A 72,089-nucleotide genomic window follows, 5' to 3' on the forward strand; every position below is an offset into this window, starting at 1 on the left:
CGTTCATTTCTTCAAAATCTACAAAAAACGAGCGAAACTCGGGTTTTCATAAAATCATAAACACTTCTACTGTGTGAACAATCACCGTAGAATTATGAAAACTAAACAATATTTCATCATAAATAATTTTTTACTTTAAATATTACTCAAAATCAGCTTTGATTTTCAAAATATATATTTAATATGTATATATAAAACGTGAATTATTCACGTAAATAAATTAATTTTATTATTTGATGTGAGAAACAACTCACGTTAAAAAAAAAATCGTGAACATGTCACGGTTCACATAAATTCGTGGATATTCCACGGTTTTATCAAAAAAACAAATCTTTTCCTTCATACGATCGTCCGTCTTTAAAACAAAGGTTTATTTCGATTTTGTGAAAACTCACACCTTTTAAGATAAAGTTTTGGTTCTCATGAAAGCTCATAAAAAAAAATTTATCACTGTCCACAGGTCTATGTATAAAAAAAAATCTCTCCAAAGTCAAGTATTATTACTAGTTTTTTAAACTAACGATCGAACGAACATACGTTTTCTAAAAACAAGGGTTTTTCTACAAAACTCGCACTCATATATGCACATGTATATAACTTCAACATAATCAACTCATGAACAAACTATAAACTTCTGGAAAAAAAATCGCTTACCTGGTCGGTGCCGGTCGGAATATGGTCGGACGGTGATCGGACGGTCGGACAACGACAACAGTTCCGACGAAATTTTTCTCCTGCTTTCCTCTGTGCTCGAGCGTGAAGATGATGAAGGGAGGAAGGTCATGGTCGGTCGTATTGGTGAAATTAAAAAAAAAAAAAGATTAATCCCTTTTATATCAAATTTTATTTCCAAAACCTAATTTCACAAGGATTTCCTTTTTGGGCCCGAACCCTTGAGTCCTAAAGCGGCCAAGGTTCCATCACCAAATCAGCGGTGCTACACCATTTTATGCTCGTTAGATGAGGCTTTATCATGCCAATGGGATCTTCGTTCAAGCCGTGGTTTGCTCGCGCAATCGAAAATCCGGTAATATCTTATCTTACGACTAAGTTCAATTACTTATTTTGTTTGTAACTGGAAAATCACCATCCAGTGCTGACTGGGGAATATGATTGTCCCTCACTAAGCAGGGGACTTAATGTAGATGGTGGATTTTCGACAAGGGATAAAATTATAAAACCATAATTATACGTGCTCCTGATCCAGCAATCAGATGAGTATTGAGGCTCATGTATCTTATCGAAGCATGAAATCTCATGCCACAAGAATCTCTGACTGAGAATATTGTCTCTCAGAGTATAAGTATATGTGTAGTCTCTCAGCTTAGGCAACGGCATATCTCATGAATATTGAGCAATTTCAGTAATTACTTCTATATAGAATCGAAAGATTGGACGGCTCCTAGACAGCTTGCCTGCTAGTATAGAGCAATAACGTCTTCATGATGTAACAATGTTTTCCCTGACTATATAAAAGAAATATGACGCTTCAACAAGCTCATATCACTCAGTTCCTGAATAATTAATGCTCCTAGACGATCGTACTAGTATAGAGCCCTCAATTAATTATTCCTAAATCATTAGATTCATTAACTGAATCCCTGGAAAATATTCTAGGTTTTTCATAATATTTCGTTACTTCAATTCATGGTTCTTCCCAGCAGAATTCCACGGGTTAGTAATAAATATTCAACACACGGGAATCTGAGCCACTATCGAGTAAGCCCCGACCAAAATGGTGAAAACGTACTCAGCAATAATGCACTAACGAGCACCTGAATGCGCGAACGAGCATCCCAAAAACTCGAAGGAACGATGAACCTATGCAAAAATAGGAAGAAAATAATAAATAATAAACTATTAATCAAGGCGCTGGGGGACTGGGCCCACCGGCCGACCGGTCGTGCTTTGGCCAGTCCCACGCCCAATTGTATATTTTATCAAATTTTTATTATTTTCCTTGATCTCATGAAAATTTTCTCATTTGAACAAAATTTCTTCGTTTCAAAGAAACTCTTCAGTTTTATGGTGTTTCCTTCACATCAAGGAAATAATAATTAATTAGGAAAGGTGTGCGGGACCAAGCCTACTAGCCGGTCATGTCCTAGTTATGGCCGGTCCCACACCTTGCATTCATTATTATTTTATTATTATTTCCTTGATCCCATGAAATTCCTTGATTTCATGATATTTCCTTCACATTAAGGAAAAAGGATAAAATTAGGGAAACTCGTGGGATCGGGCCCTAGCCGGCTGACCATGCCCAAGCCGGTCCCACACGCCCTTATTTTATTAATATTATTTGTTTCCCTCATCTCATGGAAACTCCTTCACTTCAAGGAAACTCCTTGATTTCAACAAAACTCATTGGTTTCAACAAACTCCTTGATTTCATGATATTTCCCTAAAATCATGAAAATTATATAAAATTAGTAAAAGTGCCATGAGACCGGGCTCATTGGATGGCCGGCCATGCCTTGGCCATAGCCGGTCCCACACTTCATGATTCCTTCATTTTATTATTATTATTTCCCTCATCTTATGAAGTTTCCTCAGTCTCAGCAAAATCCTTGATTTCTTCATATTTTCTCAAAATGTTGCTCAAACGCACATCAGAAAATATCAAAATTCTCAGGACTGGGACACGGATACTCTGGCGACGTGAGCATGTTACCTTGACCGACCAAGGTTGGCTCTTTGGCTTGCAAGGAGCCGGTCCCACGCATTTTCACAATTTGACCTAATTTGCACAATCGCACGTATTAAGTCCAGAATCCTTCCAAACAATTTTAGAATTTCATAAAACGATCGTCAGTCGATCCCGTGACCAACCAAGGGCCGGTTTCATGTCCCCTTGGTCGGTCCTTCATCTGTTCATAATTTATTAGGTTTTATCGTTCAGACGAACATTGTTTGAATAAATGATTAAACCATCATTTAATCATCTTTTCGCCAACTGGTTCAAGAGACTTTGGTATTTTGTTCACTCGAGCATCTGGGCGCTACATGGTCGATCCATCATCCCATGTAGCCGGTCCCTCCTTCATTTCGTGGTTAATTTTCAATAAACCATCAATTGATCGAATTAGGGTTTCGAGTCCAAGGTTCATAATTCCATATTCGAACGCTAATAATTTTACGACGATCCCATGATCAACATTTTATTAATTATACTCGGTTCAGTTGCCAGTATCTTAAAATAATATTTTATTTGGTCATGCAACCAATAATTCATCAAACGAGCAACATTTGCTCAAATGAGCAATATTTGCTCAGACTAAGGAATATTGGTTCAACTATCAATATTCAACAATTCATCAAGTGAACAATATTTGTTCACCTTAACTATTAACATTTATTCGGCAATTATACTTTTGTCTCAACAGACACGTTCGATTCATGAGTCTCAGAACATTTGCAAATCACGTTCGACTCAGCGATACAAGGACTCATCGTCCCATGAAGTCAGCAACTGACTAACTAAATACACGTCTTCCTTGCAGACTCCACAATCACGAGACATCAACCGTGTTACATGGGGGGATATTAACTAGGGTTTTGGTCTGGCGGTCTAGGACACGTGTGTTCATACACATGATGAGAATGTGAGTAAGTCGCAATCTATTAAAGGAGTTAGCAAAGTAGTGGGTGGAAAATCAACCAAGTCTCCGCACGATATGCAATTGGTTTTAACACGATTTCCACTTCCCCACTCTTTGACTCCAGCAACTGTCACACTTCATGGGATCAAGGTGTTTACAATTCTAGTAATATAAATAAGTATCTGAATCATGATTGAAAAGAAGACAATCTTTCGTCAAACAGACAACACGAGATTAACAACTCAACGTCTGAACAATTACTCTCAACAGAGCAAATTCAATCAATCAGAGCTTATTTTATTTCTTCACAGAATACACAACACACCCACAATCTTCGATCACCATTGATCTCACACATTTCTCAGCTTCCCTCCTACAGATCGACCCATCCTCTCTTGTGACCGAATTGACTCTGGAACGACCATTGTCTTGGTTTAGGCCGAAGTCCTACATATTGATCTCTCGAATTCAAAGCACTCCCTTTTGTAGTGCATCTTTGTGAGGTTTAACAGTTCGCTCGGTTCAAGGAGTTTCCTCCGCACGGTCGTCTCCTCAATTCCGTAAGAACCAGCAACTCGTTTTGCCCCATCTACACTAGTTAATTCCGTTAAAAATTAATTAACATGCATCATACATCTAAAAAACCTAAACCCCAATTTTAAATCTTGATTCTTGCCTTTCGATGTGAACCCTAGCATAAAGCATAACTAGTTATCAGAAGAAGAGATGAAAGTTTTTGATTTACTTTACTCCATATGTTTCGGTGTTAATGGAACAACTGTAACTATTAACGGCATGAAATACAAATATAAAAGAAGACACATGGCACTTTCTAATAGGATGGAATAAGGGCACAGGTGAGTCTTGGGTACAGAAGATCTGTAGCGCTTGTTCTCACAGAAAAATTAAGGCGACACGAGTTTTAGAAATTAAAACAACAAGAATTTTGGGAACCTCATTTCTAAATAGTACCCTATTATTTGCTTTGACCAAGAAATGACCGCTGACTGTCTTACTGTTGTAAACCCAGCTGCTTTCATTTCTATGCGGCGCAGGGGCTCCTTTAATTAGTACTCGTATTAATTATTTTTTTTTGTAGCTTCTATCAATTGGACAGGTGAGGCTAGACCGCTAGAGTTAAACGTGTCAAGTAGCAAAAGCCGAAGCACTCTATTGATCCTACTATTACATACACAGTCTAAACATTCATCCCCAGAATTACACAAATATCTCTTCTTCCTCTATAAAATCTCTCATTTCCAGATCACTCACACCACCAAAATAGAAAAAGCAAGTTCTAGGGTTTCTGAATCTCTCATCTACCCTGAATCTCTCACCCACCACCCTAATGGCATCTAGAAGAAAACACCTCTTCACACAATCAGGTATACACATCTTCTAGACTAGACTTTGCAATGAAATTTTTGATGCTGTGATTATTATTGTTTTTGATTAGTTTTGTATGCTCATGTGTTTAATTGATTCTGCAGCTGTGAAAGCTGGAACCCCTAAGGATTATTACATGAATCCGTCTGAGAGACTGATGGCCAAAAAATCTGGATGGAGTGTTCTAGAACATGAAGATTATATTGAGACGATATTCGACATGTCTGCTTTCAATTACATGGAAGGTGAAATTGTTTATGCCAAAGGATACAACTGTCAAGCTATTGGAGATTCTGTAAACAAGGATGATGAGTGCGGTTACATTATGAACTCTGATTTCATTGATTTTAAGGGTATTGATGGTGAGATGAAAGGTGGCCTTACTAAGATGTATTTTCCCAAAATCAAACGTGATGATACTAAGAAGAAGAATGTTGTTGGATCGGGTTCAGCTTGAGTAGTACTAGTAACAGAAATGGAAGGTGGGTTCTCTTTCTAGTTATTTTGTTTCAGCTTTTTTTTCTAGGATTTCTGGTTTTAGTATCTAGGGGTTTTTGAGAGTTATGTTAGATATTGGTATTTTGATGATCATCAGGGGATTAATGATGTAGTCCTTCCATTTCTGTAATGATAGAAAATTTGAGTAGTACTAGTAGTAAGAAAATGGAGTAGTACTAGTATGAAAAATGGAAGGTGCATTTCTATGAAACTTTCTTTCTAGCTGTTGTTTTCTTTGTTTTCTAGCACGAGGGTTTCTGGTTTTAGTTTGAACCCCCGATTGGGGGATAAAAAAACTAATTGGGGATATAAATTATTTCCCCAAACCAAAGGTGTCTGCTAAGGGGTGTTTTTAGGACGAAAATACTAAAACACCCTTCCCTCAAAATAAAAATCAAAAAACTTAAAAACAAAAAACAAAATCATATCCCCATTTATCCCACTCCCTTTCAAATTAGAATTTTCCCCATTCCTTTTCAAACTCTAAATTTTTCCTACTCCCTTTCAAATTCTTTTCCCTTTTAAATTTTCCCCATTTCCCCACTCTTGAAAACGATTTTTTTTTATCATTCAGAAGCGATGAGGATTATGCCGGTAGTGATAAATACCATGCTGGTATTGATGAGGACCATGCCGGAAGTGATGAAGATATGCTGGAAGTGATGAAGATCAATGCCAGCATAGATGAAAACCATGCCGGTAGTGATGAAGACCATGCCGGCACAGATGAAGAGTATGCCGGTAGTGATGAAGACCATGTCGGAAATAAAAAAAATTTACATCGCCGGAAGTGATGAATATCATGCCGGAATTGATGAAGACCATGCCGGAAAATGGTGCCGGCATACTTGGTAACTAACGTTCAATGTCGGAACTGAGTGCCGGCATGCTCGATAGAAATATATCAATGCCGGTAGTCAAGTGAAAAAAATTTGAAGTTTCCTGGATACTTTTCATCATGTGCCGTCATAGAAATTTAAACAACATACTATGCCGGTATAGGTACCGGCATGCTCGAGAATTAACTGACTGTGCCGGAAGTGGACTGATTAAAACCAAAAAATTTAGGTTTTGAAGATCAAAACCAGAAAATTTTGTAACGAGAACCCCTCGGATAGTGGCAAACATTTATGAAAATTTCCAACAAATGTCAGCATGGTTTTTTCGGTTGAATACAATGCCGACACCGAGCTATTTCAGCTGCAATAATGGTGGATTCAAAGAAAAAATAAATAAATTTTCAACCTCTTAACAGCAATTCTCTCTTCACAATCGTCCTCCACTTTCACCAAAAAAAGTTCCCTCTCAAAATTTTTTTCATCTTTCTACTCTCATCTCATTCACCCAAATACAAATACAAATACAAATACACACTAATCATTTAACAAATACTTAAGATTTTTACTAATTATTATTAACCACTAAATCTGATTAGTGAGGGATAGATTAGGATTTTAAAAAATACTTAGATAAGGGGTGATCCGGATTTGATATTTGGATCCAGTTTTTGTCATTTTCCTCTATCCCCCAATTAGTTTTTTTATCCCCAATTTCGCATTCTTTAGTTTCTAGGGTTTTTTTAAGAGTTATCTTGAGATCTGGTTGGTTATTTTGATCATCAGTAGTCTAAAATGATGAATCAACATCTAATGTAATCCTTCCATTTCTATAGTGACTCATGAATTAATTAGTATTGTTATGTTTTTCTTTTTCTTCTCTTTTGCATTTGTTGATTCAACTTCATATGTAGCTGAAACAAATCATTATAATGGTGTTGCCCATGATTCCATGAAAATTTCTGGAGTGAGAAATATATTTTTTGTTTGTTAAAATAATTTTGATGGTTTTGTACGTCCATGAAAACACAGAGATGAACAGGCAACAGTTATGAGGTGTAGACACTAGACAGTAGAGTCAAGGTTTAAAGTAAATTTCAAATGTCAGAGAGATAAAGCTCACGGTTTAAAGAAAAGGTTAAAGTTTAAAGGAATCCCCACAAATAATTACTATTTAACTTGTAAATCCAGATATTTGTGAATTGTCTATGATGATTAATTAATCTATTGGCTGGTTCTCGACGTAGCTTTGTGCTATACAAAAATCAAATTCTCTTTGTTGTTAGCTATGTAAAGTTACCTGGGGAGGAAAAGAAATGGTAGTGTGAGCTAAGCATGAAAGAAAGACCCATAGAATGGTATACTACAAGGGTTTCAACAAACCTTAACAACAAGGTACATAGTAACCTTTGAATGTTAACATACATAGTTAATCCGTTGGGAATCATTATCAATATGATTAAAACCTTGCTTTGTTTTACTCGGTCATACCTAAACTGACTGTAATAACCACTACTAATAAATATCCGTAATCTCAATTAACAGTGAACGGTAATCTCAATTAATTAAGTGAGTAAGTAACAGTAATTACAGGGTAATTAACTGTAATAACCACTACTAATCAAATATCCGCTGCCACCTTCACCCATTATACTAAGCTTGGTTCAGAGGTACAATGAATAAGAATAGGGGTGCACATACCCTACCCATACCCGTCAATCCTACCATACCCGCCAGTTTTTTAACCGTATCCTACCCTATCCACTATTTGGTGGGTAGGGTGGCGGGTAAAGATTTTCTTAACCGCCAGTAAACGGGTAGGGTGGCGGGTATAGCCCATATCCTACCCACTTTACCTAGGAGTGCACATACCCTACTCATACCCGTCAACCCTATCCTACCCGCCATTTTTTTAACCGTATCCTACCCTATCCATTATTTAACGGGTAGGGTGGCGGGTAAAGATTTTCTTAACCGCCAATAAACGGGTAGGGTGGCGGGTATAGGTCATATCCTACCCACCCTACCCGTTGTGCAGCCCTAAATAAGAATGTTAAGTCTGCATATAAACCGCCTCACCAATCGATCAGCCAATTTCCAGGTAAATATGGCGGACATTTTGTTATAATGGTCACTTTCTGTTTTGTCTAAATTCAGTTTCTGTTCTCACAGAAAAGAGTAAGGCAGCACGAAATTGATATATACAAAGAATGACTTTTTAGGGACCATGGTTTTTTTGAGGGGATCATGGTTTTATTAGGCTACCTTCCCTATAGTGATAAGGGGTGTCCTAAAACGTTGAAATGACTAACCTACCCTTAACCTAATTTAATTAAAAACCAACCTAATAACCACCTATATATATAATCACCACCTCCTCCCATCACCACCGCCGATTACCACCACCACCACCTCCGATTATCACCACCACCAACCACCGATTACCACCACCACCGCCCACCGCCGCCGATTACCACACCACCACCTCCGACTATCACCACCACCAACCACCGATTACCACCACCACCACCTCCTCCCACCACCACCACCACCGCCTATTTAAGAAATGTAATAACATCAATGCAATCACAATTAAGTTCTATTACATGATAATTTTATTGAGTATAAAAGACGCCAGCCGCAGCCTGATTCTGCCATGGGACCACTCCGGAGGGTTTTGGTAGGAGTTACAGAGCCATGTTCGGTTAGGCCGATTTTCCAAAAAACCTTAGTTTACTAACCGAACTTCTTGAAAATGAAGAACACGAAGAACAGTTCGGTTCTATTGGATTTAAAACCAAGTCACCGAACTCTCTGTTCGGTTGTTTCGCAAAATATTTTAAAACTACCAAGTAACCGAACTCCACCCTTAGAACCGGAAAAAAAACAAATCCAGTCTAACTGAACTGTGTTGTTGTGGCCACTATCTTGAGTTCCAAAATAACCGAACTTAGCCAATAGAGTTCGGTTTTTTCGCAAAAAATTTTAAAACTACAAAGTAACCGAACTTAGCCAATAGACGCTGGAAATTCACATTTTTTTTGTTTGTTAAGTTCAGTAACTTCACAATTTTATCGCAGAAACCGAACTCAAAGTTCGGTTGGTTAGCTGTTAGGTTCAAGTTTGCGAAAGAACCGAACTTTGTAAACTTATATACTCTTATATTACGTAAAGTTCGGTTAGATCAAAAGTGCATGCAGTTTGCGAACCAACCGTACTTTGTACACCAGAGTTCGGTTAGTTGAGAACCAACCGAACATAACGCTGTAACTCCTAGAAATTCTATTATTAGAGAGTTCGGTAACCTGCGTGTTTGGAACAAGTAACCGAACTACACTTTCAGATGAGTTCGGTTACTTTTTCATCTCACGGGGCAACCGAACTACAACTTCAGATGAGTTCGGTTACTTGTTCTTCATATAAAGTAACCGAACTACAGCTTCAGATGAGTTCGGTTACTTGTTCTTCATATAAAGTAACCGAACTACAGCTTCAGATGAGTTCGGTTACTTGTTCTTCATATAAAGTAACCGAACTGTTCAAAATCCAGTTCAAATCCGGATCATTTTGAAGATTAACAAATATTCTAGGAGAGGATGGAGATGAAGAATGAGATGAGTTTTCATCATTTGAATACTCAAACTTAGTGAATTGGAAAAAAAAATCTATTTTCCATGTTTTCTCCTTCATCTTCTCTAACTCTACTCTCTCAATAATTCTACTCAACTAATAATAAACCCATCTTTTAATTTAATCTCACTATTTTTTTTTAACTAAATCATTCACTAATCATCACCCAAAATCAATTAGGAGTGTAATTTAAGTATTAATATAAATATCTAGATAAGGGGTGATCTAGATTTACTTATAATGTCTTTACCCAAAATAAAACCATGGTCCCCAAAAAAACCATGGTCCCCAAAAAATCGTTCTATACAAACCAAACCAAAAACCCTGGGTTTACCGAGCGAGAAATCTTTTAGATTTCCACATACAAACACAAACAACAAGGCCCATTTCTATTCTCATCCTATCCCAATGCTAGAAGTCTTGACTCAGAAATGATTCAAATGACAGCTGACCGTCTTACTTGGCTCAAAATTACTTTCTCTGGCTTCTATCTCGGTGGGGTGGGACAAGTAACGCTAGAGATAAACGTGTCAAGTGACAAAAGCCGGAGCAGTCTATCGATCCTACTATTACATACACAGACTACACATTCCTCCCCAGAATTACGCAAAATATCTCTGGCGGTTCTTCTATAAATCTCTCATTTCCAACATTCACACAACCAGAAAAGAAAAAGGAAGTTCTAGGGTTTTTAAATCTCTCACCCACCACTCTAATGGCTTCCAGAAAAATCCACCTCTTCAGGAAATCAGGTATACGTATCTTCTAGATTTTGCAATCAAAATTTTATGTTGTGATTATTTGTTTTTGATTAATTTTGTATGCTCGTGTGTTTGATTGATTCTGCAGCTGTGAAAGCTGGAACCCCTGGTGATTATTACATCAATCCGTCTGAGAAACTGATGACCAAAACACCTGATTGGAGTGCTGTAGAACATGAAGATTACATTGAGACGACATTCAACATGGCTGCTTTTAAGGGTCCAGGTGAATTTGTTTGTTTTAGAAAATACAACAATCAGGCTGTTGGTGATTCTGTAAACAAGGCTGAAGACTGCAGTTACATATTGAACTCTGATTTCATTGATTTTTGTTAAAGGAAGAGCAAAATGTGATCCGAGGAACGCAAAAATCATAGCTGACTCGCTAACTAGACTTAACCCCATATTTATTTTTGACTCGGTCTAAAATACCCTTACTAGCCACACTCGTTTCTCATACATGTTCAAAAAATCTCAAAAACTTTCTATGTTCCGTAAGTTATCTATGTTCCGTAAGTTATGAACCCTATTCTTCCGTAATAGAACATGAACCCTAGAAAATCAATCTACCTTAAATTTTTTGAATCTCCACTTTCATAGTAGCGAAACAAAAAGGGCTTAATATTAACCCACAAGTTCTGAATAAGGACTAACCTTGCACCATATCTTAGCGTTGAAGGAGCTTCATGATCATATGGTAATGGAATCGTGGTTTCAAATACGGACATCGTTCCACTTAATGGGCAGAAACAAGTTTTATGGAGCTTGAACAAACTTACTTAACAATATCTAAAAGAAGTAAATATAATGAGACGAACTCAAGCGTCCTTTTTCCAGTGTAAGCCCACTTCCCACCATGTCGTAGTAAATTCCTAAAATGTTCTTCAGACACGGCATATTCAAAAGTTTTTCCTTTTTTTCTTCACGAAAGAAGAAGACGATAAGAAAAATGTTCAATGTATATTTTCGGCATGTGTGTAGGGTATGTGCGATTAGTAAGGATACTTTAGGCGTAGGCAAAAAAATATGTTGAGTTAACTCTAATTATTGAGTCAACTACGATTTTTACACTCCTCGGATCGCATTTTGCTCTCCCTTTAACAAAAATCATCTCTCATTTCCAACATTTACACAACCAGAAAAGAAAAAGGAAGTTCTAGGGTTTTTAAATCTCTCACCCACCACTCTAATGGCTTCCAGAAAAATCCACCTCTTCAGGCAATCAGGTATACGTATCTTCTAGATTTTGCAATCAAAATTTTATGTTGTGATTATTTGTTTTTGATTAATTTTGTATGCTCGTGTGTTTGATTGATTCTGCAGCTGTGAAAGCTGGAACCCCTGGTGATTATTACATCAATCCGTCTGAGAAACTGATGACCAAAACATTGAGACGACATTCAACATGGCTGCTTTTAAGGGTCCAGGTGAATTTGTTTGTTTTAGAAAATACAACAATCAGGCTGTTGGTGATTCTGTAAACAAGGCTGAAGACTGCAGTTACATATTGAACTCTGATTTCATTGATTTTAATGGTATGGACGGTGAAGTTAAAGATGGCCTTCATAAGATGTACTTCCCTAAAATCAAAGTTGAAGACAATAAGAAGAAGAAGGAGAATGTTGTTGGATCGAGTTCAGGATGAGTAGTAGTACTAGTACTGGTCACAGAAATGGAAGGTGGGTTCTAGATCTTGGTTTTTATCTAAATTTCTCTCTAGTTTCTTTTTCCTGTTTTTTCTAGGATTTCTGGTTTTAGTTTCGAGCTAGGGGTTTTTAGTGATCGGTTATTTTGATCATCAGTGGGCTAAATGATGAATATGAACATCTGATGTAATCCTTGTTCCATTTCTATAGTATTTCAAAGAGTCTCATCTCATGGATTATTAATCAGTAGTGTTTCATTTTCTGTTATGTTTTGCTTTTTCTTTCTTTTTTTGCCTTTGTTGATTCAAGCTATATAACTTGAAAGCTGAAACAAATTATTATAATGGTGTTGCCTCATGAAAATACAGGGTTTTGTACGTCCATCAAAACACAGAGATGATCAGCTGTAACGTGTAGACAGTAGATCAGTCAAGGTTCTGTTTCATTGTATCTGTATCTTCTGTAAAAATCAGCTTTTCGTTTTAGCTAGCTAGATGAATGCTTAAAATGGCAAATTTCAAAGAGAAAAAGCTCCCAGTAAAAAAGTAAAAAGGTTGCACAAATTAAATGTTAAATCCCCACAAATTTTTACTATTGACTTGTCCAACTTCCAACCCACTCTTGTGAATCCTTTACATTTCAAGGTGTGAAAACAAGGGTCAAATAAACCAACGGACCAAAGCTAAATCATGAAAGATATATTCCCTACAAAATTACTTGGTCCAACTCCGTAATTTTTTTTTTAGGGAATACCCCGTTAAACAAGCCATTTCCTAAAAGTAACCTCTTTGTGGTTCTAAACTTTACTGCAGCACAAGAAATTTCAGTTGGCCACATTCAATTAGCTGTAAGAAATTTCAGTTGGCTTATTGGGATTAAAGTATATTTGTAACATATTCCTGTTTACTTTGCAATATTTTCTTATTTCTTTTACGCTCAATGTCAGACATCTTTCTTTACTATGTATGTCGACATCTTTTTTTATTATGTATGTCGACATCCTTTGTAATATTTTGCAACTCTCTGTATATAAGGCCATGCCTAATACTCTAACAATCAATGAGAATATTTTGTAATTCCATTCACGTTTACATTATGGTATTTTAGAGCTAGAATATCTTTTTTCCAATTTTTTTTTGAGAGTAACAATGGGAACACTTCTAAGGATACAGAGATCCCACCATCATCTTCTTCACGTCCTTCCAATCATTTATATGCTCTAGCTCCGAATGATGGTCCAGGACAGTCATCACGCACGTTGTTCTTAAGGGATCCAACTACGAAGAATGGGCTAAAGCGATTCGTGTTTCGTTGGGAGCAAAACGCAAACTCGGTTTCATCAATGGTAAAATACTTAAACCTAAAACTGATTCTGATGATCTTGAGGATTGGTGGACGGTTAACTATATGATTGTAGCTTGGATTTTTAATACTATTGATCCGAATATTTGTTCTACTATTTCTTATCGTGATACGTCGTATGAGTTGTGGGAAGATATTCGTTTACATTTTTCTGTTGGAAACAGTATTAAAAAATTTCAATTAAAGTCTGATGTTGCTGCTTGTAAACAAAAATCCGGTGAATCGATTATGGCCTATTATGGACGGTTAAAGAAATTATGGGATGATATCAATGACTTTGATGCTTTGCCTTCTTGTTCTTGTTCTGGTTGCACATGTGGTTTGAATCAAATCCTTCGTAAAAGACGTGAAACGGATCAGGTGCGTGAATTTCTAATGGGTCTTGAATCTTATTATGCTAATGCACGTTCTAATATTTTATCCATCGAGCCATTTCCATCTCTTCACTCTGTTTACTCAAGAATTACACAAGAGGAAGAGGTTTATATTTATATCCAACGAAGGACTGAGGAAGCATCTCTAATGTCTTTTTCTGTTTGTGGTAGTATGCCACAAGGTCTGAAATCTGTCCGATCATCATTGAAGTGCAGTTTTTGTGGCTATCATGGACATCTTGAGGAACGCTACTGGGAGAAACATGGTTATCCACCTGGCCGTGAACCTAGGCGTCCGCAAACCACAGGTCGTGAAAAACAGAGCATGAATACCCCTGATAAAGTTGTTACACCCAAAGTGAATGTTGTCTTGGGTGAAACGTTTGCACCTACTAATCCCATTCGATTAACTGGTAAGGAAGTTTATACTTGGATTATTGACACCGGTGCTTCGAATCACGTTTGTTGTGATGAAAATCTGTTTGATTTCTCTCGTGCCATAACTCCTATTCACGTTGGGTTGCCTAATAGTGCTACTATAAAGGCCACCAAAATAGGGGAAGTTACTTTAACAGATTCTTTGGTCTTGAAAAATGTGTTATTTGTCCCTTCATTCACTTGTAACTTACTCTCTGTCTCGCAACTTCTGTCTTCTCGAAAGTTAAGCATACAATTTACATTCTCTTACTGTGTTGTACAGGACCTTGTCTTGAGGATGAAGATTGGTATGGGTAAGCTTATTGGGGGGCTTTATCATTTTCCGATGAGGGAACCAACTCGTGTTAATGTTGTTCATGGGAAAGACGTGGCAGATTTATGGCATAAACGGCTCGGACATCCTTCTCGACAAGTAATGGAGCTACTACCTCAAGTTTATCGTAGTAATAATAATAAGTTGGAGTTTAAAGCTTGTGATATTTGTTATCGGGCTAAACAAACTCGTAGTATCTTTCCGTCAAGTGAAAATAAAGCAGTCGATTTGTTTGATTTAATTCATTGTGACGTTTGGGGTCCTTATCGTGCAAATCGTGCTTGCAATTCTCGGTATTTTTTGACTATTGTGGATGATTTTTCTAGATGTGTGTGGGTATATTTGATGAAAACAAAGGATGAGGTTCCACGTTTATTAATAAAAAATTTCTCCTTGGTTGATCGTCAATTCACCAAAAGAGTAAAAGTTTTGCGAAGTGATAATGGGACAGAATTTAAGGGTCTTGGCACTTATTTTCGTACGAATGGGATAATTCACCAGACATCCATGGTTAAAACACCTCAGCAAAATGCTAGAGTAGAACGTAAACATCGTCATATTCTTAATGTTGCTCGTTCTTTACGTTTTCAAGCTTGTTTACCTATTGATTTTTTGGGAGAATGTGTTCTAACCGCTGCATATCTGATTAATCGCACTCCTTCTCGTGTGCTTGATTCTAAGACACATTTTGAAATGCTTTATGGTCGTGCTCCTACTCTCGATCTGATTAGAGTTTTTGGATGTTTATGTTATGCGAAGAATATTAATCCTTGTGATAAGTTTGATAGTTGAAGTCGTCGGTGTATCTTTCTTGGATATCCTTTTGGGAAGAAAGGATGGCATCTATTTGACCTTGCGACAGGGGATTATTTTCAGTCTCGTGATGTTAGTTTTTTGGAAGATGTTTACCCTCTAGCTGATCCCGACGAAATGGATCGTCTTCACTCATTATATCCAACAGAATTTGGTGACTTACATAATTCTATGGACTGTGGAGATATTTTTGAGGAATGTACACAGTCATCAGTCCCTAAACAGTCGCAGCAAAGGCCTCCAGAAGCTTTTATACTTCCAGCTAGCACGTCAGTTTATGATGCACCTTCACCCACATCTTCTGAGGATCTGCCGACTCTTATTCCACTTCATACACAGGCACTTCCCAGTGACGCTCAACCTTCATCCACTGACAATGTTTTGTTACCAGCAACTTCTGAAAATTTGTCTGTTTTGGGAGAAAGTTTGGTTGAAAATGAAAGTGTCCCAGCAGATGGTGATGGAAATATTTTGGTTAATGATACTTGTGGTGCTGAAAGCACGAAATTGGTTGATGAGAATCTTGGTCGTGGCAAACGTACCAGATTCGAAAATGTCCGACACAAAGATTTTGTAAAATGGCAAAGTATGGATCCGAAGACTAACACGAATTTGGTTCCCCCTCACACTTCACACATACCAATCCCTTCCTCAGGTACTCCGTATCCTATAACACATTATGTAAATTGTAATGCTTTTTCTGTTGCGCATCAACATTTTCTTGCAGCTCTTTTGTCTGATAAGGAGCCTACATCCTGTAAGGAAGCAATGAACGATCCTCGCTGGAGAAAAGCGATGGAGGAAGAAATTGCGGCTCTTGATGCCAATGGAAATTGGACAATTGAAGACTTACCTCCGGGAAAATTGGCTATTGGATGCATGTGGGTGTTTCGGATCAAGCGTCGTTCTGATGGTACTATTAAACGATACAAGGCACGACTGGTTGTCTTCGGTAATCATCAACAAGAGGGAATAGATTTCAGTGAGACTTTTGCTCCTACTGTCAAAATGGTTACTGTGCGTACTTTTTTAACTATTGCCGCTATTCAGAATTGGGAGTTAGTTCAAATGGACGTTCATAATGCTTTTCTTCACGGTGACTTGGATGAAGAGGTATATATGCGCCTTCCTCCTGGTTTTAGTAATGGCGTGACTGGCAAGGTATGTAGGCTACGTAAGTCTCTGTATGGTTTGCGACAGGCCCCTAGATGTTGGTATGCCAAGTTAGCCACAGCCTTGCATGCATATGGTTTTTCCGCAAGCAAATCTGATCACTCATTATTTATTTATCGTAAAAAGGGTGTGATATTGAATATTCTTGTTTATGTGGATGATCTTGTTATTGCTGGGAATAATAGCGATGCTATTTGCAAACTGAAATCATATCTTGGTGATTGTTTTCATATGAAGGACTTGGGAAAATTGAAGTAGTTTCTTGGCATTGAAGTAGCTAGAAGTTCGAAAGGGATTTTTCTTTGTCAACGCAAATATGCTCTTGACATATTGTCTGAAACAGGTCTTATAGGTTCTAAACCGGCTAGTGTTCCAATGGAAGAAAATCATCGCCTAGCTCTTGCATCGGACACACCTATGACAGATCCTGCTCGTTATAGACGACTCATGGGGCGTATAATTTATCTTACCATTACTCGCCCTGAGCTTTCTTATGCGGTTCATATATTATCTCAATTTATGAAGCATCCAAAGCAATCTCAATGGGATGCGGCTTTGAGAGTTGTTCGTTATTTGAAATACAGTCCCGACCAAGGTATATTACTTCGTGTTGATTCCACTCTAGTTCTTGATGTTTATTGTGACGCAGATTGGGATAGTTGTCCAATCAGTAGACGTTCTCTTACTGCTTATTTTGTATTCCTTGGGAACTCTCCTATCTCTTGGAAAACAAAGAAACAAGCAACTGTCTCCCGCTCCTCTACAAAAGCGGAATATCGTGCCATGTCCTCAACCACTTGTGAAATTATTTGGTTGAAGAATTTGCTTCGGAGTCTTGGTGTTGAGCATGTTGCGCCCGTATCTCTTCATTGTGACAGTCAAGCTGCTCTACATATTGCAAATAATCCAGTCTTTCATGAACGTACAAAACACATTGGAATAGATTGTCATTTTGTACGTGATGAGATTCTCAAAGGTACTATTGCTCCTGCGTACGTTCATACTACTGTGCAGCTTGCTGATATTCTTACTAAAGCCTTGGGTCGTCAACATTTTCAATCTCTTCTTGCCAAGTTGGGAATTTCCAATCTTCATGCTCCAACTTGAGGGGTATTGGGATTAAAGTATATTTGGAACATATTCTTGTTTACTTTGCAATATTTTCTTACTTCTTTTACGCTGAATGTCGACATCTTTCTTTGCTATATATGTCGACATCCTTTGTAATATTTTGCAACTCTCTGTATATAAGGCCATGCCTAATACTCTAACAATCAATGAGAATATTTTGTAATTCCATTCACGTTTACATTATGGCTACTAAACAAATCAACAAATATCTTTTGCCCCTGTCTTCCTCTATAAATATCAGAACTAACCCTGCTCTTTCATTTGCAACCCAGCCAAAAAAAGAAAAAGAAAGTCTCTACGGTTTTTCAATCTCCACCAGTGTAATGGCGTCCAAGAAAATCCACCTCTTCAGGCAATCAGGTATATATTTTTAAGACATTGCAATTAAATTTTCTAGTTTCTGATGATTTTTGTTTTTAACATGGATTTTTGTATGGTGATGTATTTTATTCTGCAGCCGTGAAAGCTGGAACCTCTGGCAGATATTACATCAACCCATCTGAGAAACTGATGAGTAGAACATCCGAATGGGGAGTTGTAGAACGTGAAGATGGTATTGAGTTGATTTTCAATGAGTCTGTTTTTGGGGATATTCCATTTTTTGGCAAAATATACAACAACCAGGCTATCGGCGATGCTGAAAACAAGGATGATGACTAAAGTTACTTAATGAACACCAATTTTTTTGATGTTAAGAAGATGATTTGTGAGATTAGGGATGGAGTTTCAAAATTTCACGTTCCTAAAATCAAAGTTGAAGAAAACAAGAAGAAGTTGGTTGTTGGAGTGCAGGCTAAGTAGCAGTATTAGTACTAGTTATAAGAAAACTGGAAGGTGGCTTCTCTTCTTTGGCTTAATTTTATGAAAAATGTCTTTCTAGTTTTTTTCTTTTTCTCTAGGTTTTTTGGTTTCAGTTTCTATGTATGGGTTTTTGAGAGTTATGGAAAGGTTTGTATTTTGATTATCAGGGTGCTTAATGAGAATCAAAATACATATATAACTGATGTAATCCTTCCATGGTTTATAGTTTTCCTTTATTTTTTTTATTTTTTTGCATTTGTTGATTGATTTCAAATTTCAAACGAATCACCTTGATGTTGCCTATGAAAAAGTGGTTTCGGCACGTCCATGAAAGTACAGGGATGGGCTATGACATGTAGAGCCAAGGTTTTGTTCAGTAGTGTACCCATGATGTATATCTGTAAAATTCAGCTTTAAACGGCAAATGTCAAGAGACAAAATTCTCCATAAAAGTTTAATCATTTACAAACTACAAGTATTAGTTTGAATCCCCAAAATGTATTACTACTTGACTGAGCCAACTTATGAGTAATTATTAGTCTTGTGGTTGCTTTACTTATTTAAACAGATGAGCAGTAAATTTCAATACGTTTGCTAGGCAGGCATAGACACACCTTGTTGGGCGTTAGTGCTAACCATTTTCAGAATACCTTTCCTCGTTAGAGCGTAAGTTGACCGTGTGCAAAGAAACAAAGAGAAAACAAGTCAAAGCTGCAAATTGACTTGCCAAATTCTCAAACCGAGCCCTATCACACACATATTCCATGCCAAGTTCATTCTCGAATTCAGGCGTATGTAAAACTATGCTGTGGACTTGTAGGGTTAGTTTACTCATTAAGGAAATTGTTAGACCAATTCCATTAGCTGATCTTACATCCAAAAGGACAATGAAGGAAAGTATGACTGGTGGTCGTCATATTACAAGCAAAGTAGCTGACTTCATGTCTACTTATTTCAAGAATGCTGCTCATTTTCAATTGAATAAATGTTGGTACCATAAAAAGAGTGGCCTTTGGTCTTATGAAACGAAGTTCTTTGAGGCCAACTTTCTTAATAAAATTTTTGAGCCAAGAAAATTGTATAATTGGATTAGCACGCTTCAGTCACCTGTACAAATTTTAGCAAACATTGAACTGCTTGATTTCATGTTGCCAAGGGTATCTCCCGATAGGCTGAAACTGGGCTTCATTTCATGTACTCATTCTTGGCCCTTTAGGGTTCAATCAATTACTATCTTCAGAGGGAGATCTTATATATATATATAGTCTCAAAACCATTACAAGGCAAAAGGAATTGACATTTATTAAAGGACTATATGCTGTCTGTCTGCTGAGTATGCAAGCAGCATAACGAGCTGCATGGGGGTCGAACTTGGGCCTTCACTAACATAGTTTTGAGTCAGATAGGAGTTTTTGAGTCAGATAGTACTTCATTCACATTTTCCCTACACCGTCACGTATAGCACCATCCAAGGTCCTAAATTTACATTGCAGTTTTTATGATCATCATCCGTACTATACAAAAACATGAGTAATATATCCAGTGGCTTACCCTTGATCAGCTTATTCAGTGACATGTGACCATACTTGCTTTTGACCCTAAAACCATGTATAGATAAGTACCAGCTTATAGAAAACGATTTGACTGGACATAGTCATATACCTTGAGTGGATACTCATTTGACCACATTGTTTCTCTGAATTCGATCAGTACACATGCGTGAGTGAGTTGTCATTCAAAATATTCTCAGATATTCAAAATTCAAATTTACAATTACCACGTCATTGTTACTGTTACTGGCCTTTTTCATCTGTGGCTTTGTCTTGAAGCTTGAGCTGCTTAACATTTTAAGCTTCCATCCAGGATAAGGGCAAAAAGACCTTAACCCTAAGTCTGACCATCCAAGGACAAACCTACCGATTCAAAAGAGATGTGACTTATGAATTAAGTAACGATAGGTTTTAGGGTTTCGTTTTTTTTTTTTTTGAAAACTTGCAGTGCCATTCCAGGCTTTCTTTTTTGGAAAATTTCTTGTTTGGTCCTAGGCCCATATAGTTATTTATAATAGGGTCCAACCGGATTTTTTTTTTATCCGGAGGTCCAAAATTAATTAAAACATGGAAATGTCCATAATACCCATTACTACTAAACGTGTGTGTCTACACTGCTTACAAATTTGAGTACATATCTGGTACACTGCTTAAAAATTCGAGTACATATTTGCCACACTGCTTACAAAATTGAGTACATATCTGTCGCACTGCTTAGAAATCTGAGTACATATCTGTCGTACTGCTTACAAATCCGATTATATATCTGAATGCTTACAAATTCGAGTACATATTTGCTGCACTGCTTCCAGGTAGAGTACAAATTTGTAAGAATCGATGATAAATAAATTAGAAAACGTCATATATGTACTAATAGGTAATACACAAAAGAAAACTGAAAAACAATTGATAATAAAAAGTTATGAGTCTTGTGACTCTATAGATTATCATTTCCACATAGTGACTAAGGGTGAAAAAAACAGTTGTGTATCAGGTGGTGTCTGTTTGTAGCATGAAGCAAGAAATGGGTATTTCAGTGAGACAGCAATATCGCACAGCAGCAGGTAGTCAGGAAACTTGTGGTAGAAAAAAGAATTGTTCTGCCTCAGAGGTCTACATGATTTTGGGAGAACGATAAAGCTTTCAAAAAAAAATATCAGTTAACAAAATCACATTATCTAACTGTAAATACTAGGCTAACCTTTTACTTATCCGCATGCCCATGAGCCTACATCAGGCCATTTGGCATTTAAGAAACTACACAGGGTGAGGTCTATCTATCCAGTTGAGGATAACAGTTCCAGAGCAGTAAACAACATCGAGAAGATGCACCAAGCTACTATTTTATTTATTTTGGTATGTATGACAAAAGAACCAAAATCCGAGCAACATACATGTTCCAGGTGCACCTCTGCCTGCTAATTTTTCTTCTAATGAGGATGTGGATGAAGGGGATGGAGTAATTTATATAGCTGAGATGCATCCACTGGTGATCCAAAGTTGAGTAACGCAGAACGGGTTCCCACCTTCACCTGTCCGTGATAGATAAGATACAAATTGTATCATGAATCTTAAAAGGAAATACAGAAAAGAGGAAGACCACATAAGAGGAAGAGCACATACACATGAATCAAAATCCCCTTCAATTCTTCACCAAGTGGAGCACCAGCAATGAGTAAGATACAGTCATGCAATTCCAATTTAACTCCTTCAATTCTCATCTCTCTAAAGATACCCAACGCTTCTAATGCATTTCAAGAACACTTATTCATCAAACACTTCACAACATCACTAACAAACATAAAAAATTCAAATACTACACATATGAATCAAATAAGGTCTATAAACAAATCTAAGCAAAACCCAACTGTGTACATTCTTTTCATCAACTATATCCCCACAAACTTTTAAAACAACAAGAGAAGTATAAAATTTAGGACGAACTCTGGACAGTGATGTTTATCAACAATTGATAATAACAAAAGAAAACTGAAAAACAAACCATAAAAGTATCAGATCTACTAATGAAATAAACAAAAAACATGATTGTTTATTTAGATATGAACTTGTTCCACCAAAATCCACCAGTATATCATATACGTACCGATGATTAATACACAAAAACAACTTAAAAGCATATCAAAAACAACCAAAATTAAACTAAAATCAGTTGCATGTGAAAACCAAGTAATGAATCTCTAAAAACCAGAATCGAAACACTTTTTTTCTTCAATATTCCATATATATACTTCTAGATCGAAGAAGAAAAATATCAAAAACTACAAAAATAACAAAATTACAACATAATTTTTCAGTACATCATATATGTACTCCTGATTCATAATCTAAACTTCAGCTGCATGTGAAAAACTAGTAACGAATCTATGAAAAAAATAGAATGGAAACCGAAAATCATTGTTAATATACATACCTGGAAACACAAACAATCTTCTCGTCGTAAATCATAACGATGCATCTTCTTCTTCTTCTTATTCTCAAAAATAAACTAAGTTTCTATCAGTACGGGATATACGTACTGTTGATTCATATACAAAAAAGAACTGAAACACGTCTAAAACATCTAAAATGGAAGTGGCATAATCGAATCTAGCAACGAAATGAACAAAAAATGTGATTATTCATCTAGATCTAATATATAGTCGACAAATCAACCATGGAGATCAAAAACATAATCAAGCACAACAATGATTAGATCGCCAAAACCTTAAAAGAAACATTACAATGGAAAATCTTCATCATCTGATTCGGTAGAAACGAGAAAGAACAAAAACAAATCTTCATCTTCATCTGCAACAATGGTGAAAGGAAAGAGAAGAAGAAAATGAATATGAAATGTGAAAAATATTTCTCATGCTTTTAACATATTAAATAGGAAAGGTTATTTGTGGTATTTTCATATTACGTACACCTGATCTCGCACGTGTGCAGGACCTGGGCTAAAAAATTTTGGTCCATTTTCATGTTTTCTTTTAATTATGGACCTCTGATTACTGGGCTTTAATGGGTGGACCTGCCACTAACTAAGAACACTATAATGGTACCTATTGGTAATTCCTACTTCTTTTTTCTGTAAAACTATAAAGTGTCTTTTCAGTGTAGGAAATCTGATTTTTTAGACTCTAGCTATACAGATAAAACAAAACAAGGAAAACAACATTTTCCAACATACACCTGGCTCTCTCTCTTTCTGAAGAGAAACACTGAATTTTAATGGAAGCTATATATCTCTGAAAATTCCATCAACCAGGAATAATGATAAATCACATCAATGAAAAGAAATTTAAAGAGATAAAAGACATATGAAACATAAACAACTGTTATTGTGATTAGATTGATCAAATAGCTAGTAAATGATGATGATTCAGTAACAACCCACTGCTTGATGATCATAAATCTTATCACTACAACCTCACAAAAGTCTGAAAACTACATAAACCCTAAAACGAGAAAGATCAACTAAACTAGGAAGGGAAATTTTCATGCAACATAAAGATAAAAGACCAGAAACTAAAAACCAACACCGCCTTCTTCATCTAGCTAGAACAGTAGTGACCAGATCTGACTAATCAACCTTCACAAGGATGACATTCTTCTCCTTAACCTTTACCTTAGGAATACAGACCTTAAGAAGTCCATTTTTCATCTCAGCTTTCAGTTCCTGTAAGTTAAGGAAATCAAGATCCAGATCGAAACTGATAAAAGTGTTCATATCATCTTCATCATCACTGTCATACACATAATAAGAATCACCATTAACAACATCTGGAACAACGTCGCCAAGCTTTTCTTTACCCAGAAGAGTAGTGATAACAAGAGAGGTACCCTCTACAGTGACTTTGACATCATCCTTTCCAAACCCAGGCAAGTTGATCTTCAACTCAATACCTTCTTTCAGCTCCTTAACACTCCATCTCTTCATCATCACATCTTTTTCTTTTTTGTCATACAGCTTCATCTCCTCCATACCAGAATCAAAGACATCTGCATAGAAAAAACACACCACAAGTTAGAACGGAAAACACATCAGAAAACAAAAACTTGATCTAAAAGCTGAAACTACTGAAAATAGATATTACATATACCTGAACTGAGAAGATCAGTAGTGAAACTAGGACGAAGAGCATGAGCATCAGAGATGTGAGACCCTTTTTTGTTTTTCATCATGTTAAGTGAGAGAAAATATGGGGACAGAAGAAGCTGCAGAACGTTTGGGGTTAGGGTTCTTAAGAAGACCAAGCTTGTTTTTCAAATTGTTTGAGGAGACAACAGTAGGAACAGGTTTCTTTGACATGGTCATGAAGATGGAAGCCATTAATGAGTATGATAGATCTTAAAAACTCTGAATGAAAACACTAGAAATACTTGTTGTGTGGAGATAAGAGAGTATTGTGGTGGTTTTTATAGAGAAATGGAAGAGATGGTGAGTGTATAAACTGTTGACTCGATTAGAAATTAGTAACCCTTGACCGCATCATCACCGTCAATAATTTTGAAACTCTATCATCATTGGATAGAGATCAACGTGTCAAGTCAGAAAAGCCCAAGCACTTGACCTATCCTACTATTACATACACAGAGTCTCAGACTAATAGCAGTCTAGAACATTCCTCCCTCGAATTAGTACTATTAATTAACACTGGTTAGATAATAATTAACTGTAATTAGTAATTACAGTTACACTAAATAATCAACTCAGCAAATATCGCCTGCTGCCTTAATAAATTTCACATCCCCATTTTCTCATAACTACCCAAACACAACCAAAACTGGAAAGAAAAAGAAAAATGGCTTCCAAAATCCATATCTTCAGGCAATCAGGTATTAAATATTTGCAATTAAAAGTTTTCTTTTATGATTATTAATATTTTTAACATGTATTATTTATATTGATGTGTTTGATTCAGCAATGGAAGCTGGGAATCATGGCAAGTACTACATCAATCCGTCTGAGACACTGATGAGCATGGCATCTGAATGGAAAGTTGTAGAACATGAAGATGGTATTGAGATTTTCCTGGCAAGTACTACATGAAGATGCTGCTTTTAAGGATATTGTTATTTTTGGCAAATACTACAACAACCAGGCTATTGGCGATTCTGAAAACATGGATGATGACTGCAGTTACATAATGAATACGGATTTTCTTGATATTAAGAAGATCAAGTGTGAGATTAAAGATGTCGTTACAGAGACTTACATTCCTAAAATCAAAAGTGATGAAATTAAGAAGAAGAAAAACAAGAAGAAGAAGGTTGTTGGTGTGCAGGCATGAGTAGTAGTACTAGTACTGTACTAGTAGTAAGAAATAGAAAGTGGGTTCTCTTTGGTTGTCATGAAAATTTCTTTCTAGTCCTTTTTTTCTTCTTCTAGGCTTTCTGGCGTTAGTTTCTAGGTGATTTTGCAGAGTAGTTATGTTACTTTTGTTACTTTGATCATCAGTGGGCTGAATGATGAATATCTAACATCTGATGCATTGAAAGAATTTCATGGTTTAATTAGTACTGTTCATTTCCTCCCCCGAATTACTATTTAATTAAATGACGGTAATTATATGGTAATTAACTGTAATAACTACACTAATCAACTCAACAAATATCCCCTGGTACCTTTATAAATATCACATCCCCATTTTCTCATCCCCACCCACAGACAAATGATGTAATTACAATCTAGTATTACTTGTCTCGTTGACTGGGCCAACTCACAATCACTCCTGCGAATCGGTGAATTTCAAACATAAGCTTTCATTTGCTATGCAAGGGATAAACTAGCGACACTCAACTAAGCCTAGAAAGATTCACGCTTGATTAATTACATAATAGCTTCTTCCGGGAAGCAGAGTTTGAGCATGAGGTTCTTCCACGGTGATCCCTTTTCTATAGCAAATGCCATATCATAAATTGGTTAAGTAGGAAATTTAAAAGAAGAACGTAGATAGACAGTTACAATATTTATCATTTCGAACTACAATCGGTCAAAATTTAAAATTGTATGGTAATTGGTTTAATATAATGTTCGAACGTATGAATTGTATTGCGGACTAATTGGTGTATGAGCATTGCACCATCAACTATCCAGTTTATACATCCAAATAGTTTGCAAAGTAAACTTATCGCCAACAATCTGAGCAAATTCAAAAGATAGAAAGAGGTTCGGACTATATCCGTTTTGGTATAATCTATTGTGGGTATCAAAAAGTCCTAGCTAGCTTGGGTTTGTGTTTGTTCTTGGACTAAAAATAGTTGGAACCATGTTTAAAATTATTGACACCAAAAATACACCTAGGTTCAGACTTCAGACACGTTCTTTGCCAACCTAAGTCCAAAATTAATGAAGTTGCAATATTGATTTAAACTTGTTCTTCATCAAAATATATTGAATTGATACTCTCCATGTTGAGGTTTTGTATTCTTAAGTGCTCTGAGGCCAAGCACTGTTGTGGTATCTTGGTTGTCTTTTCTGTCATCTTCAATAATGAGCGTCCATACTGCACGATGCATCTAAATCCAAGGGATCTGCCACAACTTGCGGGAAGGTATTAAGTCCGTGGATTCAAAGACCCACGAATAAGAATTTTTAGTATGCCTCCAACTCGCCTCAATATTTCACGGTTAATTTGGCAGGTTCGACAAAGTTTGGTCAGTCCTGGAACGCATTGTCAGTTTTTGGTTGTGTAAAATCAGCTTTCTTGCCCCTCACACCACACTAAAAGTAAAGCAACAATTTTTGTTTGTCCAAATCAATGATATTTTGACTGTCTGTCTCACTCTTGTAAATCACTCTTTCACTCCTTTGGAATCCAACCCCATCCTCTCAAACCCCCCGTACTCACAAAACCAAAAACGTTTCTGGTTTTTTCTCCTCCACCGGTACACTCTAATGGCTTCCAAAATCCATATGTTCAGGCAATCAGGTATATGTATACATATTTTGGTAATTATCATTTATATTTTCTGGTTATTATTATATGTTTAACATTGATTTTGTATGTGATGTGTTTGATTGTGCAGCCATGGAAAGCTGGGAACCCTGGGAAGTACTTTATCAATCTGTCTGAGAAACTGATGAGCATGGCATCTGAATGGATAGCTCTAGAACATGAAGATGGTATTGAGATGATTTTCTACAGGGCTGGTTTTAAGGGTATTCCTATTTCAGGCAAAATATACTACGATCAGGCTGTTGGCGATTCTGAAAACAAGGATGACGAGTGCAGTTACATAATGAATACTGATTATCTTGATGGTAGGAAACTTAAGGGTGAGGTTACAGACGGGTTTTATAAGGTTTACATTCCTAAAACCAAAACTTAAAATAAGAAGGTTATGTATAGGAGGAGTACATGCTGAGTATTACTAGTACTAGTAATAGCGAAGGTGGTTCTCTTGGTTTTTATATGAAAATTTCTTTCTAGTCTTTTTTTTGTTTTCTTACAACACGTTTGTTTTTTCCTTTATATAGGTAGAGTGTTCTATACAGAGGTTTACCTCTATATCTATATAAATATCACTATATAATCTCTTTTAAAATCATGTTTGTTTGACCATTATCTAACAACTCTATATTGTGTACCCAATTTTATATATTTCTCATTTTATCCTTATAATATTCAAAAAATCCATGAATATCCATTACAACCAAAGATGTTCAAAAATTCCAAAAGGAAAAAAATGTATTAGAAAATACAACCAAAGATGTTCACTTTTTCTGAAACGGAGCGAAAGTATAACTTTTTTTCTGAAACGGGGTAAAAATATCATTTTTTCTGAAACGGATCAAAAATATCACTTTATCTAAAACGGGCGAAAGTATCACTTTATCTGAAACGGGCGAAAGTATCACTTTATCTGAAACGGGCGAAAGTATCACTTTTTCTGATACGGAAAAAAAAATCACCTTTTTCTGAAACGGGGCAAAAATTTCACTTTTTCTGAAACAGGGCAAAAATATCACTTTTTCTGAAACATGGAAAAAATCACTTTTTCTGAAACGGGGCAAAAATTTCACTTTTTCTGAAACATGGAAAAAATCACTTTTTCTGAAACAGAGCAAAAATATCACTTTTTCTGAAACGGCGCGAAAGTATCACTTTTTCTGAAGCATGCGAAAGTATCACTTTTTCTGAAACGGGGCGAAAATATCACTTTTTCTGAAACGGCGTGAAAGTATCACTTTTTCTGAAAAGTGGGAAGTATCACTTTTTCTGAAACGGGGCTAAAGTGTCACTTTTTCTGCAACGGAGCAAAATATCATTTTTTTCTGAAACAGCGCGAAAATATCCCTTTTTCTGAAACGGACGAAAGTATCACTTTTCTTGAAACATGTAAAATTTTAGATTTTAAATTAAGGAATTATTTTTGGACATTATAAGTTTGTTCGAGGATATATTAGTCATTTGAAGGTTTAATAGAGGTAGAGGTTCAAAGATAGCACCTCATTGGTGCTATTTGATTTCCTCTATATAAATAGAGATTTGCCTCTATCTTTATAGAGGTAGTGGAAAAAACAAACACCAAATAAATGGGACCCACCACTATATAGAGGCTAATAGAGGTTAGCCTCTACGTAGAGGAAAAAACAAACATGATGTTAGTTTTTTTCTAGGATTTCTGGTTTTAGTTTCTAGGAGTTTTTGAGAGTGATTGGTATTTTGATCATTAGTGGGCTTAATGAAAAAGAACAGCATCTAAATGATGTAATCCTTCCATTTTTGTATTGAAAAGAGTTTCATGGATTATACTAGTACTGTTCATTTCTATTATCTTTCTTCCTTTTTTTCACTTTCGCTTGATTAAAGTTTGTATGTAGCTTCAAGTTGAAAGAAGAAGTCCTATCTTGGTAGTTTATATGTTCAGGCTCGTTCTTTGCCAACCTAAGTCCAAATGAAGTTGCAATGTTCATTCAAACTTGTCCATGCTTGAAGATAGTTTGACTGTCCCACTCTTGTAAGCCAGCTTACAATTCTAACGCAAGGCGTAAACGGGAATGTCCGCTGAAGCTAGAAGAAGAAAAAGAAAGCCACCTTTAAAATCCAATTTTTGTGGCCTTAGGATTGAGCTAGAGATAAACTTGTCAATTGACAAAAGCCCAAGCACTTAATTTGATCATTTCAGTTTGCCAAATGATTCAACTTAACTACGAATGGACCGTGGACTTGAAAATATTGTGATTTGTGGAGTATAATGCAAATCTCAATGCCTCTCGGACATGTAGTCATGTAGTTGCTAAGGCGCGCGTATAACCTTCAATAATTCCGGGAATTTATTATTAGTGGCTTGAGATAAACTTGCCAAGTAAAAAAAACAGGACCGCATTCTAAATTGCCTGGACATTCCTCCCCCTCTATAAATATCACAACCCCATCATTCCCTCATACCCCCACACTCACACAAGCAAAAAAGTTTCTGGGTTTTTCTTAACCTCTGTAATGGCTTCCAAAATCCATATCTTCAGGAAATCAGGTATATATTTATATTTTCTATAATTTGCAATGATCTGATTATTATTAATAATAACATGGATTAATTTTGTGCGGTGATGTATTTGATTCACCCATGGAAGCTGGAAACCCTGGCAAGTATTACATCAATCCGTCTGAAAAGTTGATGAGTGTAGCATCTAAATGGAGAGTTGTAGAACATGAAGATTGCGTTGAGGTGATTTTCAACGGGGCTGCTCTTGAGGATGTTTTGTTGGTTAAACTTCAACATAGAAGTCACTAACAAGCTGGTTAGGACAAGATTAGGAAATTGATGTAATCCTAAGGGAATTAGAAGTCATCTAGTTCTAAGGAAAGGAAAGACATGTAATAAGGTAATAGGACTAGGAAAAGGAATTCATAGTTCTATATATATATGATCACCAAAGTTGTGGTTGATCATATGAGCAAGATTAGAGCTTGTGTTTAGTTTTGAGTGATTTTCTAAACATCAAGAAAGAGAGTTGTCTTTATATAATCTAAGTTTCATCTTGCAGTTGCCATTAATTGGTATCAGAGCGTGTTTCTGAGCCATGGAAAACGAAACAACCATTGTGGGTGCAAAACAGTTCACGCCACCATCAATACAAGTTCCAATCCTCAACACCACAAACTACACAGTATGGGCCATGAAAATGAAGGTACTGATGAAAATCTAAAAAGTTTGGGAAAAAATTGATCCTGGTACATTGGACCCAGACAAAAACGATGTTGCCATTGGATTACTCTTTCAAGCAATACCAGAATGTCTTGTTCTACAAGTTGGTGAACATGAAACTTCAAAGAAAATTTGGGATGCAATAAAGGCACGTAATCTCGGAGCTGATCGAGTTAAAGAAGCCCGTCTGCAAACCTTAATGTCTGAATTTGAAAGAGTGAAGATGAAAGACACTGATACTATTGATAGCTTTGCAGGAAATCTATCAGAGATAGCCTCAAAAGCTGCGTCACTTGGACAATACATCGATGAAGATAAACTGGTAAAGAAGTTTCTCAATATTTTACCAAGATCCAAGTATATTCATATCATAGCTTCTCTCGAACAAGTCTTAGATTTAAAGAAGACTAGCTATGAAGATATAATTGGAAGATTGAAAGCATATGAAGAAAGAATCCTTGATGAAGAAAACAATGGAGAAACTCAAGGAAAACTCTTGTACACAAACTCTTACCAACAAAACTCTGCGACAAGAGGAAGAGGTCGTGGAAGAGGTGGTAGAGTAAACATAGGCCGAGGAAGGGGAGGAAGGTTTAACTCACAAGATAGAAAAACAAGTCAGAATGATCAAAACCAAGGGAAAGAAAAGAAGGATAGATCAAACATTATTTGTTACAGATGTGATAAACCAGGACACTTCTCCTCTGTATGCCCTGAAAGAATACAAAAGATGGAAGAAACAAACAAGAATGAAACAAGGGAAGAAGATACAGCTCTTTTCATGCACGAAGTTGTATTCTTAAACGAAGGGAAACTAATACCAAAGAACTACGAATCAAAGGATGGAGAAGAAGGAATATGGTATTTAGATAATGGAGCCAGCAATCACATGACTGGTAAGAAACACTACTTTTCTGAACTCAATGAGAAAATCAAAGGAAAAGTGAAGTTTGGGGATGGATCTTCTGTAGAAATTGAAGGGAAAGGATCAATTCTATTTCAGAGGAAGACCGGAGAACAGAAGCTTGTCACAAACATCTACTTCATCCCAAACTTACAAAGCAACATTCTAAGTTTAGGACAAGCTACAGAAGTTGGATGTGATGTTAGAATGCGACAAGATTATCTAACAGTTCATGACCCAAGTGGAAGACTTTTAGTTAGAGTCTCACGCTCACAGAATAGACTCTACAAGATAAGTCTCATGATTGGAAGGCCATTGTGTCTGAATATGAGACTGGAAGATCATACATGGAAGTGGCACGCAAGGTTAGGGCACATAAGCTTTAGAACTTTAAAGGCAATGTCTCAGAACAAGATGGTTCGAGGACTACCACAGATAAATGATGAAGTAAAAATCTTTGAATCATGTTTAGTTGGGAAACAAACTCGTCAAGGTTTCCCAAAAGCAACAACATTCAGAGCCTCAAAGCCATTAGAGCTTCTTCATGCTGATTTATGTGGTTCTATTACACCACAAACCCTTGCAAATAACAAATACATATTTGTTATTATAGATGACTTCTCAAGATATATGTGGTCTATTCTTATGAAAGAAAAGAGTGAAGCATTTGACAGATTCAAAGCTTTCAGAAATCTGATAGAAAAAGAGTTAAAAGAGGAGGTCAAAATGCTTAGAACTGATAGAGGAGGAGAGTTCACTTCCTTAGAGTTCAAAAAGTTCTGTGAGTCAAATGGAATCAAAAGGCAACTCACAACACCATATACACCACAACAAAACGGAGTGGTGGAGAGGAGAAACAAGACTCTAATGGAGATGACAAGAAGTTCTTTAAAGGCTATGCAGGTACCTAATTATCTCTGGGGAGAAGCTGTACGACACTCCACATACCTAATAAACAGGATACCTACGAAAGCTCTGAAAGACATGACTCCATATGAAAGTTTGCGAAAGAGAAAACCAAACATAGATCATTTAAGAGTGTTTGGTTGCAAAGCATACGCAAAACTTGATTCTGCAACTCTTAAGAAACTGGATGATCGATCTCAGACTCTTGTGCATCTAGGAATTGAGCCGGGATCCAAAGCTTACAGATTATTCAATCCAACAACGAAAAGAGTAATAGTGAGTCGAGATGTGGTATTCGATGAAAAAGCAAACTGGAACTGGAAAGAAACTAATGATGGACCAAGTAGGGATCCAAGAATGTTTCACATGAGATGGGGTCAAGTAATTGATGAAGGCGAAGGACCCATAATCATCAATACCAATGGAAACAATGATGTTAATCAAGAAGAAGAAGAGAATAATGAAAAAACTGAAAATAACGAAGAAGTGGAAGAAGAAGAAGAAGAAGAATAAGAGGTCGATGAAATAACTCAACCCATTCCACTGCGAAAATCAACAAGACAGATACAAAAGCCACAGTACCTGGAGGATTATGTTCTTCAAGCTGCAGAAGAATGTGAGATTATGCTACTTTCTGTTAATGATGAACCAAGGAATTTTCAGGAAGCAAAGGTCTCGACTAAATGGACACAAGCATGTAGAGAAGAAATTATTTCAATCAACAGAAACAAGACTTGGTTAAAGGATTGGTCTTAAGTGGATCTTCAAAATAAAACGGAATGCTGATGGTACTATCAATAAATACAAAGCAAGGCGTGTATCTAAAGGATATGTACAAGAATCAGGCATAGATTTTGATGAAGTTTTTGCACCATTTTCTAGAATTGAAACAATACGCTTATTAATTGCAGAGGCAGCATCAAACTCATGGGAAATTCACCACTTAGACGTTAAGACAACATTCTTACATGATGAATTGCGAGAAGATGTGTATGTTGAACAACCAGAAGGTTTTGAAGTAAAAGGACAAGAGCGTAAGGTTTATAAGTTATCAAAAGCTCTATATGGTCTAAGACAAGCTCCTCGAGCCTGGAATACAAAGTTATATCAAATCTTAAGATAAATCAGATTTGTTAAGTGCTCTAAAGAAACATCAGTATACAGAAGAGAAGAAAAGGCAACGCTTCTTGTGATTGTAGTCTATGTAGATGATCTATTTTTGACTGGCAACTCCCTTAAGGTGATCAATGAGTTGAAGAGAGAAATGTCATCAAAGTTTGAGATGTCAGACCCTGGAAAACTCACTTATTACCTTGGCATAGAAGTCCATCAAGGAGTAGATGGGATTCAGTTTAAACAAGAAGCTTATGCAAGGAGAATTCTGAAAGAAGCAGGACTTGAAACTTGTAATCCAACTAAGATATCAATGGAGTTTGGACTTAAAGTTTCAAAGGCACAAGAAGAAGCTGAGATTGATCCAACGAGTTATAGAAGAAATGTTGGATGCCTTAGATACTTGTTACACACAAGACCAGACTTGGATTTCTCTGTGGGAGTAACAAGCCGTTATATGCAGAGTCCACGCGAGTCTCATGGTGATGTAATAAAGCAGATATTGAGATATCTAAGAGGAACAATCAGCTGTGGATTGAAGTATGGTCGAGGAGGATCAAAAGGAATTGTTGGGTATAGTGACAACAGTGATAATATTGACCAAGATGATGGAAAAGGTACAACTGGTCATATATTTTATCTAGGTGAAGCACCTATTACATGGTGTTCACAGAAGCAAGACACAATAGCTCTCTCATCCTGTGAAGCTGAGTTTATGGACGTAACAGAAGCAGCTAAACAATCAATATGGCTTCAAGAACTGTTGGGTGAAATCAAAGGAAGAGAACCTGAAAAAGTTCTTATCAAGATTGATAATAAGTCTACAATTGCACTCACTAAAAATCCAGTGTTTCATGGGAAGACGAAACACATTCACAAAAGGTATCATTTCATACGAGAATGCATCGAGAAGGAGGTCATTAACGTAGAACACATACCTGGAACTGAGCAGAAAGCAGATATATTGACAAAGGCATTAGCTCGGATCAAGTTTGAAGAAATGAGACAACTGATTGGAGTACAAGATATGTCACGGTAAGGTTGAAGCTTAACGGGAAGAATGTTGGTTAAACTTCAACATAGAAGTCACTAACAAGCTGGTTAGGACAAGATTAGGAAATTGATATAATCCTAAGGGAATTAGAAGTCATCTACTTCTAAGAAAAGGAAATACATGTAATAAGGTAATAGGACTAGGAAAAGGAATTCATAGTTCTATATATATATGATCACCAAAGTTGTGGTTGATCATATGAGCAAGATTAGAGCTTGTGCTTAGTTTTGAGTGATTTTCTAAACATCAATAAAGAGAGTTGTCTTATATAAGCTAAGTTTCATCTTGCAGTTGCCATTATGTTTATCCTATTATTATCAGAAGATACAACAATCAGGCTATTGGTGATTCTGAAAACAAGGATGACGACTACAGTTTCATAGTGAATACTGATTTTCCTAATCTCAAGGAAGCCGATAGTGAGATGAAAGATGACGTTTCAAAGATTTACTTTCCTAAAATCAAAGGTGAAGATAATAAGAAGAAGAATTGATGTTGTTGGAGTTCAGACTGAGTAGTACTACTAATTGGAGAAATGAAAGTTGGGTTCTAGATCTTGGTTTTTATCAAAATTTCCTTCTAGTCTTGTTCTGTTTTTTATCGGATTTCTGGTTTTAGTTTCTAGGGGTCTTTTGAGAGCTATGGGTGCTTTTATCATCGGGGTGCTTAATGAGAATCAAAATATATATAACTGATGTAATCCTTCAAGTTCAGTATTGAAAGAATTTCATGGATTAAGTAGTAATATTGTTCATTTGTCTCATCTTTTTTCTTTTTGGTTTCGCCTTTGTTGATTGCAGTATACAGCTTCAAAGTTCAAGAAAATCGTTTTAATGGGGTCGGCCATGAAAACACTGCAATATTTCTAGATTGGGAACTTTTGTTGGATGATTTGTGTGTGTTTTAGTGAGAATCCTACTATAGGGGTAAAAGGGAAATATTTCTGTGTTAGTGAGAATTTCTCATCCAAAAGGATAAATGGTTCCGTACGAAATGTTAAAACGGTAAATCTCAAGGGTCAAAAGGTCATGGTAAAAGTTTAAACACACATTGCAGTTTATAGGCATTTTATAATCCAAGGTTCCACCTTAGTTTACCTTGGCTGCACACCTCCACCCATTAAACTAATGTGAATGAGGTTAAATGGATTCAAAGACTCAAATAACACAAATTTTAGTCTGCACACCCTATCCGGCCACTTCACCATCTGATCTGTTATATATCATCTGCCAAGTTCCTAGTAGATATGGTTGGTTGGAAGAAGTTTGCTCAGTCCCCCAGACATTTGGTTTTATGGTAACTTTAGTTGGTGTAAAAATCCTTCTTCTTCTCACAGTAAAAGTAAGGCAGTACGAATTTTAGAAAACTTATCTCTAAGAAATGACAGCTGACTGTCTAACTCTTGCAAATCCAACTTTCAATTCTAGTGCTCCTTTGAATCTACTTTTTGAGGCTTCTATCAATTGGACGGGTGAGATTAGAGATGAACGTGTCAAGTGACAAAGCTGAAGCACTCGATCGTTTCTGCTTCAAAAGAAAAAAATCTTTCTTCTTCTTTAAATATGAATATCACAACCCCATTCTCTCATTTCTTTCCACTCTCACACAACAACCAGAAAAGAAAAAAGTTTGTTTCTTAATCTCCAGCCCACCACTCTAATGGCTTCCAAGAAAATCCACATGTTTAGGATATCAGGTATACACATACTTTCAAGGCTTTTCAATTAAAATTTTTATGTTCTTATTACTATCATTTTTATAAGAAGAAGGTTCTATATAGGAGGAGTACATGCTGAGTATTACTACTACTAGTAGTTAGAGATAGAAGGTGGTTCTCTTGGTTCTTATATGCTTCTTTTTTTTTGTTTAGTTTTTCCCTAGGATTTCTGGTTTTAGTTTCTAGGAGTTTTTGAGTGTCACTCATGTTGAGAGTGATATTTTGATCATCCGTGGGCTTAATGAAAAAGAACAGCATATAAATGATGTAATTCTTCCATTTCTGTATTCAAAGTTTCATGGATTATACAAGTACTGTTCATTTTTATTTTTTTTGCTTCCTTTTTTCACCTTCGTATGATTAAAGTTTATATGTAGAAATGAAAGAAATCATTATAATGGTGTTGGCCATGAAAATGCAGAAATTAGTAAACATCAAGATTGGGAAGTTTTGTGGCCTTATCTCGGTGGGATAGGATTGGGCCAGAGATAATCTTGTCAAAGCACTTGACTTGATCGAGCCTAATGGTGGAGTAATTAGATGGTCATTGGTCATTTCAGTTTGCCAAAATCCTATTATCATTAACCCTTTTTGAGAGCCTCAACTTTACTGCACCAAAAGAACTCATTTAGCCTGCAAAATGAGAAAGAGTCACAAAGCCCAACACTAGAGCCCATTACCTTCAGTGGCTTGACATAAACTTGTCAAGTGACAAAAACAGGAGCACTTGACCGCAATTTAAATAGCCTAGACATTCCTCCACCAATCAAATTACAATTATAATTAGTAACCCTAACTAAATGGTTAAATGTGATAATAACTCAATAAATATTTCGTGCTAGTTGAATATTTTCAATAACATAGAAAATAAAACGGTTTTCGTTTTCTGGTTTGCCAATGTGATGGGGAGCATCTTGTGCCGAATAGACGCAATGGATGTTGATGGAAATGAAAAGGCATCTCCAAAGGGTGTGATGGTTCACAAAAGACACATATATTACCATTAGACACTATTGGTGTCTATTTGAAATAAAGAGGCATCTCCTATAGGCATGAGTCCCCTATAAGTAGCGATGATTTATTTTCATTCAAGTATGGAAGAAACATCAAAATCTCTGATTTCTTTTCTCTCTAAGCATCATCAAATTCTATTTACTATGTGTTCTTGGTTGGGTCAAGGGAGTACAACTCTTGAATGCAACAACGTTTTTTGGGCTTCATTGTATCCTGAAAGCATTATTTTGTTGATCGATTGTACTCGCCAATTATTTGGGAATGGTCGAAATATTTGATGAAAAGAATCGCAAGGCCTTGAAGTCAGGGATACAACATTCTTTTCGTTCTTAGATTTTTCATCCTCCAATTTTCCAACAGTTTTTAATCTCGCGGTTTTAATACTTGGCTATTAATCGTAGAAGAGTATGAACGGCCGAATATGGAATTTTCGGAAACTGAGTTTAAACGCTTAGTGTTTTATATTAATGAAGGAAAAGCTCTTGCCAAGCAGAATTCTGATGGTTTGAATGCCATATATGATACATACATCAAGATCTTCAGCATCATGTCTCTTCATGTGAAACTTCCAAGGAAGCTTGGGATATTCTTGAGACCATATTCGAAGACATCTCAAAAAAATAAGATAGACTTCAATCCCTCTATTCTGAATGGGAATACTTTAGAATGGATGAACGATACCTTTGAGGATTTTAATTTAAACTTTATGAGATTCTCAATGCTTATTTCTCTCTTGGCACATCGCGTAGGCATATTGACCGAAGGAACATCGCGAAGGAAAATTGACTGAAGGCCAATATCGCGCCAAGATGGCGCATTATGTTGGGCATATTGACAAGGCCAATATGGCAACAAGAGTGGTACAAGCCGCAAGCTACATTGACCAAAGACCAATCTCGCATCAAATGGTGCATTAGGTTAATTGGGTAGATGTCCTTGAGCAAAGTTAGTGCTAACATAGCACATTACCATGTCATTGGCCTAAGGCCAATATCGCGTCACACTTGCATGAGGCCAGAGCAGGATGGCTTAGGAAATGTTCGGCTATCATTGCCAGACATTGCAATTGGCCTATGGGCCAAAACTGAATGTACAACCATCATGGTCGGTTATATGGCAACAACCATGAATAGTGAAGAAAGCACCTCAAAATGGACTTCGTGAATGTAATTTTTCTCCCTCAATTTAAGTTTTAAAAATGTCTTTAAAACATATATATAGGGAGGGGTAGTTGGTTGAAGGTGCATATACTATGCACAAGTAAGCTTCATAGCTTAGTAGGAAGAGCATAAATGATGCTTAGGCCTCATTTATAGTTGGTAAACTCGTAAATACGACATATGATGCGAAGGCATCAATATGCCATGTCGCGGACTAAATATGCATAACTTTGATGCATTTCGATGGAACGGCCTATGCGGACCATGCCATTATTTTTTGGCCACGGCCTTGCAACACGAGTTGGATTAAGTTGTTGTCTCTTCGAGGATGAACTACGGTATGTGCTTGATCCCTTCAGAGTATAGGAGGGTAGTAGGCAGACGTAATGAGTTGCATCATTGTTGGTCCAGCATTTTGTCGCTCATATCATCGAATTGCGAGATGATTGCAGCATATTGGCCTTTCATATCATCTGGCTCGGTATTGCGATGTAGGAAATGATTGTGGCCAAAATTGATGAGGAAATTTGCATTACATTCCTTGGATTCTCATACTTCCTATCAAGGTGTTCGATGTAGGCATGCACCAATGGCGCATTAAGCATGGCCAAGAAAGTAAGCTACATCAATATGCAAGTTAGTGGAGCTTGCATAAGCTTAAGGAAAGTAAGACATGAGCCTGATTGATGCACCCTTGGCACGAGAAAGACAATTGCATAATCTCAGCATTTCCCAAGCTAAGTAAAGAAGGTGTAATTAAGCATATAATGGCCAAAGTCGGAGAAGCGTATAAACATACATCAGACATAGCCTTCAAGGCTTTATACCCTTGTTATATGGTACGTTGAAACAGTATGGAAGCTAAGTTAGTTGTGTCATGCTCGTCGATCATGCTTGCAATGGCAGATGAACGTACATTTGTGTAGTTTTCAGGCCCGGTTAGTAGCATCAGAGTGGCTCATCGGGGAGTTATGCCATGCGCGCAACTGGTGCGCTAGGCGTAATTTTTCGGTCTGTCATAGTAGAGTCAAGGTTTTGTTTCCTAGTGCACCTATTTTCTTTGAATTAGTGAAGGGTTTAAAAAATAAATAAAACAAAAAGGTCTTGGTAAAAGTAAAAAAGCTACCACAAGTTTTGTAATTAAAGGATTAAATCCCAAAAAAATATTATAACTTGACTAGGCAAATAACTTAGAGTCACTCTTGCTAATCCGTGATTTTCCAACACTAGCTTTCAATCCCCGTGTAAGGTATAAACTACAGACATTTAATTCAGTTTGGTTTTTTGTATATCATTGCTTCTCATGGGTGCGTTCAAAATTAATAACGTTGATCCACCGAGGACCAAGGAATTCGAGCAGGAGGTTTTTCAATGTTGATCCACTTCGTATAGCAAATGCAGCATCATGAATAGGTTTACGTAGGAAATTTAAAAGAAGAGCCTTGCAAGACGATTATATTTAGCAAATGGTTTGGACTATAATTGGCTAAATATAAAGTCGCACGATTTTTTTTTTTGATGGGGGCGTTTTTTGAAGGGGGCATGGGGGACAAATAATATGTTGACACATGTCATTGATATTAATGATTTTTTTTTCCAAAAATATAAAAGAAGTGTATTTTTGGAAAGAAAATTTGTTTTCTTAATTGATTTTGGTATTTTTGGAAATAAAATTCATGGGAATCAATTAATTTCAAATACATGTGTCAACGTATCATTTGTCCCCTTCAAAAAGGCCCCCATCAAAAAATTTCTCAAGTCGCACAGTAATTGGTTAAGCATACTGATCAAGAAAAAAGTAAATGGTTTAATGTAATGTTCTATGATAGAGAGTGCGTTGACGGCTAAAATTTCCGGCACTAACCAATATTATGAGGATTCATTAATTGCAACAAATCGAACCTACATGGATAACAACACAAAAAAAAGTTTGGATGAATAACACTTTCACCAGTTTGAATCATTCACAAGTTCAAGAAAATTATAAACCAAAAATTCAGTAAAAAGATTCAAAGGGTTTAAAAATTATAAAAACTCCCAACTAAATAAAATAAAGTAACATATAGTGATCGCGAGCTTATTCTGAAATTTTTTAACTAGGAAATACATAAGTTATACATTCAAAAGGTTAGTAAACTAACATAATCACTAATCGGAACCATGTTCGGCATCAATCATCCGAGCAAATTCAAAAGATAAAAAGAGGTTCAACTTTTTTTTTTTGTAAAGGTTATAGGAGTAAGATAAGTCCAAGCTTGAGTTTGTATTTGTTTACCGCCTATAATGGTTCAAACAATGTCTAAAAATTATTGACAACAAGAACAAAGGCAGGATCAGACTCGTCAATTTCTTGTCAACTTAAGTATGAAATAAACTTCCAACTTTGATTCAGACTTATTTCACCAAAAAAAAAGATTGAATCTACTGATGTTCTCCATACTTAAAGTGTTCAATCCTTGACGTAAGTGTTACGAGGAGTCACTAATATCGTTCTTTTGAGGCGTGGCCAAGAAATATTTTGTTGAATAAAATTAGTTATACAAGTGGTTGTGTAATTCGAATTATGTTGTCTTTCTGTCAATCGCTTGATCTAGTTTTGAGATTTTTTCTAACAAAGACAGGCATTGCAGTTTGTATATATTTTTAATTATATATATATATATATATATATTATAAGAATAAGTGGTGTTTATGTGTTCAAGGAACAAGGACGGTTGAGATTGGCCGAATTGGTTTTTCAAGGAGGAAGGTCAGGATTATGCCTCAACCCAGATAACTCAACCCAACCATATCTACTTATGCTCAGGCGAAGGACGACTAGACCGTTATATATTGTCTTGGACTCTCGGTTCGCATTTGTATTCAGCTATCCATTCTGACCTCATATATCCAGATGCTGAAAACTAATTCTCTTCCTAAATTGATATTTAGTAAAAAAAATTATTTTTTGAAGAATGATCATTAGTAATCATTATTGAATACAAACATGACATTGGTATTGTATAATTATTAAATACTTTTCTCAAACATATATCTGCCTTCTCTCCCACTCATCTTCTATTATCTCTCTTTTGATCCATTATTCTTTCTTCGCTAAAAGAAACCCTAACTTTTGAGACATGTAGAAGCGCCAAAGCACTTTCACCAACTAAAATTGAGGATATCTAAGTAGAGATCAAGTTACAACTTCACTGTAAATTGAATTTTTCAGGGGTTTTAGTTGAAGATAGTAGGGGCATCACTGATTTTATAGCAGTATGGAAACGAATAAGGTGATTGATTTGATTAAGAAGTTCCATTATAAAGGTAACTTTTGTACTTCTCTTTTCTAACTTATAATTAAAAACATAACCAAACATTAATATCATGATGGACATTTTTATTGAGATAAATGTTAGAAATTGTGCTTAATTCATGATGAAGATATTTTCTGAGATAAATGTTGTGTAAGCAACTTCTTTCAGACCATAATACCACCTAATGAAACTTGAATTTCAATATCCCTTCTCAAGATAACTTTCTGGCATGTAAAAGCTATACAATGATGATCGTTGCATCACCCTAATGATTATGTTTGTTTGACTTTTAATATAATCCTTAGATTGGATTTTTTAGGATTTTTACTTTTGGCTAAGTAATGTATCATGGGAACACGATGCCTGTAAATTGTTCCAATGATTGCTTTGAACCCGTATTGGTCTGGATTATTGATGATATCCGAACTATAACGTTCGAGACAGGGACATCTTAATCATTAACGGTGATTCGGCATTCTTTAGAAGATAATTCATGCAACCTAGTATTATCTCAATGTGGCGGTGGTAAACCAATTTACCCTGTATTACTTGATTTGTGTAATTTGCTTCTTATATTTAAATATTAATATATAAAACTAAGACTATCTTGGTTTTAGGAAAGTGTTTGTACTTTGAGTGAACAGTTTTAATTTCCGTCAATTTGATTTAATCTTTTGGGTAGTGAGATAGTGAACTATGCATCATAAATAAACTTGATTTAAGTTAAGCATCGTAGGTTATGTGCGGATGAAATAGAAGGTGTAATCTTTTGATAAGTCAGTATGTTTGATGCAAAATATTTGTATCACTAACAATAATTATATTTATATTTTAATTTTACGAAGAAATGGATCTATAGGTGGGTTTTACTGATGTCGGAAGCCTCCCAATTTTTATCTTTTGTTCTCATAGTGTTTTTGTAGTTGTTTTATGGCTTAGTTTGGTGTTATTTTCAAGTGACATGGCTTAACTTTTTTTGGTTCACTTTAGATTGTTCATGACACATAGTGGTGCAAGTTGGTTTAATAAAGTTAGTACAAATTTTTCGAATACTTATCAGACTGAGAACCAAAGGTTTTTCATGTTGAAATTTGTTTATTAGATCGTAATCAATCCATGTCAAAATATTCTACTGAACTTTATTTACACGCAAAAGAGAAATTTCCAACTGAATGAGTTCACTTTTAAAGAATGTTTTTCATCACATCATTAAAAATTGTGATGTCAAAATTAGTCAACATTTATGACTAACACGACTTATAAGAATTGTGACAAACAAAACCTAAGGTCATGTTTGGTATGGTTTTTAAAAACCATTTTCTATTTTAAAATGGAAAACAGAATGAAACACGTTTGGTAAGCATGTTTCCTAAAAACAATTCTCCATTGTTTTCGGTTTTTAAAAATGAAAAAAACATATTATTGTTTTCTCTGGTCTTTTTTTCTTCTTTTCAAATGAAAGGTATGAGCTATGATAAAAGATATGGAGGTATGATCTCTTCAAAAGTCTCTTGCATGGTTAATTTCTCTATTCAAACATTCAATCTTCTATTCACTTCAATCTCCAAAATGAGATGATGTTCCTTTGTTTTCATGTTGTATAAGAGGATGTAACTGATAAGGGAATTAAACCCAGTATCATTGCCAATACCATATTGATCAGTTGTTGTTCCGAATTATTAAGTCAAACTGATTATGAATTTTATTTTTCTGTGAGATTTTTAAGAGACGTTACGATCAAAATACTATAACATTAACTTTTCTGATTAAGTAAATGGAAGATTTGTAATGCGCATGAACTATATTTGGTAAAATGACTAAAAGTAATATTAAAAATTAACAGTTATAAGAAATTTCATCTTGCATTAGATTCACTAATTATACATAACTCATAATCAGTTTTTAAGTATTTGATGGAGTTGGCAAGTATGAACTGTTGTTGATTATAATTTATAACTAATTTTTTTCTTAGAAAATATATTTTTCAAAACATTTCTTAAAAATTCATACCAAAAACCATTTTCAAATCTAATGAAAAATGAAAACAAAAAAAACAATATGATTTAAAACAGTATAAAAAAAGAAGTAGAAATCTTATGAATAATATGAACATTTCCACATAAATATTTGTTTATTATATTATTTACATGTGCTTTTTTACCCAAATATATTAAAACTAACCGTTACTTTTGCAAGTGGAACTCTAGATATTCTTATCTTAGCGACAAATAAAACAAAAGTGTTCTGAATTTTAGACTCTAGCGACAGATAAAACAAAACAAGGAAAAAACACAATTTAAGTCTCTGCTTGAAACTGATAACACTGCATTTTTATGGAAGTATCTCTGAATATTCCATAACTATGAATGATAAATCACAACGATGATAAGAAATTCTAAAGAGACAAAATCTAGATAGATGATAAAATAAGCAGCTGTTTGTGATTAATATTGATAAAACTATTACTTTCTCTACTTTTTCTCCTCCATATTCTTCATCTTGTCCACCAGATTTTTCCTCTTAATCTCTTCCTTCTCTTTCTTGATCTTATCATCCTTTTCTTTCTCATTTCTCCTCAGCTTCTCCATCGTCTCCTGTTTCTTCTTCTTTTTTTTCTCATAGTATTCTTCCCACTGAGGATCTATTTCAATAATGGCATCAATGAGGTTAACAAGAAATAAATGTTTCCACTCGATACTTCCTTCACTTTCCAACAAAGCTCTTACGGGCCAAAGTTTAGAATAGTTAGAATAGTCAGCAAACTCTTCGGATCTTTTTGTGATTTCTTTTTTTGGAGAATTTCTTTTTAGATTCTAACCTCCTCTTCACATGACGTTTGTGTAGTTGCAGGAAATCCTACATTACACCCTTCATATGATTTCATTATTGATCAGCTCATTTTTAGGTTTACACTCTCAATTTTATTGATTAAATTTTGAATGTTCTTACAAGAAAGATAAAGAAGTCAAGAATGATCTCTGCTCTGAACTTTCTCTCTCCTATTTACTTGTTTCTTACTCAAAAAAGATCTCTCTCTCCTTTACAACTCGAATGACTATTTATAAGGAAATACATAGTGGATGACAGCTAATCTGTCCTTTATTTTCGGATATGGTTTGCGACATTCTCTCAACCTTACAAATGTTAATTTCGCAAGCTCTCTAATTTTCGAAGGACTATCACATCTTTCTCATGATCCTTGTTGACGTCGTTTCTGAAATTGTTCTGCGACGCTATTATGTTGTACCATTGATAACTTCGCTGAGACATAATTGTTGCGAGATTCTGATCCTACATCTTGCCTCTTCTCATATCTTCTCTACCAAGTAGAGAATGATGTGAGAAATGCCGCAGTTGTTCTCTTATTTATATTCTGCATTTATCACACGTATTCTTTCTTCCGTTTATTTCTCGACACGTCTTTTGTAACGTTGCCTTTTAACCGCTTATATCTTTCCGTATTAATCGTGTTGATTTTCTCGAGGAGAAATTCCCTCTATATATATTCCTTCCTACTCTCTTTTTCTTCTTTTTATTTTCTCTACAACTTCATCGTTCTCCTGCAAATTCCATTATTGCAACTTTTCTTCTTTCTGCTTCAACCTTCTTAAGTTCTTCTTCATCTTCATACTAGATCTTCATAGTTCGTAATTTTCTTCGAGACAATCTCCATGCTATTATTTTTCATGGATTCATCAAGGTTAGTCTTCTCTTTTCTTCTTTATGAGTTTTGCTGAATTGATATATTTGAAATTGATCTTGTTTATTGCCTTATTTGATGTTGTCTATGTGATTCCCATACTCTTGTTATTTCAGTAAAAGCGGCTCCAACACTAAATTTACAGTTCAGAACCCTAACAATCCCAAATCACAGCATAAGGTTGTCGCACATAAAAGAAAGTCTGCGAATGAGAAGGTAGTAAGAAACACTATCTTTTTCTAATAACAATATTGTTGCCCTGTTTCTTATCTGGATTGTAATTCGCAGGGTGATAAAGATCTTCATAAACCTCACAAGAAATCTCGCCACCTTAAAATTGTTCCAACTTTTGTTCCCTTACACCTACTCATTTCTTCCAAATCTCCTGCGACATCTTCGCAAGATAAACCTTTATCTCCAATTCGCGAAAATGCTGCCTCTGATTTCATTTCTTCCAAATCTCCTGCGACATCTTCGCAAGATAAACCTTTATCTCCAATTCGCGAAAATGCTGCCTCTGATTTCTTTTCTTCAGTTGACCTTTCTATGATTGAAATTCCCCTTGTGGATCCTTCTGCAAATGAAACCTCTTCTCTTCCCATTGAGAATGTTTCTCAACCTTCTATCTCTACTAGTTCTCTACCCAAGTCTCTTCCTTTGTCGAAAGAGACCGTGGAAGGGACAGATATTGCTTTCAAAGTTTTATCTGAAATTCTGGATGACAGCAAGAAGTCTTTTACTGATCCCATCAAGTCTAATGTTTGCGAGATTCTGAGCAAGCATTTGGGTTCTGGCAGAGCTGCTTCGCAGACAGCTTTAGAAAAAGAATGTAATGCTCTTCGCCTTGAAAATCAGAAGCTTCAGAATGTTTTGCTGGATCGCGACAATCTTCGCAAGAAGAATGATGAATTAAGAGGTATGATTTCCTTATCTATGTATTTAATTTTCCTTTTCGATGGTTTTATCCTTCTCATGTTTAATTATCCTTTAAATCCCTCTTTCGCATGTTAAGCATTAAATCAGAAACGAATAATGGAGAGATATCAATTTGAATCAGTTGTTGAAGAAGCCCGTGTTGATAAAGAAATCTTGATGGATCAATATAACCAATTAGATAACCTCTATTCATATTCTCTTGATCAGATAAATAATCTTACCAATGAAAATACCCAATTAGTTCAAAGACAAGATCTATTAAATAATGAAGTATCTCGTCTTTCTTATTCTTTAACTAAAGCTAATTTAGGGATGGAAACTTTATCAGATGAGAATAAAACCTTATCTCAAGAGAAGCGAACTTATATAAACAAGATGGCGATATCTTCGCAACAACTTAGTATTCTCCAAAAAGTATGTGCTGACCAAGAGCAATCTCTTCGCTCTTTGAGAAATGAACTTAAAGAAGTAACAGAATCATCTATCGCTGAAAGAGATACACTCATTCAAGGTAGAATAGCTTTAAGTGTGAAGGCAAACCATCTTAAAGAACAATATTCCAAATTAGAAGAATCTTATTCTTCTCTTGCGAAGAAGAATGCCTTTCTTATTTCTAAAGAGAAAAATCTTCAGTCTCGACTTAAAAGTTTAGTTGGAGATAAATTTGATGACGCAATGGACCATTGGGAGAATAGTTGTCTATCCTTGATTCAACACCTTATTTCGCAAAAGGAAGGTAGTCATAATAGTTTGACTGCCTTAATTATCTTTTCTTTGTCATATCTCTCGAATTCCTTATCTTAATAAAATTTTGTATTCTATTTTCACAGAGTCTGAGAAGAATCTTCATTCTTCTTTCTGATTGGAGGCTAAATATGCTAAATTCGCAAAGAGAATGCATTGCTCGTCTCTACCCTTACTGGTTCTCGCGACCGAGAAGAAAGAAGACTTGATTATCTTGTTATTTTAAGATATTCAAGATAGGAATCATCAAAGCACTTCTTCGCCAAGTTCATCTCCGGGCTGAAGTCCTTATAAATGACATTTTATTGTCCAACTCTCTTCCTCCTACATCAATTGATCCTTAGAAGTAGATGATGATGAAGTTCCTCGTCCTGCTGATAGTGATTATGATTACGAAAGCGGTGCAGAGGATAATTTCTGGAAGATGAAGAAGAGGTTCCTTCTAAAGAAGCATCTGCTGGTGTTAATCGAATGAGAAAGAAATTTCTCCTGAAGAAGTAATTGCTGGCGATAATCAAGATGCTAGTCATGGCGAAGATCAAGCCGAAATGAAGGAGAAGCTTGCGAGAATGTTGGCGAAGAATTTCTGTCATCTCCTGCTACTGAATTATTGAAGCTTGAGCTTCTTATCTAGCTTTGTCTTCTTGAACTGTCTTATTTTATCACTTTTGAGAGTTACATTTTTCAACAACTTTGGAGTCAACTTTTCCTTTTAATATTTTGTTGATAGAAAGATAATGCTTCTTGTGTATTGATTCCCATACTTCCTCTCATTATCTTTCTTGCAAAAAATAATCTGTTATGAATACTTATAATTTTGTTTTATCATATGGTCTTATTTTGCCTTCCTAATTAAAGGTCTTATTATGCCATCTCTTGTCATTGCGACAAAATCGCAGGACGTCCTTGCACTTTCATGCAAAAACCCATTGATCTTGCTTAACTTTTTCTTTTGTATTATGGCCTCTTCAGGAATGTTGCGACAATATGACAGGCCTAAATATTCTTGCGAAAATAAAGCCCCATGACATTGCCGTCTTGCGACGAAATCGCAGGACGTCTTCGCACTTTCATGCGAAAACCCATTGATCTCGTCTTATCTTTTCTTTTGTATTATTTGCCTACTTCAGGATTGTTGCACAAATATGACAAGCCTTAATATCCTTGCGAATAAAAAGCCTCATGACATTTGCGTCTTAAGACACTTATCAGCTCCCTAATGGAGGGTGCCGCCCTTATCTCCCCCTGGTTGCCCCTTCAAGGAGGCGTACTTCTACCATACAAGGTTAGCTCCTCCCATCCAGTCTTAACAACAACCAGTTGTTTTCGCAGCCTCTTATCCCTTTTACCTATAGGGCTTATGGTTACGAGACTGCACCCTAAGTGGGGTTTTCTTCAGGCCGAGTGCAGTATAAGCCAAGACTTGTCAAGAATGGCAAGGACGCTTCAAACCCCGGCACTCTTGACTCAACCGTGTACCTCGGCGCCTTGATCAGATCTGCACTCCTTGGGAGAGTCCTTATTACCTTAGTCGCCCAACCTAAGTCATATGCTTAAGTTGAGAATCCAAGGTGCCTCTCCCGGATGGGCTTTATTGACCCCAAATCTCCATGACTCAGGTTCCGGTGGCGGTGTAGCCTTTCCCTGAGCCATGTAACAGGTACCCCCTAATATGACGTACTTTAGGTCTTACATTTGCCTCTTGCGAAATTTTATTCGCGAACTAGGGTGTACGCCATAAAGGTTCGCCCCTTTCTTTTATGTCATTGTTCTGTGATTATCTCTGCGAAAATTTCGCACATCATGATCTTTTGATATGAGTAATCTGCAATTATTCTTTCAGAATTCATAACTTCTCAAAGCTTCTTACGGATAATATCTTTTAAGTACAACCTGTTCCATGGTCTGTCTAATCTATGACCAACATCTCTTCCTTCTGGATCCATTAATCTATAAGCTCTGTTCCAACTATCTCCTTAATGATGTAAGGTCCATCCCATTTTTTCGCTAATTTTCCACCATTTTCTCGCTGATATATTGGTGTTTCTCGCAGAACTAAATCTCCTGGTTGAAATTCGCGTATTTTGACACGTTTATTATATTCTCGAGCTAATCTTCGCTGATAATTCTCCATATGTTGTAAAGCTTTTTCTCTTCTTTCTTCTAATTCATCAAGTTTGTTTAAAATTAAGCCCGCACTAAGATTTTTCTCCCAAGCTTCTCTTTTTGTTGTCGGAATAACAACTTCTGTTGGTAACACCGCTTCAACTCCGTATGTTAAACAAAAAGGTGACATTCCAGTAGCTTCTCTTCTAGTTGTATTATAAGCCCATACTGCATTATGTACTTGTTCGCACCATGCTGTGATGTCCTTCCAATTTCTTCTTTAATATATCTGCAATTGTTTTATTTGTTGCTTCTACTTGCCCATTAGCTTGTGGATACAAAGGAGTGACTTTCCACATTTTATCTTGAATGCATTAAGTAACATTTCTATATTCTGCCCTCAAACTGTTTCCCATTATCAGATACCAACTGTGCAGGAATTCCAAATCTGCAAATGATATTTTCGAATATGAATGTAAAGATATCTTTGTCGCGAATATGTTGTACTGCCTTCACTTCTGTCCATTTTGTGAAATAATCTGTTGCGACTATTAAGTATCTTCTTTGTCCAGTTCCTGGTAAAAATGGCCCCACAATGTCTAAGCCCCATTTTCCAAAGGGCCACACACTGGTTGAAGATGACAATGGTGCTCCTGGTGCATGTATTTTCTTTCCATGCCGCTGACAATCTTCGCAACGTCTTGATATTTGTTTTGCATCTTCATGCATGTATGGCCAGTAATAACCTTGCATTTTTGCTCTATGTGCCAAAGATCTTCCTCCACTATGATTGCCAGCATCTCCACTATGTAACATTTTCAGCACCTTTTCTCCTTCCTCTCGTGTCAAACATCTGAGTGATGGTCCACTAAAGGATTTTCGGTATAGCAACCCATCTCTTAATTCATAATTCGTTGCTCGGCTTTTTAACTTGTGTGTTTCCAATCTATTTCTTGGTGTTTCTCCTTTCGCCAAATATGCATGAAGTTCCATTCTCCAGTCTGCGACATTGTTATTTGTTCTTCTTTTTCATTATCTATTATCATCACATCCACATCTTCCTCTTCTTTATTATTGATGGTGACAGAAGTGTTTGTATTTTTATGCATCTCGCAGTTGGATCTGTCATCATGCTTGAGATGAAAGCAAAAGCGTCTGCGAGTCTATCCTTTCTTGAAATGTGCCTCCATTTTTTTTGGGATTTTCGCTGATTCTTCAACCAGCTTCTTGTATTTCTTCAAGGATGGTTCATTTGTAGTATACTCTCCTTTTATTTGGCGAATAACTAGCTGCGAATCACTAGTGATCCTGGCATTTTCTAGTTTCATTTCTATTGCGAATTTTAAGGCATGTATCACAGCTTCATATTCTGTTTCATTATTAGTGGATGCAAATTCCAATCTGAATGAAAAAGCCATCTTTATTCCTTCTGGCGAAATTAAAACAATTCCAACTCCATTTCCTTCTCCATTTGATGATCCATCTACCAATATTTCCCATCTATTTGGTTCTGTTAATAAATCTTTTGGATCTCCATGTTCTTCTTCTACATCCATCATTTCTTCTACTGCTTCATCTTCTTCTAAAGGAAATTCTGCCAAGAAATCCGCAACAACTTGTGATTTTGGTGAAGACAAAATTTCATATTTAATATCAAAGTGGCCTACTTGTGCATTCCATCTCTCCACCCTTCCTGATCTTTTAGAATTCTTCATCACTGATTCAATTGGTACTTTTGTTAATACCTTTATCTTGTGTGCTTGAAAGTATATGCGGAGCTTAAATGATGCATAAACTAATGCTAAGATTAATTTTCAATCTTTGAGTAATTCTTCTCAGCGGTATTAAAAGTTTTGCTAATGTAATAAATGGGTTTCTCCACTCCTGCGTCTACTCGCAATAACACAACACTTAATGCATGCGACGTTGTCGCAAGGTAAATCAATAATTCTTCTCCTGTTCTGCCTTTTGTAAAATAGTTGTATTCATAAGATGTTCTTTGATTCCTTGAAAAGCCTTTTCACATTCATCACTCCATTTAAATTTGCACCCTTCTTGAGTATATCGAAAAAATATTTGCATTTGTCTGATGATCGCGAAATGAATCTCCCCAGCGAAGCTAGAAGCCCATTCAACTTCTGTACATCTTTTATTGTTGCTGGTGTTGGCATGTCACGAACTGCTTGCACTTTTTCTGGATCAACCTGTATTCCTTCCTTTGATACAATGTAGCCTAAAAATTTTCCCGATGCAACTCCAATAGTACACTTCTCAGGATTCAATTTAATGTTATACTGCCGCATTTGTTCAAAAATCTCCCTCAAGTCTTGTACATGGTCTTTAGCTTCTTTACTCTTTACTAACATGTCGTCCACGTATACTTCTAATGTTTTATGTATCCATTTTGCGAACACCTTCTCTACCATTCTTTGATATGTCGCTCCCGCATTTCGCAAACCAAATGGCATTTTCGTGTAACAATATAAACCTCTAGGGGCAAAGAAAGCAGTATGTTCTTGATCTTCTTCAGCGAGAGGGATTTGGTTATACCCTTTGTACCCATCTAAAGATGATACCCTATCATTTCCCGCTGCGGATTCCACCATTTGAGGAATATCTGGTAACGGAAAACTATCTTTGGGGCAAGCTTTGTTTAAATCAGTGAAATCTATGCAAATCCTGATTCCTTGTTTTTCTTTGGGACAATTACCATATTCGCTATCCATTCTGGGTATTTAGCTTCTCTTATAATTCCTGCCTCAAGCATTTTCTGTAATTCTTCTTCTATTTGGGAATGGTAAGTCGTTGCAATTTTTCTTATTCTCTGTTTAAATGGTCTCACGTTTTTTTTAATCTCCAATTTGTGGCATGCAATTGATGGATTTATTCCTGGTATCTCATCCATGTTTCCTGCGAAAATATCTTTATATTCTCGCAACAAGTTAACAATTCTTTCTTCTTCTTCTTCTATATCCATTTTGGTTCCAATTCTCAACATTAGAGGCTCCTCTATAGTCCCAACATTTACTTCTTTTGTTGGTTCTGCGACAGTGTAACTGGGTTTAGGTTCTCCCATTGGTGTTGGTTCTTTTATTGATTTTATGGGTCTTTCCCCTTCTTCCGAAATTTCGCTGGGTATTCTTTTGCCTTTTTTCCCCTTATCATATATACTCTAAATTTTTCTTCCTTCTTTGCTTCTTTTGCCAATTTTCTGCGAAATTGTTTCTTTTTTGCTTGTTCTCCATAATGTTTTACTTCAATTTGATGACATAATTTCGCATTGTCAACATCTCCTCTGATTTCACCTATTCCATTTGGAGTGGGGAATTTAATACATTGATGCAACGTTGATACCACATAATTTATCGCATGTATCCATGATCTTCCTAATAACATATTATATGGCGATTCCATATCCACCACGCACAATGTTACATGTGTTTCGATTTCTCCAAGTGGAATTCGTACCACTATTTCTCCTTTAGGTTTTGTTGTGGATTTTCCAAAGCCGTGAACAAAATATGTTGAACTGGACATTTCTTCGTCTTTAAATCCCATTCTCCGGAATGCATGATAAAATATTATATCAACTGAACTTCCTGTATCGATTAAAGTTCTGTTCAACATCCATTCTCCTGTGGACTTTATTGTTGTCTCCTTCTCTTTTCGTGTAATAGGCACTGTGATGACCAACGGAGATGTATGGTTCAAATTTTCTTTTGGTATTTCTTCCGCCACGAATGCAATTTTTTGCTTTTCCCAATCTTTCAAGGGTGATGTTTTTTCTACCGCCATAACTTTTTTTCCTTCAAAATTTCGTTTATGTATTCTTCCTTTGATGTTTTCATGGAATTCATTAATCAAGCTTTTTGTTATCATATTACACTCCAATCTTTTGCCATTTTCATTAATTCTACTCATCTTTCTTCTAATTGATTCACTGATTTATTTAATCACTTTCTTGATTTGAATATTCTCAATCAACAATCTTCAACTTTCGATCTTCAATTCCCTGTTTCTAGCGCCATTATGTAGTTGCAGGAAATCCTACACTACACCCTTCATATGATTTCATTATTGATCAGCTCATTTTTAGGTTTACACTCTCAATTTTATTGATTAAATTTTGAATGTTCTTACAAGAAAGATAAAGAAGTTAAGAATGATCTCTGCTCTGAACTTTCTCTCTCCTATTTACTTGTTTCTTACTCAAAAAAGATCTCTCTCTCCTTTACAACTTGAATGACTATTTATAAGGAAACACATAGTGGATGACAGCTAATTTGTCCTTTATTTTCGGATATGGTTTGCGACATTCTCGCAACCTTACAAATGTTAATTTCGCAAGCTCTCTAATTTTTGTAGGACTATCACATCTTTCTCATGATCCTTGCTGACGTCGTTTCTGAAATTGTTCAGCGACGCTATTGTGCTGTACCATTGATAACTTCGTTGAGACATAATTGTTGCGAGATTCTGATCCTACAGTTTGTAAGTCGATTGAAACTTGATCTGACCTTGATTTTTCTTTTGATTCTTTGCTCTTCTAGATCCAGCTGCCTTACACATGATTCCGGATCTTTCTTTAGATGATATGACCAGAGTTAAAAAACATTTGTTATCATAATCAAAGACATCAGCAGAAAAACCACCACCGATAATTACACTACAAAAAAGAAGGCTTCTAGGGACGACCATTGCTCAACAAAACGTCCCTAAAAAATTGTAGTTGGGACGTACCCCTCTAGCCGTCCCTAGTGATGTGTTTTTGGGACGGTGGGTACAAAACGTCCCAATAATTTTTTATTAGCCGTTCCTAGTAGTGTGTTTTTGGGACGGTGGGCACAAAACATCCCAATAATTTTCTTAGCCGTCCCTAGTGATTATGTCGTCGGTAAGTTAGCTATTTTGCTCCCCACAACAGTGAAACATAGTCCCACTTTTTAATCGAAGTAAAGAGACAAAAAAGGAATGCCTAGTTTCCTCCTCCCAGATCTGTAACCAAATCATCTTCTTCCTCGAATCCTCTTTTGCTCATAAGCACACTGAGAAGAATGTGTTTTTGCAAACCCTAAATTAAAGAGAAACTGTTTATGTGAAATCTTCAATTTCTTCTCCGTCTCCGCTAACTCGTTCAAATCTAGCAGGTTCTCGTCGTGCAACTTAGGGTAAGAATCTCTTTCTAAATCCCTTTGAATTTTTTCCAGTTTGTTGTTTGAAATGAACAATTGAAGGTTTATATTGGGAAAATCAAATTAATTTGCTCAATTTTGAGGTGAAATTTGTTATTTCTCCGGTTCAATTAGAGAATAATATTGATTGAGTTTGATAATTTTGAGTTGATATAATTTTGTAGTACATGATTAAGGGCACATGCATGCTAGATGTGAAGCTCATACTTGGTTGAATGGATTATTTGTTTACTTGCTTACATTAGTCAATTTGTTTACCGCTTATTAGACTGGGAACTTGTGGTTTTGTTTACCCTTATAAACTGAGAACTTGTGGTAGTATGTACATCATCTGTTTGTTTACTTGGTACAATGTGTGCTTCTGTTCAAATTTTAGTCAGACCTGCATATTTTTGCTATTTCGTTCACTTATTCATGGTTAGTTCTTTTGTTACTCCTTTTGAATTTTCTCAAAATATGGCAATTGTTCACTGTGCCATATCTACACAAACCTTCTACTCAATGTGAATTCATAAGTAAATAATTTACTCCCCCACCTACTAAATGTGAGTAAAGAATGTAAAACAAAGTTCTTCTCTCAATTTCACTCCATCCAAATATTCGTTCACATTGCCATATAGTATAAGAGCAAGTCTTATGGTGCAAGAGTTCCATCTTCCATCTTCCACGCCACCTCAGCATTTGGAATCGTGGATGGAAGTGCAAGTGTAGTGGTGGAATAGTGAAAACGCTATTAAGAATAGCGTTTTTTTCTCAGCCGTTAGATTTCAACAACTCATCCTAAATCTACGGACAAAAAAAAACGCTATTCTTAATAGCGTTTTCTTAGCGCTATTAAGAATAGCGTTTAACGCTATTCTTATTGGCGTTCAGGTGGATTCCACGAACCCTTCCACGAAACGGTGGAACCTTGCTTGGATTTTCTGTGGAAAACCCCAACTTGGAAGCCATTAGACTTGCAATTCCATGATTTTTCCACACTTGGAATAGGTTGGATTCCACCATAAGACTTGCTCTAAGTAATGATCTTTGCCTTTAATTTGTGATCCTAACATGGGAACGGGATAATTGGTAATTACTGCTTTGTAGCGCCACAAGCAAACCCCACTTGGATATTTTGATGCTAATAAAATCAAATCAAGATACATAGGAACATGTTAGCAATAATGACCTTTTAGTAGATTTGTAATCCCAATTATTTATTTACTGATATTAATTATTACTTAACTTACTAAGTATCTGTTAAGCGAGGAAAAGGAAAAGAGAAAACCTTAATCTTTATTATCCTACACTTTTAAATTGTTGCATCCATATCTAAACACCAGGTGACGGTGAATCACATATTACGATCAATTGTTGCATTCCGTTATTGCTCTTTATAGTCATTGAGATGGGACCTTTCTTCTGATGGTTCCACAGTTTCCTCACCACCAGTTCTAACGTCATGTTCATAAGTTTCTGACATGTCATTTTTTTAAATCCTATATATGATATGAATGTGTGTTAAGCCAGGTGCATATTGCTGGTATTGGCGATTAGGTTCATATAATCGCAGGATCATTCGCTAGCTTGCGCTCTCATAATCATCGATCGCTACTAACTTACTATCACCAAGTAATCCATTACTAATTTGGGTATGTTCTGCGTTTTTGGGTATAAGCATTATCCCAAATGTAAAGATAAATTTACACCCAATAGAAATAATATTACATATTGTTTTCATTACCTGGAGATGCACTTTAGGAATCGAAGGAGAAATAATATCCCCATTGCTCTTGCCTGGGAGATAGAAGTCATAGTCATGTACTTCTGCAGCTGTCTATTTATCCATGTTCTTATTATCCCTTTCATCATTTACCCACTAGTGCAAGGCTCACAGTAAGCATCATTTGTTATTATTGTTTTGTTTTGAAACAGAAGTTGGCGGCGAAGATTAAAGAAAATAGGTCCAAACAAATAGTTCAACAAACTTGTGGATCCAAGCCACATATGTGATATGCAAAAGAGGTAAAGCTGTTCAGTTTGATCTTGAGAGTAAAAATTTTCTTGAAAGTTTCTCGTTTCTTTCTTTCTTTACAGAGTGTGTTTCTTGAGGGTTTTACTTACTTCTTCAATTTCGTTTCTTCATCTTCTTCATCATCATCTTTCTCAATTAAACAAGATCAGCAAGATTAATCATTAATCAATTATGAATATCCTCCATTTCGTCTTTGGAATCTGTGGTAGGTTTATAAAAATTCATTAGCTAAATTGCTTCTTTCTTTTTGTTATTTGTGTATGTGGTTTTCTTTGTTGATTTCGTTAATTATGGAGTATGATGTCTCTCTGAAACAGGGAATGCAACTGCTCTGTTTCTCTTCTTGTCTCCACTGTAAGTTATCTCTCTCCCTATGTTCTTTTGATCTTGTCCATTAAAAGGCTGAGAAATTTCATTAAGGTCTTAGAGAATTTAGACGTTAATGTCTTCTTTCGGATTCTAATAAAAAATTTGGGGTTAATTACTTTTCATTTTTGCTTAATTAGGTTTCTTGAATTATCATCTTTCTTGTTTTACAGACACCAATCAATTCCTCTTAGTAATTTATTTTGACCAATAATTTCAATCTATTTCTATTTCTTCATAATTTGCAGAGTGACATTCCTTAGAATCAGAAAAACTAAAGGGAATCGACAATTCTCTGGTGTTCCTTACATCATGACCTTGCTCAATTGCCTTCTCTCTAGATGGTATAACTCTCTCTACCTCTCTATCTCTCTATAACATGATTGTTGTGCGCGATTCCATTTCGGAATGAATGGAATAAAGAATAGCACATGTATAACAATTCTTTGTAACATGAGAATATGCGATTCAAAAATGAGACTGCTAGTAGTATGTTGAGCTCTCGTATACTTTTTTCCTTGTTATGCCTTCATTAGGATAACTTCGGGGAGATGGGAAATACTGGTCCTTGTGGTGGACCCTGCACAGAAACTCATTTTGATAGGTTTGGTAACCAAGATTCTGCTTCGTTGTTCAAAAATGATGACCCAACATGCATTGAGATCTGGAATCTTGTTATTCATGTAAAAACTTCGCATATGGAAAATGTTTTTCTTAGTAGTTCATTTGCAATCACTTCATTGTTGTTCAAACAGAGTGGAAAGTATAGATGGTGGTTATTGGTGGCGCAAATATGGGAAATAAGTGCTAAAGTTGCAGTATTGCTACCAAACCGAAACAATGAAGGACTCGAGGTATCTTACCAAACTTATATCCAACTCGTTTGATTACTTGGTTAAGTGATAGGAAATGTGGCAGCATACTGGGAGCTCGATGGAAATTTTGGTGCCATGTGCCAACGGTATGGGCATTATCCCAAATGTTCTAATTGAGGTGAGTTAGAACTCCTCCAAAGGCATAACACAAACTAGAAATGCAAACCCATAAACTGAGTATTTATTCCTCCATCCCCGTCCCATTACTATTTATTGTTATGCCCTATTTGGTTTGATCATTTTCTCGTAACCATGAACTGAGTATGTAAGTTAAGATGCCATTTGTTTAGTTATTTTCAGTAAAAAACGATTTGAGCCAACCTGAGATGCTGATAATTTGGTTCTAGGAATTCTTTTATTCGAATTTCACTCTACAATGAGGCATCCTTATCTAGGTTAGATACTTCGGTTTCGTTCTCCGTGTACATCGATCGATGAAATCCTATACTAACTTTGGTTTGCTGCAGAATTTCGACGATGATAACAGGTCGTTCTGGAGCAGAAGCAATCAAATACATTCCTAATATAGATGGTGCACCATTTATGTCCAAGTTGTATACAACTTTGGTAGTCTGAGAACATCACCTTTTGATTGTTTTTGCAGAGTTAATTTTTTTTGTTGTACGAGATTTGTTGTTGTAAATGACTGGATCATTTTTGTGAACCTGATTTCATGAATGAGAATGTCTTTTGGCGCAATGTTATGTGAATGAATGTTTAAAAGGGTAGAGGGAAAGGCATCCTGCCAAAGAAACTCAAAAAGTGTATTTCCAAATTTTGCAACGCTTTCCAGGCGTTACATTTTAGTAATTATCTTACCGTTGGAATTTGACTCTAGGGTTGGTTATGAAAAACATTTGGGACGGATTCTAAAACCGTCCCTAGAGAAACTATCCGTCCCTAGAAGTATTAGTGACGGCTAATCATAACCGTCCCTAATAGGCAGAAGCCGTCCCTAGTAGTATTAGTGTGGATCTAGGGACGATACGACAACCGTCCCTAATACCTTCTTGGGACGGCTTTAGGCCTTTTGGGACGTTTTTTTGACCGTTTTCTGGTTTGCCATTGTGATGGGAGCATCTTGTGCCGAATAGACGCAATGGATGTTGTTGGAGATGAAAAGGCATCTCCAAAGGGTGTGATGGTTCATAAAAGACACATGCATTACCATTAGACACTATTGGTGTCTATTTGAAATGAAGAGGCATCTCCAATAGGCATGAGTCCCCTATAAGTAGCGATGATTTATTTTCATTCAAGTATGGAAGAAACATCAAAATCTCTGATTTCTTTTCTCTCTAAGCATCATCAAATTCTATTTACTATGTGTTCTTGGTTGGGTCAAGGGAGTACAACTCTTGAATGCAACAACGTTGTTTGGGCTTCATTGTATCCTGAAAGCATTATTTTGTTGATCGATTGTACTCGCCAATTATTTGGGAATGGTCGAAATATTTGCTGAAAAGAATCGCAAGGCCTTGAAGTCAGGGATACAACATTCTTTTCGTTCTTATATTTTTCATCCTCCAATTTTCCAACAGTTTTTAATCTCGCGGTTTTAATACTTGGCTATTAATCGTAGAAGAGTATGAACGACTAAATATGGAATTTTCGGAAACTGAGTTTAAACGCTTAGTGTTTTATATTAATGAAGGAAAAGCTCTTGCCCAGCAGAATTCTGATGGTTTGACGGCCATATATAATACATACATCAAGATCTTCAGCATCATGTTTCTTCGTGTGAAACTTCCAAAGAAGCTTGGGATACTCTTGAGACCATATTCGAAGACATCTCAAAAAAATAAGATAGACTTCAATCCCTCTATTTTGAATGGGAATACTTTAGAATGGATGAGAACGATACCTTTGAGGATTTTAATTTAAACTTTATGAGATTCTCAATGCTTATTTCTCTCTTGGCACATCGCGTAGGCATATTGACCGAAGGAACATCGCGAAGGAAAATTGACTGAAGGCCAATATCACGCCAAGATGGCGCATTATGTTGGGCATATTTACCAAGGCCAATATGGCAACAAGAGTGGTACAAGCCGCAAGCTACATTGGCCAAAGACCAATCTCCCATCAAATGGTGCATTAGGTTAATTGGGTATATGTCCTTGAGCAAAGTTAGTGCTAACATAACACATTACCATGTCATTGGCCTAGAGACAATATCGCTTCACACTTGCATGAGGCCAGAGCAGGATGGCTTAGGAAATGTTCGGCTATCATTGCCAGACATTGCAATTGGCCTATGGGCCAAAACTGAATGTACAACCATCATGGTCGGTTATATGGCAACAACCATGAATAGTGAAAAAAACACCTCAAAATGGAATTGGTGAATGTGATTTTTCTCCCTCAATTTAAGTTGTAAAAATGTCTTTAAAACATATATATAGGGAGGGGTAGTTGGTTGAAGGTGCATATGCGGACTATGCACAAGTAAGCTTCATAGCTTAGTCGGAAGAGCATAAATGATGCTTAGGCCTCATTTATAGCTGGTAAACTCGTAAATACGACATATGATGCGAAGGAATCAATATGCCATGTCGCGGACTAAATATGCATAACTTTGATGCATTTCGATGGAACGGCCTATGCGGACCATGCCATTATTTTTTGGCCACGGCCTTTGCGACACGAGTTGGCTTAAGTTGTTGTCTCTTCGAGGATGAACTACGGTATGTGCTTGATCCCTTCAGAGTAGAGGAGGGTAGTAGGAAGCCGTAATGAGTTGCATCATTGTTGGTCTAGCATTTTGTCGCTCATATCATCTAATTGCGAGATGATTGCAGCATATTGGCCTTTCATATCGTCTGGCTCGGTATTGTGATGTAGGAAATGATTGTGGCCAAAATTGATGAGGAAAGTTGCATTACATTCCTTGGATGCTCATACTTCCTATCAAGGTGTTCGATGTAGGCATGCACCAATGGCGCATTAGGCATGGCCAAGAAAGTAAGCTACATCAATATGCAAGTTAGTGGAGCTTGCATAAGCTTAAGGAAAGTAAGACATGAGCCTGATTGATGCACCCTTGGCACGAGAAAAACAATTGCATAATCTCAGCATTTCCCAAGCTAAGTAAAGAAGGTGTAATTAAGCATATAATGGCCAAAGTCTATAAACATACATCGGACATATCCTTCAAGGCTTTATACCCTTGTTATATGGTAAGTTGAAACTGTATGGAAGCTAAGTTAGATACGTCATGCTCGTCGAGCATGCTTGGAATGGCAGATGAACGTACATTTGCGTAGTTTTCAGGCCCGGTTAGTAGCATCAGAGTGGCTCATCGGAGAAGTTATGCCATGCGCGTAACTGGTGCGCTAGGCGTAATTTTTCGGTCTGTCATAGTAGAGTCAAGGTATTGTTTCCTAGTGCACCTATTTTCTTTGAATTAGTGAAAGGTTTAAAAAATAAATAAAACACAAAGGTCTCAGTAAAAGTAAAAAAGCTACCACAAGTTTTGTAATTAAAGGATTAAATCCCAAAAAAATATTATAACTTGACTAGGCCAATAACTTAGAGTCGCTCTTACTAATCCGTGATTTTCCAACACTAGCTTTCAATCCCCGTGTAAGGCATAAACTACAGACATTTAATCCAGTTTGGTTTTTGTATATCATTGCTTCTCATGGGTGCGTTCAAAATTAATAACGTTGATCCGCCGAGGACCAAGGAATTCGAGCAGGAGGTTTTTCAGTGTTGATCCACTTCGTATAGCAAATGCAATATCATGAATAGGTTTACGTAGGAATTTAAAAGGAGAACCTTGCAAGACGATTATATTTAGCAAATGGTTTGGACTATAATTGGCTAAATATAAAGTCGCACGAGAAAATTTTTGATGGGGACGTTTTTTGAAGGGGGCATGAGGGACAAATAATATGTTGACAAATGTCACTGATATTAATGAATTTTGTTTCCAAAAATATAAAAGAAGTGTATTTTTGGAAATAAAATTTGTTTTCTTAATTGGTGTTGGTATTTTTGGAAACAAAATTCATGGGAATTGATTAATTTCAAATGCATGTGTCAACGTATCATTTATCCCCATGCCCCCTTCAGAAAGGCCCCCATCAAAAAATTTCTCAAGTCGCACAGTAATTGGTTAAGCATACTGATCAAGAAAAAAGTAAATGGTTTAATGTAATGTTCTACGATAGAGAGTGCGTTGACGGCTAAATTTTTCGGCACTAAGCAATATTATGAGGATTCATTAATTGCAACAAATCGAACCTACATGGATAACAACACAAAAAAAGTTTGGATGAATAACACTTTCACCGGTTTGAATCATTCACAAGTTCAAGAAAATTATAAATAAAAAATTCAGTAAAAAGATTCAAAGGGTTCAAAAATTATAAAGACTCCCAAATAAATAAAATAAAGTAACATATAATGATCGCGAGCTTATTCTGAAATTTTTTAACTAGGAAATACATAAGTTATACATTCAAAAGGTTAGTAAACTAACATAATCACTAATCGGAACCATGCTCGGCATCAATCATCCGAGCAAATTCAAAAGATAAAAAGAGGTTCAGTTTTTTTTTTGTTTTTTTGTAAAGGTTATAGGAGTACGATAAGACCAAGCTTGGGTTTGTATTTGTTCACCACCTAAAATGGTTCAAACAATGTCTAAAAATTATTGACAACAAGAACAAAGGCAGGATCAGACTCGTCAATTTCTTGTCAACTTAAGTATGAAATAAACTTCCAACTTTGATTCAAACTTATTTCACCAAAAAAAAAAGATTGAATCTACTGATGTTCTCCATGCTTAAAGTATTCAATCCTTGACGTAAGTGTTACGAGGAGTCACTAATAATATCGTTCTTTTGAGGCGTGGCCAAGAAATATTTTGTTGAATAAAATTAGTTATACAAGTGGTTGTGAAATTCGAATTATGTTGTCTTTCTGTCAATCGCTTGATCTAGTTTTGAAATTTTTTCTAACAAAGACAGGCATTGCAGTTTGTATATATTTTTGATGGAATATATATATATATATATATAAGAATAAGTGGTGTTTATGTGTTCAAGGAACAAGGACGGTCGAGATTGGCCGAATTGATTTTTCAAGGAGGAAGGTCAGGATTATGCCTCAATCCAGATAACTCAACCCAACCATATCTACTTATGCTCAGGCGAAGGATGACTAGACCGTTATAATATTGTCTCGGACTCTCGGTCCGCATTTGTATTCAGCTATCCATTCTGACCTCATGTATCCAGATGCTGAAAACTAATTCTCTTCCTAAATTGAAATTTAGTAAAAAAATTATTTTTTGAAGAATGATCATTAGTAATCATTATTGAATACAAACATGACATTGGTATTATATAATTATTAAATACTTTTCTCAAACATATATCTGCCTTCACTCCCACTCATCTTCTATAATCTCTCCGTTGATCCATTATTCTTTCTTCGCTAAAAGAAACCCTAACTTTTGAGACATGTAGAAGCGCCAAAACACTTTCACCAACTAAAATTGAGGAGATCTAAGTAGAGATATACAACTTCACTGTAAATTAAATTTTTCAGGGGTTTTAGTTGAAGATAGTAGGGGCATCACTGATTTTATAGCAGTATGGAAACGAATTAGGTGATTGATTTGACTAAGAAGTTCCATTATAAAGGTAACTTTTGTACTTCTCTTTTCTAATTTATAATAAAAAACATAACCAAACATTAATATCATGATGAACATTTTTATGGAGATAAATGTTAGAAATTGTGCTTAATTCATGATGAAGATATTTTCTGAGATAAATGTTGTGTAAGAAACTTCTTTCAGACCATAATACCCCCTAATGGAACTTGAATTTCAATATCCCTTCTCAAGATAACTTTCTGGCATGTAAAAGCTATACAATGATGATCATTGCATCACCCTAATGATTATGTTTGTTTGACTTTTAAGATAATCCTTAGATTGGACTTTTTGGTATTTTTAATTTTGGCTAAGTAATGTATCATGGGAACACGATGCATGTAAATTGTTCCAATGATTGATTTGAACCCGTATTGGTCTGGATTATTGATGATATCCGAACTATAACGTTCGAGACAGGGACATCTTAATCATTAAGGGTGATTCGGCATTCTTTAGAAAATAATTCATGCAACCTAGTATTATCTCAATGTGGCGGTGGTAAACCAATATACCCTTTATTACTTGATTTGTGTAATTTGCTTCTTAGATTTAAATATTAATATATAAAACTAAGACTATCTTGGTTTTAGGAAAGTGTTTGTATTTTGAGTGAACAGTTTTAATTTCCGTCAACTTGATTTAATCTTTTGGGTAGTGAGGTAGTGAACTATGCATCATAAATCAACTTGATTTAAGTTAAGCATCGTTAGCTGTGTGCGGATGAAATATAAGGTGTAATTTTTTGATAAGTCAGCATGTTTGATGCAAAATATTTGTATCACTAACAATAATTATATTTATATTTTAATTTTACGAAGAAATGGATCTATATGTGTGTTTTACTGATGTCGGAAGCCTCCCAATTTTTATCTTTTGTTCTCATAGTGTTTTTGTAGTTGTTTTATGGCTTAGTTTGGTGTTATTTTCAAGTGACATGTCTTAACTTTTTTTGGTTCACTTTAGATTGTTCATGACGCATGGTGGTGCAAGTTGGTTTAATAAAGTTGATACAAATTTTTTCGAATACTTATCAGACTGAGAACCAAAGGTTTTTCATGTTGAAATTTGTTTATTAGATCGTAATCAATCCATGTCAAAATATTCTACTGAACTTTTTTTACACGCAAAAGAGAAATTTCCAACTGAATGAGTTCACTTTTAAAGAATATTTTTCATCACATCATTAAAAATTGTGATGTCAAAATTAGTCAACATTTATGACTAACACGACTTATAAGAATTGTGACAAACAAAACCTAAGGTCATGTTTGGTATGGTTTTTAAAAACCGTTTTCTATTTTAAAATGGAAAACAGAATGAAACACGTTTGGTAAACATGTTTCCTAAAAACAATTCTCCATTGTTTTCGGTTTTTAAAAATGAAAACAACATATTATTGTTTTCTCTGGTCTTTTTTTCTTCTTTTCAAATGAAAGGTATGAGCTATGATAAAAGAGATGGAGGTATGATCTCTTCAAAAATCTCTTGCATGGTTAATTTCTCTATTCAAACATTCAATCTTCTATTCACTTCAGTTTCCAAAATTAGATGTTGTTCCTTTGTTTTCATGTTGTATAAGAGGATGAAACTGATAAGGTAATTAAACCCAGTATCATTGCCTATACCATATTGATCAGTTGTTGTTCCGAATTATTAAGTCAAACGGATTATGAATTTTATTTTTCTGTGAGATTTTTAAGAGACGTTACGATCAAAATACTATAACATTAACTTTTCTGATTAGGTAAATGGAAGATTTGTAATGCGCATGAACTATATTTGGTAAAATGACTGAAAGTAATATTAAAAATTAACAGTTATAAGAAATTTCATCTTGCATTAGATTCACTAATTATACATAACTCATAATCAGTTTTTAAGTATTTGATGGAGTTGGCAAGTATGAACTGTTGTTGATTATAATTTATAACTAATTTTTTTCTTAGAAAATATATTTTTCAAAACATTTTTTAAAAATTCATACCAAAAACCATTTTCAAATCTAATGAAAAATGAAAAAAAAACAATATGATTTAAAAACAGTATAAAAAAGAAGTAGAAATCTTATGAATAATATGAACATTTCCATATAAATATTTGTTTATTATATTATTTGCATGTGCTTTTTTACCCAAATGTATTAAAACTAACCGTTACTTTTGCAAGTGGAACTCTAGATATTCTTATCTTAGCGACAAATAAAACAAAAGTGTTCTGAATTTTAGACTCTAGCAATAGATAAAACAAAATAAGGGAAAAACACAATTTAAGTCTCTGCCTGAAACTGATAACACTGCATTTTTATGGAAGTATCTCTGAATATTCCATAACTATGAATGGTAAATCACAACGATGATAAGAAATTCTAAAGAGACAAAATCTAGATAGATGATAAAATAAGCAGCTGTTTGTGATTAAGATTGATAAAACTATTACTTTCTCTACTTTTTCTCCTCCATCTTCTTCATCTTGTCCACCAGATTTTTCCTCTTAATCTCTTCCTTCTCTTTCTTGATCTTATCATCCTTTTCTTTCTCATTTCTCCCCAGCTTCTCCATCGCCTCCTGTTTCTTCTTCTTTCTTTTCTCATAGTATTCTTCCCACTGAGGATCTATTTCAATAATGGCATCAATGAGGTTAACAAGAAATAAATGTTTCCACTCGATACTTCCTTCACTTTCCAACAGAGCTCTTACGGACCAAAGTTTAGAATAGTTAGAATAGTCAGCAAACTCTTCGGATCTTTTTGTGATTTCTTTTTTTAGAGAATTTCTTTTTTAGTTTCCAACCTCCTCTGCACATGAAGTCTGTAAGCCGATTGAAACTTGATCTGACCTTGATTTTTCTTTTGATTCTTTGCTCTTCTAGATCCAGCTTCCTTACACATGATTCCGGATCTTTCTTTAGATGATATGACCAGAGTTGAAAAATATTTGTTATCATAATCAAAGACATCTGCAGAAAAACCACCACGATAATTAGAAAACAAACATATGGAAACAAAAAATTTGGATCTAAACCAATGGCGGAAAACACATATACCTAGACTAATAAGATCAGTGAAAGTAGGACGAAGAGCACCACAAATATGAGACTCGTTTTTTTTTGTTTCATCATGTTAAGTGGGAAAGAAAATATGGGGACAGAAGTAGCTGAACGTTTGGGGTTAGGGTTCTTAAGAAGACCAAGCTTGTTTTTCAAATTGTTTAAGGAGACAACAGTAGGAACAACATGTTTCTTTGACATGGTCATGAAGATGGAAGAAGCTGAACGTTTGGGGTTAAGGTTATTAAGAAGACCAAGCTTGTTTTTCAAATTGTTTGAGGAGACAACAGTAGGAACAACAGGTTTCTTTGACATGGTCATGAATATGGAAGCTGTTGAGTATGCTATATCCACATTAACATCTAGACCAACATGACTACCCAGAAGAGTAGTGAGAACAAGGGAGGTACCAACTACAATGACTTTGATATCATCCTTTCCAAACCAAGGCAAGTTGATCTTGAACTCAATACCTTCTTTCATCTCTTTAACACTCCATCTCTTCATCATGACATCTTTTTCTTCTTTGTCATACAACTTCACCTCCTCCATATCAGAATCAAAGACTGATAAAAACCATAAAAAACAACACCACAAGTTAGAAAGGAAACATATCAGAGAACAAAAACTTGGATCTAAAGGCTAAAAGATACTGAAAACAAAATACATATGCATATACATACCTGAACTAAGAAGATCAATAGTGAAACTAGGATGATGAGCATCAGAGATGTGAGATAATAAGAAGGATTTATATTGTTGGAGTTTAGGGCTGAGTAGTACTAGTAACGGAAATGGAAGGTGGGTTCTAGATCTTGGTTTTTATCAAGATTTCTTTCTAGTCTTGTTCTGTTTTTTTATCGGATTTCTGGTTTTAGTTTCTAAGGGTCTTTTGAGAGCTATGGGTGTTTTGATCATCAGGTTGCTTAATGAGAATCAAAATATATATAACTGATGTAATCCTACAATTTCAGTATTGAAAGAGTTTCATGAATTAAACAGTAATATTGTTCATTTGTCTCATCTTTTTTCATTTTGGTTTCGCCTTTGTTGATTGAAGTATAAAGCTTCAAAGTTCAAGAAAATCGTTTTAATGGGGTCGGACATGAAAACACTGAAATATTTCCTACCAGATGATCTAGATTGGGAACTTTTGTTGTGTAATTTGTGTGTGTTTTAGTGATAGGTGCAAAATCGAAATCTTTTCTTTGTTTGAGTGAAAATTCTCATCGAAAGAGTAAATGGTTTCGTACGTAGTGCACCTGCGGTATTCTTAGGAATACACCATTACCACCGGCTTTGCTATGCGGCTCTCCTTCAAAATTTAACTATGGTGGCCTTATGTCGTAGGGATAGGATCGATTTAGAGAAACATATCAAGTGACAAAAGCCGAGCACTTGACCGATGCTACTCTTACATACACTGAAACTAAGCTCTATCTAATTATTCAAATTCTTTGTGTTTTATCAATTTCCTTCAACTAGTTTTGCATTATTATTGCTTACAACTAAACACACATTGCAGTTTATAGGCATTTTGTAATCCAAGGTTCCACCTTAGCTTACCTTGGCTCCACGCCTCCACCCATTGAACTACCATTACTTTGTATTGTATAATGCGAATGAGGAGGTATTACTAGATTTTGGGACACAAATGATACAAATTTTATTCTGCACAGTGCACACCCTATCAAGCCACTTTACCATCTGATCGGTTATAATCTGCCAAGTTCCTAGTAGATATGGCTGGTTGGAAGAAGTTGGCTCAGCCCCCAGATATCTGGTTTTATGGAAACTTTAGATGGTGTAAAAATCCTTCTTCTTCTCACAGTCAAAGTAAAGCAGTACGAATTTTAGAAAACCTATCTCTAAGAAATGACAGTTGACTGTCTGGCTCTTGTACGTCCAGACTCCAGCTTTCAATTCTAATGCTCCTTTGTATCTACTTTTTGAGGCTTCTATCAATTGGACGGGTGAGATTAGAGATGAACGTGTCAAGTAACAAAAGCCGAAGCACTCGATCGTTTCTGTTTCAAAAGAAAAAAATCTTTCTGTAGAGCCCCCAAAGCTAACAGCTGACTAATCCAAATGATTAGCTAAATAAAGAGGCACTAAGAATCTAAATCATTTACTTAAACATTCAACTAAGAAATCTAATACATAACTTAACCCAAAACTAGCCCCGCTCAGAAATATTTATATACAATAACTTCTCACAAATGATACATATACAATAGTCATTTGGATTACAAATAGAATTAATATACAACATAATAAACATATCAGAAGTTAACCAACTAACTGACTCAACTCCTAGAAGCTTTCGCTGTGCAACTCTGATCTGTCTCTGAAACTGAAAGTGGGAATGGGTGAGCACATCATCCCTAAAAGAGGTGCCTAGTAGGAATAACATTTAACTCTAAAGTAATCATAAGCAAGAGTTGGAAAACAGTACATGTTTTCCCAAACAATAAAAAGTGACCAAGTCACTCAAATAAACAAACATGTATATGGACAAACTCCTTCTTCAAACAATGTATAATATTGATGCCGTTTTGTTCCACACAGAATAATAATTTTGTGGTGTATCGCCCTAGCCATGTGCATAAAAGCTGAATTCATGTAGATATAAATATGAAGGAGCGTATCCTATATACCACAAGTGGAAATTCTCATTTCCCATAACAATTCATAATGACAAACAAAACATTACAAGTCCTTTCCAAATCGTGAAAAGATTCAAAGATTCAACAGAACAATCGTAATGCAAACTAAATAAAGCATGGTATGTACATTCATACAATGCATGAGTTTGTTAAACAAAGACTTTTGTAAAAGAACAACAATGGTTACAAAAGAGTTCAATGTATTCCCACCTCTTTTGATGACAAGCCACGCCTACCTCGAGATCCACGATCCACTGGTTCGTCCTTTGAATCGATCGTTTTTAATACAGACTAACTGTTAATCATACAAGAAATCTAAGAGTTTAGCCAAAAAGGCTCATACAAGGCACATAACATAATCTCATACAATTCTCTAGTTATAAGTTTAGTGAACTATCTAATGGTTCTAAGCCCATTATGTTTCTACACCTTTTCATTCCCTTACTTTAGTATGTCTATAGTTTACTAATTCAATTAGGTTGTTTCTATAGTCTATTAGCTAAGTCTTATGAATATCTACCACTTTGTAGAAGAAGTCAAAGGCTAATTCAGATCATAAGGGGTCCAAATCATCAACATGGGATAACTAGTCTTAAGCCCAAGTCCACTAGACCAACCCATTAACCTAAGGTCCAATCCATCTGAGTCAACTAACAGTCTCTAACTGTCAACATCTGGTCAAGGGAAGTCAACTAACAGTCAACGTCTAAGTTAACAGAGTCAAGGTCATGTCAAAATGGTCCACTGGGTTAAGTCGGGTCAACTGAGTTAAACTAATTCAACTCATGTCAGATAGTCTGAGTCAGGTAAGAACATAATCAGTCAGATAATCTGACTAGGATGACTAACATGCCTAATACTCAAGAACAGAAGTTATACAACTACCAAACATTTCATTTATTTAAATAAAATTCAACAATTCAATACATCTATAATATAATCTTTACCTGCAATTGCAGCTTTAAGCTTCAACTAACACAACATCACTACTACTAACATCAAACCATTCAGCTCAACATAACACAACCTCCACAACTACATTGCAACCTTGTCGAACCCCAAATCAATCCACTTCCTAGCCAATGTATATCCGACTCGGGACACTTCTGTTGTACAACCATTTCAGTTCCATCACCTCGAAAACAATACCACAAAGCAAACTCTCTAGAGAAATCTCCACTAGCTCAACAATTACTTGTAACTCAAATTGACTATGCAACATTACCACCTTCAGGCCTGCAATTCATTGCAACCACAACATATGTAACAACACCACAACCCCTAAGTATCACCAACATCTACATAGCCACCATCACCAGTTCATTCCAACACCACCAAATCTGTTACACAAACATTACCATTAATCTTTCACCTGTCACAGATCAAACAACATTCTGTTCTTCACCTTCAAATCCAACTACACAGACAACATCACCATCTCATTCCACCTCATGATAGGTCTTCTGAATCAGCACCAGATTCAACATACTTCATATCACCTACAACCTCAACTGAGACCATACTCAGTCCCAATAGAATCCAGCTCCATCTTCTACCAAAACTCCTCAACATAGTTATACAACCAATTCTAGAACCGTTATGAGTTCTTCCCTGGACTCCACAAAATCACAACAATAATTATCATCACCACCACTACCTCCTGCCTCAATTATCCATATTTGCAACTTCAGAATCACCACAACTACAACACTAAACCATAATTACAACTCCATTTTACATTAATTTCAATTCTGGTTCTATTCTCAATCAAATAAACTAAATACTTTAATAAACTCAATTCAAAATACCAGAATCAGAACAATTAGAGACTTACCCAAGCTTTAGCATCCTTTGAATTGCTAATTACAGGATCAATTGTACTGAAACTCTAATTCACTTCCAACTTCACTAAAATTTACAATTCAACCACCAATTGAACTTCAGATTCAATCAATACTCAAATTCCCGTCAAATCCCATCTCTAATTAATCTTCCAGAACATCAATTTCATCCCCACTCTAATTCATTCAATTGATCGAAACCCATCTCAAATCTTTCCATTAAACTCTCAACTTCATCTTCTACATCTTCTCTGAAATTCACACAAACCCTAACCTTTCAATTAATCATCAGAAGAACTTCAATACAACAATTCATCCACAACCCTCGTGTTCTTTATCTATCTGCAACCTAACAATCTATCTAATCCAAACGGATTCAATTAACCAGTTCTACAAACCCTTTTTAAGAATCATGTTGTCATACCAGAGTAATGTGCATATCTTTTCACATTCATTTTCATTACTCTAGGATATAATGAAGATATTATGTATATATTAGTTTCATTTTCATTACTCTGGGATATACTGAAGATATTCATTATATATTAGTTTCTTAGTTTTCTTCATATTCTGTAATATACTTATTTCCCTTTTTAGTATTGTATAGCCTGTATATAAGAAGCAGTGCTTCATTGTAATTGATACACCATCAAGACATAGAAATCTCGATTCCATGACTACTCTTGTCATGGTATCAGAGCCAAACAATATTCAACCTTCCGCTGCAAACAACCAATAGTCAAATTTCTTAACAAAATTTGGAATCTTCCACATCATTCATGTGCTCGTATCCTTGATCTTGTTTTCTACCCGTAATATCCTTTTCATCCACCATGTCTCGATAAGACTCTCAACCTATCACCACCAAGTTTGATGGACCAAACTATAATCTCCAGAAAAACTCATCAATATCACAAGTCGTGTCTCCATATCAATGTAACTATTGCAAGAAGTTTGGACATACTGTGAATAACTGCACATCACCAACATCCAGAAACATGCGTGAAAAGAGGAGGAACTTAAATACAAATACACCAACAAGATTCACTACAACACGTATCTCATCTAAGATAGAAAAGAAACATGAACCGTCTCTAGCTGATATTCAAGCGATGATCAAACAAGCTATATCAATTGGTAATAATCCCACAATAACTTCTGCACTTGCAATTCCTACAGGTATTTTCTCAACTAGATGGTTTCTCGACTCAGGTGCTTCCAACCATATGACGTTTAATCCTCAATTCTTTGAGAGTTTGCATCCAATAATAACTCATAAAATTCATACTGCCGA

General features: G+C 35.7%; 3 protein-coding genes and 1 long non-coding RNA gene across 4 annotated transcripts; 3 read left to right on the forward strand and 1 right to left on the reverse strand.

Moving 5' to 3' along the window:
• Window positions 1–4,863: 4,863 nt before the first annotated feature.
• LOC113292897 lies at window positions 4,864–5,704 on the forward strand. The gene is made up of 2 exons (XM_026541715.1): window positions 4,864–4,987; window positions 5,093–5,704. The coding sequence occupies exons 1-2, from the start codon at window positions 4,951–4,953 to the stop codon at window positions 5,443–5,445; spliced, it is 390 nt and encodes a 129-aa protein (XP_026397500.1). The 5' UTR covers window positions 4,864–4,950; the 3' UTR covers window positions 5,446–5,704.
• Window positions 5,705–18,136: 12,432 nt separating this feature from the next.
• Window positions 18,137–19,000, forward strand: LOC113293169. The gene is made up of 2 exons (XM_026541900.1): window positions 18,137–18,323; window positions 18,421–19,000. Exons 1-2 carry the CDS (start codon window positions 18,146–18,148, stop codon window positions 18,621–18,623), a joined length of 381 nt encoding a protein of 126 aa, XP_026397685.1. The 5' UTR covers window positions 18,137–18,145; the 3' UTR covers window positions 18,624–19,000.
• Window positions 19,001–23,714: 4,714 nt separating this feature from the next.
• Window positions 23,715–24,499, reverse strand: LOC113294512 (small heat shock protein, chloroplastic-like). The gene is made up of 2 exons (XM_026542908.1): window positions 24,418–24,499; window positions 23,715–24,316 (listed from the first exon to the last, which is right to left on the reverse strand). Exons 1-2 carry the CDS (start codon window positions 24,497–24,499, stop codon window positions 23,898–23,900), a joined length of 501 nt encoding a protein of 166 aa, XP_026398693.1. The 3' UTR covers window positions 23,715–23,897.
• A 29,618-nt stretch (window positions 24,500–54,117) lies between these two features.
• LOC113292578 lies at window positions 54,118–58,263 on the forward strand. Its single transcript, XR_003331800.1, has 6 exons — window positions 54,118–54,290; window positions 56,232–56,321; window positions 56,481–56,536; window positions 56,649–56,685; window positions 56,946–57,041; window positions 57,453–58,263. It is a non-coding gene; the product is annotated as an uncharacterized LOC113292578 (long non-coding RNA).
• The last annotated feature ends 13,826 nt before the right edge of the window (window positions 58,264–72,089 follow it).

The sequence above is a fragment of the Papaver somniferum genome, chromosome 7 (assembly GCF_003573695.1).
Source record: "Papaver somniferum cultivar HN1 chromosome 7, ASM357369v1, whole genome shotgun sequence".
NCBI lineage: Eukaryota > Viridiplantae > Streptophyta > Magnoliopsida > Ranunculales > Papaveraceae > Papaver > Papaver somniferum.

Excerpts from the sequence above, each read along its gene's own strand:
- LOC113293169 (XM_026541900.1), top strand. The coding sequence starts at position 18,146 with ATGGCTACTAAACAAATCAACAAATATCTTTTGCCCCTGTCTTCCTCT. Across the intron at positions 18,324-18,420 it reads CCACCTCTTCAGGCAATCAG|CCGTGAAAGCTGGAACCTCT; the intron begins GTATATATTTTT and ends TTTATTCTGCAG.
- LOC113292897 (XM_026541715.1), top strand. The coding sequence starts at position 4,951 with ATGGCATCTAGAAGAAAACACCTCTTCACACAATCAG. Across the intron at positions 4,988-5,092 it reads ACACCTCTTCACACAATCAG|CTGTGAAAGCTGGAACCCCT; the intron begins GTATACACATCT and ends TTGATTCTGCAG.
- LOC113294512 (XM_026542908.1), bottom strand. The coding sequence starts at position 24,499 with ATGATGAAAAACAAAAAAGGGTCTCACATCTCTGATGCTCATGCTCTT. Across the intron at positions 24,317-24,417 it reads TACTGATCTTCTCAGTTCAG|ATGTCTTTGATTCTGGTATG; the intron begins GTATATGTAATA and ends TTTTCTATGCAG.